Source organism: Centrocercus urophasianus, unplaced genomic scaffold, assembly GCF_019232065.1.
Source record: "Centrocercus urophasianus isolate 14NV4802_14NV808 unplaced genomic scaffold, USGS_Curo_1.0 seq_10, whole genome shotgun sequence".
Lineage (NCBI taxonomy): Eukaryota > Metazoa > Chordata > Aves > Galliformes > Phasianidae > Centrocercus > Centrocercus urophasianus.
Genome location: NW_024884142.1, coordinates 28548344 through 28620432, shown reverse-complemented (window position 1 = coordinate 28620432; position 72089 = coordinate 28548344). Strand labels below are relative to the sequence as shown.

The 72089-nt window shown below is 41.6% G+C and overlaps 2 protein-coding genes across 2 annotated transcripts; one reads left to right on the top strand and one right to left on the bottom strand.

Moving 5' to 3' along the window:
* The first annotated feature begins 4921 nt into the window (after nt 1-4921).
* CNR1 (cannabinoid receptor 1) lies at nt 4922-10011 on the top strand. Its single transcript, XM_042818429.1, has one exon. It carries the CDS (start codon nt 5086-5088, stop codon nt 6505-6507), a length of 1422 nt encoding a protein of 473 aa, XP_042674363.1. The 5' UTR covers nt 4922-5085; the 3' UTR covers nt 6508-10011.
* A 24283-nt stretch (nt 10012-34294) lies between these two features.
* On the bottom strand, nt 34295-54273 carry SPACA1 (sperm acrosome associated 1). The gene is made up of 7 exons (XM_042829646.1): nt 54141-54273; nt 51312-51368; nt 47892-47993; nt 47416-47522; nt 46790-46925; nt 34687-34831; nt 34295-34379 (listed from the first exon to the last, which is right to left on the bottom strand). Exons 1-7 carry the CDS (start codon nt 54271-54273, stop codon nt 34295-34297), a joined length of 765 nt encoding a protein of 254 aa, XP_042685580.1.
* Between the last annotated feature and the right edge of the window lie 17816 nt (nt 54274-72089).

Genomic DNA, 72089 nt, shown 5'->3' with positions numbered 1-72089 from the left:
CTGTAGTAGATCTCTGTTCTTGTGCATGTTTTCAGCTGAGTGCACATGGTTATAAATTACTGCTCTTTCTCCCAAGGCAGTATTTCTGGACCTGGTGGGGTTGTGGTCCCAGCATTCTGGGCACTGTGCAGACTTGTCAGAAGAGACAGCCCAGCCCTCCTCTGAAGGACTTGCAAGCCTTATCACGTGGAGCAAGTCTCCTTCCTGCATTTGTGTATCTTTGTGCATTCAAAACTGTTTCAATTATACCTACTTGTCCTTTAACCTGTTCTTAATTAGCTGTCGCTATTGTAGAAGAAATGTATGCGTATGGAGATCAAAATATTTTAAAATAGAAACTCAAAGGGTTTGATTGTGGATTTCCCTTTCTTGTTTTGATTCCTTTTCTTTTCATATCAGCGCTATTTCAGTTATCGGTATCATCACTGTATTGCTTGTAATTACTTTCTGAGGAAGAACATCAAATGTTCACTGTTTCTATTCAGGCTATTAATATTGCTCTATCAATCATCCCCTTTTGAAAATTATAATAAATTCTGCCCTTCTTTAGATAACTACTAAAACTTCCCAGTTTTCCTTCTCCCCCAAAGCAGCAGGAGAAAATAGATTGCAGCATTTTAAGAAAGTCACCTTCTTGTTCCTTGTGTGAACTGGTCCTGTGGCAAATGAGAAATTAAGAGGAGTTGGAATTCTCCCTGTTGTCCGAGATGAGTTCCCAGCCTTTTATGTATTAACTGATTTAGATTTTATCTAAGGGGTCTTGATACTCTGCTAGCACCTAGACATTCTGTAAGCTGTGCAGAACCATGCAGCGAAGGGCAGTGGTAAGATTTGCCCTTCCCTTCACCCACCCATTCTTCAGATTTGAAGGATGGAGAGCTACACAGTTGGGAGTGTCTTCAACTGTCAGCTGATGTTTAGTATGTTTGGACCCTGGCAAAGCAGGCTGGAAGAACAGGATAGATGAAGTTAAATCCAGGTCTGAAGACAGCTCGCTGATGTGTTCATAAAAGCCACTCCATCTAGTGGCAGCTGCTTTGCACAGCCAGTCTGACAGTGCCAGCCAGGAGCCTCAGGTTTAGGAGAGAAGTAGCACTGTCTAAAATGGTGTGAAGCTATTGGCTTTTCTGGTTTTATTCTTCAGGATAAAAGACACTTGAGGTTTTTATCTTTTTTTTTTTTTTTTTTTTTTTTTAAAGATAAAAAAAAATTTTGGTTTTTTTTTTTTTTTTTTTTTTTTTTTTTTTTAAATCATGATCCATCATCAGAATTCATTACTGTGAGTTGCTGCGTGCTCTCACATAAATACACTGACAGTTTTGAGTGCCGGCATCGGCAAGGGCTCTTACTCATCTTTAATCATCATTTCTGTTCTTCTTAGAGCCATTTTAAAATAAGCAAAGTTGTAGAGGTCGTCGAGAAAAAGGAGCAAGCTGAGAGCTTCAGGGACTCAAATCCTCAGCAGGAAAAGCAGCTCCTGGCTGGGCAGGAGGGCTTTCCCTCACCAGGCTCTGGGCTTAGCTGCAGCATAGAGCCCTCTCCCAGAGCCTCTCTCCAAAGGAGGGATTGACACGAGGGGCTCTCATCTGCCAGGGAGGCTGTGAAACTCTTCAGGGCTCCCAAGGGCAATGTTTGTGGGTCTCAAGTCATTGGTTTGTGTTGAAGGGAAGCCAACGGGGAAGAACTGGCCATGTGGCTTCTGATGGGATGCTCCTAGCTCAGGGGCCATGCCTGCCAGGTGCACATCTGTGCCTGCAGACAGTGGAGCTCAGTACTGAGCATCGTGTGGTACCAGCTCTCAGACCTCACCAAACAAAGGGACCAACTTTTTGGTCTGTGCTAACCTGTGCATCACCTCAGACCCTAAACTGGACACTTCTGGTAGCCCCGATGGCAAAGTCCAGCCTTGTTTTCAGTAGGCAGCCAAGGAAAACATTGTTTCAGTGCATTTCAGTATTGTAGTTTATACTGGGACAAGCTAGCATCTAAATTAAAATGTACTAAATTCCAGTGAAGTACAATTCCAGATCACGTGAATGGCTGTTTTACTGCAACTTTAATAAAAATCAACTGCTGCTTGAATAGGTGCATGCACACATACTGCTAGAAATTTCCAATTATGATATTCCCAGCAGCAAACAACAACAAAATTAATGTCAGCTGCATCCCCCAAAGCCTAAACTGCACCACTAATGAACTCTCAAGTACTCTCAAAGAAAACTCTTTGCAGAGACAATAAGGTAGAAATTACTGTAATAATCTGAATATAAGAATACTGAGAACAGAAATCATTGAAATTCAAAGTAAGACTTGCCTCTCCTGATCCCATTAACCATGTTGTTAGCATAGCATATGCATGCATGGTGATACTGTCACATAGCTCACTGACACCTCTAAAAGAGCACAGAGGAATCCTTGTTGTTTCATTTGTATTTCAAACAGAGGTAGGAGTTGTAGCAGGGCTGGCACCTTATGATGAGGCCATATACTTAACGTGCCTTCAGCGGGAACTAACTGCCTCATAACAATTTGTTTGTCTGTCTGGCAGAAGTGTTTCGTTGCATACAATTTTCAAAGCTTTACTCAAACATAATCTTCTCGACATGGGGCTGTGGCTGTATTCATTAAAATGGTTGTCTTTCTTCTGACAGAAATAAGTCAGAGTGTGTGAGTACCACAGCCATCATTACGTGCTTATAGAATGACTTGGGTTTTGTTCTTATTCTCAGTATCTTTCAAATGAATACCATTTTCTTCACTCCTGGTTTTAAACTGATGTTATAAAGCCAAGTCCAAAGTTGCCAAATTTTACCCAACACACGCTTGTCAGCAGAGTCATTTTTGCAACATATACAATCTTCGAAAACTACCGGGAACATCTGGAAGCTGCCTTCTGGAAGAGAAGTATCTTATGTGTTAGATGATTGCAGTTCATTTTTAATGTGCACTTCAGCGGCATTTCCCTCCTGCACTAATTAAGCCCTCAGAATTTAATCCCTTAATATATTTCAAACTTATCTAATAATTATTTTATTTCTTGTGGAGCAACAATGTCTGTGAAAGCTGACAGTGAGTATCTGTGTTGCATATGGGACTGTCCTGTGCATCCTGGCTTGTTTGTAGCCCTTCTTGCAAGCGGCACCGACACTGCAGTGTCTTCTGAAAGTGAGGGTTCATATTCTTCCTGTAATGCTACGTGTCTAGGCCTACTGAATAGAATGGGAAACATTCTATTAATGAACTATGGAGGCAGTCTCAGTTGTTAGATACCAAGTCAACACGCACTATAAATATATCAGTTGCCAAATGATCTTGGCTTCTTTTGGAAATCCTCATGGTTTCTCCTCTTTTTAAGTGTTATTGCAGAATTGTAGAATCATAGAATTGTGTAGGTTGGATGGGATTTTAAAGATGGTCTTGTTCCAGCCCTTTGCACCTCTTTCTTTCAGTTTTTATGGAAAAACTTGGATAAGTACAGAGCATATTTACTTTTTCAGAGTTGTGATCAGTAAGTACTCTTGATTTTGGCCACTAATCTCTGGTGGCCTTTCTGGACATTTATTGTCAGTTGTGTAAAGTGAAGAAGTTACATCAGCGCAAGGCTGTGTTCAGCTTCAGGGATTTCTTGAGCATCTCAGACAATTTTCTCCATTCTAAAAGCATGAAGAAGTTTGCTTTTGTTATTGCTGCTGATGTAATCATCTGAGTGTCCCATAGCAGATGCAGAATAGCTGAAATAATGATTCTAGCTCTTTGCATTCACTGACTGCCACTCTGGCAATGGAAGGGGACCTAAAGCAGGTGTTCAATGTATATTCAGGGAGTGCTGCGTGGATGAAGTTACATAAAGGAGCACAGCATAAAAAGAGCTGTGTTACATGTTGATGTACAGATGATGCTTAGTTGGTGATAAGCATGCTCTCCCAAGGGTACCGTGACCAGGAACTACATCCTGCACAAATCATCAGCCTCAAGCAGAAGCTTGGTGTAACAGAACTCAGAAACTGATGGCTCCCTGTGCACCTTCTGCTGTTTCCCAATTCTGAGGGGACTGAGTGTCTTTGAGGGTGTCCTCAGTTGAAAGAATTACGTTGCCACATTTCTCGTGGGATCAGTGGTTCTTTGGTCCCTCTCACCCAGAGTTTTGGCCACAGCTTCGCACTGCTGCCAAACTTTGCGCCATGTTTTTCTCAGTAAACGTGAACTCTCCTGATGGAGCCTTCCGATCCAGACAGAATGAGTCATTGTTACACCTGCTGATTTTGCAGTGCTGCTCATTTTTCCTGAAACTGTGGAGAGAGCTAGGTAAACACCCACTTTGCCTTGTAGTCTGAGCATCCTGGTTACTTAGGTTTGCTTAGATAGGAATTGAATTGAAACTTTATCCAGGTTTTGCATTTATAGATAAATGTGCTATAGATGCTGATTAATTTTCAATAATAATCTCAGAATCTTAGTAGACCTCAAATTACTGTGACAGAATCATGTGAATGTGCTGGCATACTGGGTGAACTGTGAAATTTAGAGTGTGTGGCTCTTTCTCTGTTCCCTGCATTGTCAGGTTTTCAAAACCCTTGGTGCCTTTTGAAAGGAAAGCAATAAAGGTGATGATTCAGTTTAATGCTGTTCTTGCAGTGGCACTTGGTATTATCTAAATGAAGCAAGCCCAAGGAATATTGGTCTGCAAGGTACTTAGCAATCAGAAGCTAAGTTCAGATCTAGAGAAAAATATCTTCCTGGTGGAACAGCTCAAAACGTTTTGATGAGAAATGAAAATTAACTTTTGTAGAATACTCAGTGCTTCGTACTTCCAGTTTTTTTCACCACTTCTAGGGTAATATAATTTTAGTGAAATCCGTGTGATTTTTTCTGAGTGCTCAAGTCATTCTGACTCCTGCAAGTGGTAAAGGCTAGACCTGAACTGAATACAGGAGGAAGGTCAATTTTGACACAGTTCAGCTTAGTTGTTTGTGCAGTTTGTCTCCCTGTGTGTCTTAATAAAGTTTGATCTTTTCCCCTTCTAGGATTTCCTCAGATGTCTTTTTCCATCCTCCAAGTCTCTTTGAAACCAACAAGACTGAGGTTATGAAGTCAATTCTAGATGGCCTTGCAGATACAACTTTCCGAACAATTACAACAGATCTCCTTTACGTGGGCTCCAACGATATCCAGTACGAAGACATGAAAGGCGACATGGCATCCAAGCTGGGATACTACCCCCAGAAGTTCCCTCTCTCCTCTTTTAGGGGTGATCCTTTCCAAGAAAAAATGACTGCAGGAGATGATCCCCTGCTAAGCATTATTCCCTCAGACCAGATCAATATCACAGAGTTTTACAACAAGTCCTTGTCCACGTTTAAGGAAAATGAGGAGAACATACAATGTGGGGAGAACTTCATGGATATGGAATGCTTTATGATCCTGAACCCCAGCCAGCAGCTGGCCATCGCTGTGCTGTCGCTCACTCTGGGCACCTTCACAGTCCTAGAGAACCTCCTGGTCCTGTGTGTCATCCTCCACTCCCGAAGCCTTCGGTGTAGACCCTCTTACCATTTCATAGGCAGCCTGGCTGTGGCCGACCTCCTGGGCAGCGTGATTTTTGTCTACAGTTTTGTTGATTTCCATGTTTTCCACAGGAAGGACAGCCCCAACGTCTTCTTGTTCAAGCTGGGTGGAGTTACTGCCTCCTTCACTGCCTCTGTAGGTAGCCTTTTTCTCACGGCAATAGACCGGTACATATCTATACACAGGCCGCTAGCTTACAAAAGGATTGTAACCCGACCAAAGGCTGTCGTTGCGTTTTGTGTGATGTGGACCATTGCCATTGTAATAGCTGTTCTTCCACTGCTCGGCTGGAACTGCAAAAAGCTCAACTCCGTGTGTTCAGACATATTCCCTCTCATCGACGAGACGTACCTGATGTTCTGGATCGGGGTCACCAGCATCCTCTTGCTGTTCATTGTCTATGCCTATATGTACATACTGTGGAAGGCGCACAGCCATGCTGTTCGCATGCTTCAGCGTGGCACGCAGAAAAGCATAATCATTCAGAGTACAGAGGATGGGAAAGTACAGATCACTAGACCTGATCAAACTCGTATGGACATCAGGTTAGCCAAAACCTTGGTCCTTATTCTAGTCGTTTTAATCATATGCTGGGGTCCTCTCCTCGCCATAATGGTGTACGATGTCTTTGGGAAAATGAACAAGCTCATCAAGACTGTCTTTGCCTTCTGTAGCATGCTCTGTCTGCTGAATTCGACAGTGAATCCCATCATCTACGCTCTGAGGAGCAAGGACTTGAGACATGCTTTCCGGAGCATGTTCCCCACCTGCGAAGGGACTGCTCAGCCTCTGGATAACAGCATGGAGTCTGACTGCCAGCACAAACACGCCAACAACGCGGGAAACATGCACAGGGCTGCTGAGAGCTGCATTAAGAGCACAGTTAAGATTGCCAAAGTGACCATGTCTGTCTCCACAGACACGACTGCTGAAGCGTTGTAAGTCAGAGACTTCTCAGCGTTGTGAGAAAAGGAGTTAGTTAAAAAAAAAAATTAATTGAACAACAGAGAATACCAAACCCGTGGTGTAACGTGTTTGTACCTCCCTGTAATATCTTTTTGATTTGTCATTGTAAGCTAAGCAATGGTTGTGTTAAGAGTATTACCATCAGCCAGTTCTTCGAGTTTTACAATTAGGGATCCAAGCTAAATTTTCAAAAGTTGTTTTGTTGGTTTTTTTTTCCCCTCAAAAAGTGTTTACTGGATAATAGCGAGTTTCCTGCAAGAGCACAGAAAAAACACCAAGCTAGCAAAAGTTCCTTTTTGGGATGTGAAGAAAAATTGTGAAACCTAATTGAAAACTAATGCATCCTAAATCAATACCATTCAATAAGAAAAAGCCTTGTAATCATGCTGTCCATCTAAATGTGAAATGTATTTCATGTCTGTAAGTAATAGGAGTTTTTGATTTTTTCCAAAAGCGGCAGTGCTGAGTTTTAGAAATTTTGTAAAATGTGTCGTGTCCTGTGAATTGTATGCTGTTTTGTTATGTGTTATTGATATTTGTCCAATTAAACAAAGTGATAAGGTAGATTTATGTGGAAATAATGTGAAATGTGATATGTATACCCCATTGAAAATACTTACTGTATTTGAAGAGTTCCTATGAGCTATTTTGGAAATTTTACACTTCTAGTGGTCTTCTGTGGATGTAGGGGAGAGGCTTTGCGTTCTTTTACTAAAATTACTTCCCTACTACCTTTTATTTTCACATGCATATGAGAATAACAGCAACAAAGGAATAGAGAAGGAATATAAGAGAGGAATGCTCTGGTTCAGACTTTTAAATACCGCTGCAGAAGGACATTTACTGTTGTACAGACTTATCTCCCTTCTCTTGGGTGTTGTGTGAATATGAACGCTGAAAGCGAAGGTCCTGGATTTTGGCTCCTTGAGTCACATGCTGGTGCTGGACAACTGAAAACAGCATGTGTCCAGCTCCATGTGTGATGTAATCACTGTGCCATCGATGTATACTTGAAGTGTGTTGCATTCCTGTACCCCAGGTTTAAGCCAGTTCAGAGCCTGAGATGCCGGACTCCAGCCTTCACTCAAAGAGGAGGAAGTATTGTCAGATTTAGGCATTTTCTTATTGTGTGAGCGTGTATATAAATAAATATCTATGTGTGTGTACGTGTGTGTGTGTGTAAGTATAATAAGTGTGAGTCATGGTAGCATAACTAAGATAGGACACTATGACCAAATGTAAGCTGTATTTCTTGTTGCACGCTTTGCACACAAATTCTGTTTCTAAAATTGAGTTCTTCCAACTGATTGCTGACGAAGGTACCATATTGCAAACATACAGATCCAGCACTAAGGGGTGTATCCATGTGCTAGAGAAAACAACCTTCCAGCTGTGCTTGAGAATGAAATGCAGCGAGACAGAGTCAGGTGTGAGCCAGCACTGACCACTGGAGTGGATGTTGAGGGTGTTATGGAAATGGAGTATGCTAGGAATAAAGGAGCATTTCAATCCTTTTGTATTCAAATCTGATTGTGTGAAACGAGGTGAGTCTCGCTGTGAAACTAGGTTACAGAGGACAAGGTGTGATTTCATCAGCTTCCAAGAAGTTGAAGTTACTTGTGAAAATGGAGACTCTGCTCTATTGAGGAACTGTGTTTGACACCTGGGATTTCCACAAGGAGGATGTTGCTAGTCTTTTAGGCATGGATACTGTCACACACTGAAGGTACTGTGTCCCGTTCTCTGCTGCCTTCCTCTTTTGGACTGTTTCCTCACGCCTTTCCTAACTGCTTTCTGCCAAAATGGCTGTGGATGTGGCCTAGCCCACTAGCTGCCTGGTGCGTGCCACAAGTAGAGTGACTCCCTCAGTGACACTGGGCCAGCAGAGCTGCTGTCCTGCAGTGGGCTTACGTAGGGAAGGAGAGCAGGGTGGTAGCCTAGAGGTTGCTGACCATCAGAATGTCTCCATGGTGTTTGGAAGTGGTAGTGCAGGCCAGAGCAGCTGGTAGCAGAAAAGGCAAAGGTGAGCTTAGCTGGCAGCTCTTTGGTGGCAGAGGTAGCTGTGAGTTCAGGGCATTCAGATACTCTGTGTGTTGGCACCTTGCAGAGATCTCCTCAGGAGAGATACTGTGCAGCACAAGTTATGGGAGTATTCTCTTCCACCTCCCTCCCTGCAGCTGACCTGAGTGGTGGAACAGGACATCCCGCCCCTAAGTGTGTCAGGGCAGGTCTTTCTCGTACCTAGATGTAATCCTTCCTAAAGCAATCCTTTTGGAGAGGAGGGGGGAATCCCACTTAAATGTTAAGGTATTTTAAGAGCCATTTTTGAAACTGTCTTCTTGTGAATTAAACGCAAACTTTGTGGACTTTCGTCGTGCATCTGAGTTCTAAATTTTATGTGATAAATCATGGGACAATGGGGCTGTCTTGGCACTTAACTTGGTGCTTACTGATAGAATAAGAAATAGCATCCTGTGAAACGTTACCGTCTATCATCAGGATCTTCATTTGCATAATGAGTTTTTCTAAAGCTCTGGGAACTGTGTCAGTTCACTTAGAACCATTTATTCAAGAGGTGGCAACTACTTGTCTACAAGTTGCACGTGGAGTGGGACGGCCAATTCATTAGCAAAACCTGCTGCCGTTCTGAGATAAGCTGTACTTCACCTTCAGCTCCAGCAGTTCCCCATTTGCAGCTGACTACCTTCACCTAGTGATAGCACAGCCAACCTGTGCTCTACGGCCACCCACACTGTCACCACCCAACCAGTGATAGTTGCCATTATGTGTACCTGAAAACTCCAAATGTCGTATAGCTGTAAGAAGATCATTCGTGTTACATGCGTGCAGAGTTAGATTCTCAACAGTCTTGATTGTATATTTGTATAATATAATCCCCGCGACGCTGTGCAATCGATATCTGCGTTTTCTTGCACTGGTCTCTGGATGAAAATTGTAGTGTGTCTGTTGCGAGATAGACAGCGCATTTTGCCTGCTGTTACTGGGCTGAATGTATGTAAATAAGTGGGAAAAACAAAAGTCATCTGTACAAGCAGTGGCCTAAAAGTCTGTAATTGTTGAGTAGGGCAATTGTTGAAGTTGCTGTGACATCTCAAATACTACCTTTGAATAAACTGTTTACAAGGTCTCTTGAGATGCTGTCTCATAGTGAAAGGAAAATACTTCCTTGTGATAATATAACGTAAAGAAATGGGGCTACCTGAGCTTTTTATTTCCAGTGTTTCAAAGTGGACAACATAACTCTTTATTGTCTGTAAATCTAACATTATTACTTCCTCTTAGAAGAATATTGTATCATTAGGTGTTTGTTTGATCTGGTAACATCCTTGCAACTGCTGCAATATTTTTCACTAGCAACATGTATAATAGTTTGTACACAAGTACTGTTCAGATTGTCATGAAAAGTAGCTTTGACCATTTACCTACCAGTAGCAGAATAGTATTTCTGTAAAGTTTCCAGTGTACTACTACCATATCATATTTTATTTCTATAATGTAATTAAACTGTTATTTATTCAAGGAAAAAAAGAAGCATTTCTCTACTTTTTTTTTTGTTTGTTTTCCAAATTTTGAGGTAATGAGGAAGCCACGTGATGATGCTGCCTCATCCCACAATCTGGTGCTCTACGTTTTGTTTATAAATTTGTCTGTCAGATTCTGAAACAACTGCTTAAACTACTTGACGACAGGTTGTCAAGCTTTGTAGGGTTTACTTGTATGCTGATATCTTTGAAAAAGGAGGTAGATTATGTATTTGTGTATTCAGTACTATGGAGACAAGAGAAATGACATAGTTAAAACTGAATCTCCTGCTCCATTATGTAGGCAATTTCCCCTTTCCTCTGTATTAGCAAAACATGCAATAAATCTCTTTTGCCTTCGTCAGATGCATATGTTTGCACACAGATACCACATTAGAAAAAACTCATACTTAACAAAGACAAAACACAAAAGAACAGAAGAAATACAAATAAAACAGTGCTGCCAACATCATCAACAACTTAAAGTAGTTTTTGGTGGTGTAAAGGCAACAGGCAAACAAAAATTGGTCTTGTTTTGGCCAATGCCAATGGGTAAAGAGCTATGGGTATGTACTGGGAACGATGGAGCAGTCCAACAACAACGCACAAAAGATGTGCAAGAAGAACAAACTCAGCCATGCCACTGCTGACTGGACACAATGCCAGGCTCCCACCACAGCTGAAAATATGAGCTGAAAAAATACTTCTACTCTCCTTGTGGTCTCACACGCCCAATCCAAAGCCCATTGAGTACCACAGAAAGATCACTGCTCATTTAGAGTCAGTTTTCACAGAATCACAGAATCACAGAATGGCGTGGGTTGGAAGGGACCTCAAGGATCATGAATCTCCAACCCCCCTGCCACAGGCAGGGCCACCAACCTCCACGTTTAATACCAGACCAGGCTGCCCAGGGCCCCAGCCAATCTGGCCTTGAACACCTCCAGGGATGGGGCATCCACAACCTCTCTGGGCAGCCTGTTCCAGCACCTCACCCCTCTCATAGTAAAGAACTTCTCCATACAGTTTAATCTCAGATTGCCTTACTTGGGCAATTTTCCTTCTCCATGTTCATGGTTTTGAATCAGTGGGCATCTTCAGGGTGTGAAAGGAGCATGTCCAATGGTCTTGAACTGTGGTTTTGCCACAGTACATGTCTTTTTAAAAATAAGATTACTGATACATTGAAATATCCTTGAAAAGAAAAAGGAATTAGAAATGAAAAATTAGATCTTAATCTTTAACTGTATGCTACATTTTACGAAGAAGTCTGAACATTTCTGCTGAAAGCTCTCACTACTGAAACAGCCAGGGAGACAATTCCTTCTGTATTCACACATTCAGTGGAAAATAAGGGCTGTGCTGCCACAAACTGACAGTTCCTCTTGACAGTGACACCTAACTGCATCTGTAAGTCTGCTCTGAACAACATGGGAGGAAACGATGACAACTCTGCAAGCAACTACTTTCCTACACTAAACCAGCTCTGGAAGTGTGTGGGCAAATACACTGTCATCATTTCAGCCCTACATGGTGACATTCATTATTATTTCTGCTCTTCTGACAGCTTTTTTTAAGAAGTCACAAGATCATCATGCACATACAAAGCAATAGTTTTCATCAATAAAATATCTATTTGCTTCACTTTTTAAAAAAATACAATCTCTCTTCAGTAGAAGTCTGGCTTTGGCTTGATTTAGAAATAAAATGTATTATGTTGGTATGTTATTATGTTGATACAGGTTAGAAAAGAACAGACAAAAACCATTACTGTAATATCTGCCCATGTGTCCTGTTTTTTTCCTTCCCCTTTATAGTGTCTGGTATGATGCTACATTTTTGCTTTGGGAGAAAAACACATTGATAACACATTGATGTTTTAGCTGTTGCTGAACAGTGACAAGGATGACAAGGATGATTCAATTTCCCATGCTGTCCTGTTAGTGAGGGGAACTAGAAGGGACAGAACCAAGGCTGCTGAGCTGAGCTGGCCAAATGGATATTCCATACCATACAACAACATGCAAAAAAGCTTTTAAAACTGTGGGGAGTTGGCCAGGGTGTAGCCACTGCTTGAGGACTGGCAGGGCACAGGTCAGTGGACAGTGAGAACCTGTTTTGTGCATCACTTGCTTTCTAATATTATTATCATTATTACTACTCCTTTTGTCTTCCTTTCCCATATCAGTAAATAGTTTTATCTCAACACACAAGTTCTACTTTGTTGGTTGTTCTGTTTTTTTTTTTTCCAGTTCTCTCCCTCACCCCTCTATGAGCAGGGAGTGAGCAAACGACTGTGTGCTGCTGAGCAGCCTGCTGGGTTAAGCCACAACATCTTGTTAAAGAAAACACCAGGCTTTCCTCTTATTGATAGCTTACAACACCTCCTCCTCCATTCTGCCTTTGTCCACTGGTTGTTTTAGATAATGGATATGAACAGTGTCAACAGTTTTCTTTAAATAGCAGCACAACCTACAAAGTGCATGATTACCTTTAACAGGTCTCCTTAATGTGAACAGCCATCTAATATTAATCTTTAAAATTCAGTTAGAGGAAAGCATGATAATGAGCTTGAGGTAATCTTAATGACTAGGTATGAGATGCCCTGCTATTGCTTTCCAATAAATCATCCTTGGTATTCAGGGCAGCGCTCAGTTTCCTGTTACAGCATATTAAGGAGTGGAATCCTGTCTCAATTAAGTCAGTAAGAATTTTTTATTGACTTCGGCAGAAATGACAGCTTACCTCAGATTTTCAAAGCACCTGTCTGCATTTGTGAAGCGCAATGTTATATTCCACTGTATTTGCATTAAAACAAAGGTGAGACAGAATAAATAACAGCTTCTATTATTGTTCGCTTGTCTGTTTGTTTTACATCCAAGATAATCTGTTTCAAATTCCGGTGGGTCGGTGCAGAATTGTAAAGCCTGGTGGGTGTTCCATGGACTTGTCATGGGAGTGTAGCGATTTCTTTATGTGCAGATTGGGTAGAGAAGATCATGAACAAAACTGCTCTCAGCGTGCTGATGACAGAATTCCTTCCTGACCAGGGATGCTGTTTTGACGCTATTTTCTCTCCCTCTCTCCATATATAGGTATATATATGTGCAAGGTAGAAACAGGATACACAAACACCCAAAATCTTCCCCAAAAATCAAAGTCTCTCCGCTAATAATAATAAACAGTCATGAGAACGATAACAATAATAACGAACAATAATAATCTGAGATATCTTCAAAGCCACTAATTGCAGGAAGGAAAAAGCTCATCTGCCATAACGGGATGGATCAAGTCCTGCCATTGCAGGGCATTTTGAGGCCAGGCTGGATGTGGCTCTGGGCAGCCTGGTCCGGTTGTTGGTGACCCTGCACGTAGCAGGGGGGTTGAAATTAGATGATCTCTGTGGTCCTTTTCAACCCAGGCCATTCTATGAATCTATGAATCCATGAATTGCTATCTGAACAATTTTTACCCCTATGGGTCTTGCTGAAGGTGCTGCAAGGATCAGCATCACAGGGACTCCCCGCTTTCTCCCAAGCTGAAGGGAAGGGAAATAACCAGGTTGTTTGTGGCAGCCTGCTCCCGCACCTGCTCTGTGTGTAATGCTGGGAGGGTCTCTGAGCTGCTCCCACAGCATCTCTGTCCTCCAGGACAGAGCGTGGGGATGCTCTAACCTGGCCCAGAGCAGAAACCTTCTCAAGAGTGGGGAAGAACAGTCCTTGCTGGATGAGACTCCAAAAAGGAAGGATTTATGTAAATCAGTGTAATGCAGAGGTGGGAATCCCGCTATGTGTCATTTCTCAGTTAAGGAACAAGGATTAGGAGTATTATTTTAATAAAGAAATGTGGGGAATTATACAGGCTGTGGAGCCATCCAGTAAACGCTCCTCCCAAACCTTCATGAAGGTAAAAATAAATCCGGTACCGCCTTTCATCAGCAGCCTGGGAAGAGATATTATCATTGTCTCTGCAATTCTTAACTTGTACACTAATTCAATTCATTTTTAAATTATACACCTACCTGCTAGCAATGCAGCCTGAATAGGCAAAATTAATAACAGGCATGCTCAGTAAATCCAAGGTTTAATGCTTTAGCTTGAATGTTAATGTCTAAATTGAGTAATGCCATCAGTCATGAGAATTACAGTTTTCTGCCTCCCTATCATCTCCTATTTATTTGAGGGCTTTTATTTACTCCCACTACAGCACTGGCAAAGCCTTGCCCGGCTGAGCAGTTCTGGCATTGGTATGGCCTTTCCCTCTGCAAGGGAAGGGAGACTGGGCTGGGTGTGTTGATAGGAAAGGAGAAGGGACAGTGAGCCTGGTGTAAGAGGTGAAGAATGGGGACTACACTGCATCAGTGGTAGGTGTGGACTATGCACAGCTTGCCTTTTTTCACTCCATGTTATTAAGGAAAGCTTCCACTTTCAGTGCTGGTGACCTTCACTCAGTGTGTTGGAGCTGACCAAAATGTGGCTGTGTTCAGATGACTGCAGGTCTCCATCCCTGTAGGTAGATTAGAGGACGAGTATCTTCACAGCAAAATGTCGTAAGATTTAAAAAGGACCACACTCTCCACCTAGAAATTTGGCATTTAACCCAGTTTTCTCTGCATCTGCTATCTGCAGGTAAGTCTTTTAGCCTTGGTTCCTCGAGGCTGAGGGCTGGGCTGAGCTTTGTTAGAGAACTGAGCTGACTCACCAACGCTGTGCAGGTCAGGTCAGGCAGGTCTTATCCTCTAGTGATCCCCCAAATAGGTATACAGATGGAGACCTTTTGTGTTCTCTTACTCAGTACACTCAGCCCTGATTGAAAATGTGGGTGTCCATCATTTAATTCCTTTTTATTCAATTCAAAATGCCACTGGGTCTCACTTTACTTAGCTACAGGGTATCATAACAGGGAACGGAGGGAGCCTTCAAACTCAGTGCCACACTATTCTTATATTTTTGCTCTTTGCCTTTTCTTGCTGCTTACATAGCGATTTAAAATAGTAGTTTGTGATCTAATCTTAGCTGCTGTGTCAGCTGGCCCCTGCTGAGGCTTAAATTCTTCTGCTGACTATGAAATGTAGACTCAGGTCTCAAAAAGGAGCAGGCACTTGCCTTCAAGAGAGCAGTGTGTGGAGGTGGAAATGAATGGAAAGTGTTTTTTGTTGGAAGGTGAACAGTGAAGGATGAGAATATGTATGTATGTATATTTCCCATTGTTCCTTGCCCTCCCTCAGTTTGGTCTCTCTTCTCCAAATGCTGCCTCCCCTGTAGTGCCAACACAAGCCCCTGCATGGCTGCCTGGTAAGCCAGATGCAAATGTACTGAACCAGCTAAAAACTAATATTTTTTTTTCTACATGTGACCATAACCTGGGTTTCAGAGCTGGGGAACAGCACTGGAATTGTCATGCTCAACAGCTCCATCAAACCAGATTCCTACTGTGCCAAACACATAATGGGACTTCAGGGTCTTGGTGTTCATTATCAGAGCAATCTAAAAGTGTTCTCTTCCACACAAGCAACTCCAAGGGAAACTTGAGTTTCAGAGCCCATTTAAATACCAGAACTGCAGAACTGTTTTGGGAGCTGTATCTGTGACCTTCAAAGTCTTCACCAGGGCTAAGAAAACTCTTCCTGTTCTCAGTGCAAGTGAGAGGTATCAATACATGTATTTTTTTAATAGAACTGACTGTTTGAAAAATTCCTTCTACCTTTCCTTTGTTTTGAAGGATGCCTACACTTCTTGTGTACACTTCTACACTTCAGAAGCTCCTGTGCTCAAGTGGCTGGGCAGAACATGTGAATCACACCTTCATCTCCCATCCAGGTGGCCAACCTCATGTTGGGCATGCCACAGAGAACACCTCTCCTCACTGGCACGTGAGGTTCCAGGGCAGGCAGGGTAAGCCTGGTGTCACAAAAGCCCCTGTAGAATCCTAGAAAATCTGACTTACTGAGTCCCTCACTAAACCATGTCCCTTAGTGTTACATCTCACAATGTGAGGGCCTCTGGGTGCAGGTGTTCATTGCCACTGTGGCAAAACCACAGCACTGTCTGCATCATGGCATTCCTCTCTACATTGCTGTTTCTATTTCTGCACTGCTGCTGCTGGGAACCAAGAAGGTAAGATACTAGGACTCAAAGCAGCCATTTTGCCATTGCTGCAGAGAGGCACGCAGATGCTTCGCAGCAGATACTGCTGGCCAGTTGATGGGCAACAGTGTGCTCAAACTATATCTAAGGTGCATCCACTATAGCTACAACCACTATAGCCTCTCTGGTACCATGAGCTCTTTGTGTCTTCTTACTCCTCAAAATGTATTTGAATCCCTACTGGGGGTAGTATCAGTGAATGGGAAATGTTAAACTTTGATTTTACAAAAAATGTTTGTAGGTCTGTATTGATAAATAAATAAATAAATAAATAAATAAATAAACTTCCAATCTTCTCTGTGGGAAAATAGGTAGAAAACTAAATCAGGAAGAGCAGCTTCTGTAAATTAGAGGAGCTCTTCCACACTCCCAAGCAGAGCAATAAAGGCCAATCCTACATCTGCCAGTCACAGTGCCAAGCTGTGGATGTGTTTGCTGTACAGAAATAAATGAAACCACATCCATTCACAGGAGGGCAAAGGACCTCATGTGAGCCCTGGGGTGCAATATTGCACAAAGGAAACTGGTGCAGGTTAGCTTCATCCCTGGCTTCATACCTGTGAATTCTGTGTGCTCTTGAGCCACTCTAACTTAAACTGGGGACTCAGAGAGCCAGGCATTACCAGTAATGAGTAAGATCGGTGGCCAAAGAGGACTAGACTCATAATACTGTACTTTGCAAGTCTCTGAGTTAATGGCATGCTTTTATATACATTGCCATTATATCCGGCAACCCATGATAATAAAGGGGTAATAGCAACAGCAGAAAAAAATAAACAGCCTTTATCAAACCACTCCTAAGAGGTGGAAAAAAAGCACTGTGTATGTCAAAGGCTGCAATATTAGAGTGATATTTAGGCTGTAGTTAAAAGGCCATGCAAGCCTTTACTTTTAACTGCTAACTCAGATCTCCTCAAGAGAGGACTTGACTGGGATTTAAAGGGTAAGTATTGTGGAATGGTCTGCAGAGGAGAGAGCAGCCCCTGTAATGTGATCTTTTCAGGACATTATTCTTTCCATTTGTATAGAAACAATTGCTCCAGCTAACCTGCCTGTCCTGTACCCCAGGCAACTTGACAAATTAAAACTAACAGCCTAATCCATCAAACAAATGGTTTGCATTGGCTTCATCAAAGGTAAATAAATAGCTATCCCCCTCCCTGGAAAATAAAATATTTCAACAGCAAGGAAAGCTTCTTTCCTGCCTCAGTTCTTTCCTGCCTCACCTTTCCCTTCTCCAGATGCCCAAGGGAAGGATCCTGCAGAATGGCCATGAGGTTTGCAGAAGACCAAGGTCCAAAGACTATCCAATAGCAGAATTATTTTCTTTCCAGTATGTCCATGAGCACAATAATCCAATGAAGACTTGGGAGAGATGTGGATTATCCTGTCTTGATCCCTCTTGTAGGACACCAAGATAGAATCCAAACCTTGCATTCGCCGGCTTGTCAAGCAGAACAGGTCCAGCCAAGCGCTCAGCCCTGAAAACATAATCGATTCCAGTGCCCCCATGGCATCCAGCTTTGCTTTGCAAGGCTGAATGTACTCACTCACTGCCTTTGATTTCCTGGCTTGGGATGTGTGCACCAAGCCTGTTAATGAAGCTCAAAGAGCAGAGTGGAAGCACCTTCACAGGGCTGGCTGGCATGAGTGGCAGGAAGCCGCCTGGCACTGGTCACCATCTCTGCATGTGTGCCAGAAGACAATGCCATGAAGCACTAGACAGAAAGAGCAGGCACAGGGCTGGTGTCGATGCATGCTTCACAGGCAACTCTGATTAGTGCCTTCCTTACCTTGTACTGCCATGAGCCACAAACAGGTCCAAATCCCACCACGTACCAGCTTCAGGCACTCAAAGCCTCATTAATTCAGCATGCATTGGAAGCATCTAATATCTAAAAGCACCTAAAATCACTAGCAACCACCATTAGAATCTGCCTCCCAGAGCATAAAGGTTTATGTTCATCTGCATGGCAGCTCTGGGGCGACAGCCCGATCTTGGGCCGAATCAAGGGGCAAGGGCACACTGCCTCAGCCACCTACCATCACCTGAGGCCCCAGCCTCATCTAACTTCTGCCAGTAGTAGCTTTGGGCTCAGCAACATGCTGATGGGTACTGGTAGCTGGCTGGGATCTGACTGAACACAGATGGAGCTGAGGCAGGCAAAGTCTGATGCAAAGTGCTTCCAGCCTTTGTTTCCCTTGGGGTCCATAAGCAGCAAAAACAACAGTGCATCCCAGATCAGTCATAAAACTTACTTAAAGATGTTTGTTGGAGGTTTTTTTCTTTGTTTTTGTTTGTTTGTTTTTTTCTAAGTGAAGTTTTCATAATCTTATGGCTAATAAAAATAAGCATTAGCATTGGACAGGCTGGGAACAACAGTGCACTTGATCAATAGCTGCTTTTTCCTCATCAAAGTAAAATACAGGAATGGCCACTCAGGATTTGAAGAGAAGTTTCTGACACTTGGGGGAACAAAGCAAGACAGATCCTCCGTGGTGGACCCCCAGGGGATCATGCCCATGCTTCACACCTCATAGTACATCTTGCCACAGGAGATCTGCTTCCACCTTGGCTTTCAGACTGTGCTGAGCTGGCTAGAAGGTTCATCACATCCCAGAGCTGGACCCTGTGGTGTTTATGCGTGTTCATAGTGATGTCTGGGCTATACCCAAACAAATGGTGGAGATGGCAGCTGGCACATCACAAGGAGGAGACTTTTGATACATGAATGTCACTTCTTGTGAGGGAAAACTGAAGTAGGTGCCAAAAAGACATGGAAATTATTTAGTAGCTTGAGAATCCATTTTATTTTTCTGTGAAAGAATAGGTAGCTCCTATCATGGTTTTTTTTGTTTGTTTGTTTGTTTGTCTTGTTTTGTTTCTGTGGTTTTTTTGGGGGGGAGGAGGGGGGGTTGTTGTTGTTTTTTTTATTTGTTTGTTTGTTTGTTAATCAAAGAGCAGACTGAAAGATAACTCTCTTGTAACATGCAAAATATTTCCCTGGGAGGAAATACCAGCTACTAGAAGGCTCTTTTACCAGCAGAAAAATGCATAACAAAAGCCAGTGGCTGGAAGCTGAAGCCAAATTAAAATGGGAAATAAGGCATATATTTTTAAGAGTGACGGTAATTAACCACTGGAACAAATCCTCAGGGGAGACTTTGGATTCTTATCTCTGGAGAGTTTCAAATCATGGCTGGATGCCTTTCTAGAAGATGTACTTTAGCCAAAGAAGCTATTAGGTTCAATACATGGGTAATTGTGTGAAATGTAATGGGCTGTGATACATGGGAAGTAAGAACAGATGATCTAATGGTTCTTTCCGGCCTTAAACCTACGAAGCTATTCATCTAGATGGGAGCCCTTTGCCTATAGCTGAGAATTTGATCCTGGGCCCCCACTGCAACATTTATAAACCTATGAAAAATGAGTGTATAACTGCGCCAAAAAGAATGGAATCGAACGATGGATGAGGAGCTAAGGAAGAAGAAGCACACCCATAACATCACCTATTTCTATTTTTTATGAATTATGTCAGAATGTAATGAGCACCTATAGAAACCAGGACTCCGAGGCAGTAATTTACACTGGAGAAATTCAAATGAAACGGGCTGATATGAGGCTATGTTTGAAGACTGTCAGGTTTCTGCGATAAAATTGCGTTAGTAATTAATAATCTCCCAGAAAAGAGAGAGAGAGAGAGATCATCTGCTACCATGTGTCTATTAGCAGATAAATCCAGAGTGAAAGATATCCCCTCTGGGACAACTTGATGGATTATATTAAATTTAATGGTAATGGAAGGAATACTGTAATTGGAAGATGCTGGAGGGAAAAGATATGGTGGGAGCAAGAGGAAGAGGCACATGCTGATACGGAAGACCTCATCTTATAGAAATGGGCTCAGGTCCTGCCAAACTACACCAAAAGAGCAGAAGAGGCCTCAGTCCCCAGGGTCCAGAAAATGTACAGGATGACCTTAGCTAATCTGGAAGCCAACCTATAATGTTCTCAAGGGAGGTACATTTGGCAAGCGCATTGTGGAAAACAAATATTAGAAATACCAGTTTTTTTTGAGTCTATGACTATATTTTGGGGGAAAAAAAATGACAAGTTCAATTAGGTTCCTCGAAGCAGGGGAGAGAAACTGATTAATCAGGCATGGAAGTTCCTAAGTAACCAAAACAACACAGCAACTGTGTGGGCTTTCTCCTCTTGACTCATGTTGCAGGAGGAGGGTGTATCTATTTGAAAACGGAATACATTTCCACATGCTCTATAAAAGAATGTCCAAACACATCTAGATAAAAAATGTTCCCTGTTAACTAGGTTCCTCCAGAGCCTCTTGTATACAGTGTGATGCTCTGGAGTATGCATAGGAGTTTTTGGGTGTTTTCTTTGAAGATAAAGTGTCCTTTTAAAGAATGCATAGACTCAGTGCCAGCATCCCAAAGGGGCAATAGAAACTTCACAAGTAAACTTGTATCGAGCAGAATGACACCTTCAGCAAATAGGAACCAAGATTAAAATAAAACAGCAAGCCATTTATAATGTCCAAAGTCCAAAGTCTTCTTGGAAAAATAACTGTCTGTCAGCAAGGGAGGATGTGAAGAACCACATCCCTGCAAACTGCCAGCAGAACAGCAAGAGTTACCATCCTCGGCCAGTGAAACATCAAATGATTATTGCATCTGAGCTGGCTCTTTCCCAGAGCATTAGATGCCAACTCTCCCAGCTTTAGAAAGCTGCCTTCCGCAGATGGGCTTTGTCAGAGGTGTCGCACACCTCATTGCTCAGGGGAAGAGGCAAACAAAAGCCAACGGTGTGACACAGCACTGAACCATGCAGATCACATCATGTGAGAGGACACATCCTGAGCATAACATCACAAGAGGTCTGCAGAAAATTCTGCTTCCCAGCAGCATGTCGCTGGCTCACTTGGGTTGAAGGCTGAGGCAGGGGAAGTGAAGCCCCACTCATCTCCGAACCATCATGTTTCGAATGAGATTTTTTTTTTCAAGCATTTTTACACCATTTTTTGCGACAGTTGATTGAATTTGATCATAATAGTCAGTAGGAGGATGACTGTGAGAGGGCTATGCTCTTTGATCACGAGCAGGAAGTCACTGACACAGCTGCCGTACTCGCCTTGTTTTGGGTTCTTCTCCACCACCAGCACCCTGCCCCTGCCTGCTGCTGTGTGGGTGTCCACACCATGAGTAGTTCAAACAGCAACATTGATCTTCATCACATTGCCGCTCCTTGGCAGCCCCAGCCCCTCCAACCACGGCTGGCAAGTCTATTTTTGGGATGCGTTGTGATGTGGACTCGTAGCCACTTCCCACAGGAGCATGCCTGGGAGTAGGAAATGTTCCAAATAACACATGAGCTGCTACATACATCCACCGCAGAGCAGGGAGGGTGGAGAGAGAGAGCATAGCATTCGGCACCCAGCACTCACAGCATTTAGCCCTGGTTCCAATGGCAATGTGCTGCAGGAGCAAGGATGTTATTTAGCTCAAGTCCCTTGTCCCTGCCTCCGGGGCTTATTATCAGGATGAATTATTTAATGTGTGTGCACAGCTTTGATGTTGTACGCACCATTTCATATGTACATAAGTGCTAAAGATTATTAGGCGGTTCTGCTGTCGCTAGAACACCAAACACACATTTCTGGGCTTAATTAGGTGTGTTAAAACAGCTCTACAAGGCCACGTCAGAAAATGTGAGTACTGATGCATTGGTAATTGTGGGGCTATGGCAAAAATGGATCTCAGCAAGAGGATTCCTTGCATTGGGGTTTAACCTCTGCCAAAGCCTGCTAAGATGCTGCTAATGGCCTCCAGGTTCCTAAGCCATCCAGAGATGTTCCCATCTAAGTTCTTCTCTGGTTTGCCTGGTGTTTGAGCAGAACAGTGCGATCCTTTCATTTAAAAAAATCAGCAGAAACCTGGACAGAAGTCAGAAAACTCTGCTTTAAGACCAGTTCTCGGGCAGGAACTCCTGGGCACTCTGGGAAGGAGGCTGGTGGGACATGAGTCACCTGGCATGCATTAAGCCATCCCAAAGCATGTTTTGTGACATCCACACACCTGTTAGCCACTAGCCTTAGGCTGCCTTGGAGAAAAGCTTCCCTTGCAGCACCAACGTACTGATGCCAGAGAAACCCTTCCTGCAGGTCAGCAAGCTGTGATTTGCATTTGTGCAATTTACTGCTGCTTGAGGGCCTGCTGATCTCCACCAGCACAAACAGTAGCTTTGCACTACGCGCTTGGGGACAATGCAGACAAAGCCCCATCAGCGGCTGTCACCAGTGGATATAATATGACCAAATCCCCAAACCAAACAAGACCTTAATTTCTCATTGAGTTTTGGGTTTCCTGAAATCTAAACTTGAAAGAGGTTTCATCCCTTGCTCAAGGGGAAAAATCCTCTAGTGAGGAAAGGCAAATAAAGGTTCACAATGTGCAGGCTTTCTGCAAATAGATGGCTGAATATTTCACCAACAGGGTCACCATGATGTAATGGCAACAGCATCTCACCCTCATCTGTGCTGCAGGAGCTTGGGAAATGAGAGTTCAGCTTCTTCCGGTGATCCTGTGTGATTGCAGGAATGTTTTCAGAGTACATTCTTTATATGTTAATAGTTTTGCATGTTATTAAGCCAAATCTAATTATATTAGATTTGCTATGAGCAGCAAATCATATTCACAATTGTGCTTTTATTAAAGAATATATTCTATATAAAGATTTCATTAAGATGTTAATTGCTACTGGAATTATGTGCACATAAATAATAAACAAGACTATCTACCCATTATTGGAAAATAAATTCAAAGTATACCAAACCAATTACTGTACATTTATTTAGGTTTTAATGGGAAGTAGTGTGCCTGGCTAGAATTAAAAAAAGACCTGTGTTATGAAATGTGGCATTATTTTTTCTATGCAGAGTTCTAGTATCAGGCCACACTAACAGGAGAGGAGATGTCCCATCAGTAAAACTACTGGTGATCAGAAATACAGGGCAGATTTAAGTCACTGAACAAGTCAACACAAAGGCCCAACAAACATAGGCTATGAGATGAAAGTGAGAGGACAGCAGGCACTGCTCTGCCTGTGGACTCTGTTCAATCTGATTCAATCAATCAAGGTCAAACTCTCAGCCTTCACAAAGCCCCACATGAGATAGACACATTCTACACCAGAATCCCATTGAATTTGCTAGTCTTCATAGAATCATAGAATGGTTTGGGTTGGAAGGGATCTTTAAGATCATCTAGTTCCAAACACCTGCTATAGGCAGGGACACCTCCCACTAGACCAGGTTGCTCACAGCCCCATCCAGCCTGGCCTTGAATGCTTCCAAGAAGGGGGCATCCACAACCTCACTGGGCAACCTGTTCCAGTGTCTCACAACTCTCACAGTAAAGACTTTCTTCCTAGTATCTTGTCTAAATCTACCCTCTTCCAGCTTAAAACCATTTCCCCTTCTCCTATTGTCACTACATGCCCTTGTAAAAAGCTCCTCCCCAGCTTTCCTGTTGGCCCCTTTCAGGTACCAAGGAGGAGGGACCATAAGGGCCCTCCAAAGCCTTCTCCAAGCTGAAGAGCCCCAGCCTGTCCTCATAGAGGAGGTGCTCCAGCCCTCTGATCACCTTTGTGGCCATTCTCCAGACCTGCTCCAACAGCAAAATGTCCATCTTGTTTGGGGGCCACAGAACTGGATGCAGTAATCCAGACGGGGTCTCACAAGACAGAATAAAGGAGCAGAATCACCTCCCCATGACCCCTGACTGATCATATTTCTCTTGATGCAACCCAGGATACAGTTGGCCTTCTGGGCTGCAAGCGTACGTTGCCAGCTCATGTTGAATCTTTTGGCAACTGACACCCCCAGAACCCTCCCCTCAGAGCTGCTCTCAAGCCATTCTCTGCCCAACCTGTATTTGTGCTTGGAGAAGCAGGAAAAACTTGCTGAGAGATGAAGAGGGAGCTCCCTGGCCCATGTGCAACCACCAGCATACACATCAAGGACAACAGCACTGCAGGAAATCTTGGTAGTTTTTCCCCTTTGCTGGTGTGTCAGCAGCTGAAAATGACACTGGTGAGCTTGGTCACATCATAGGGAAATATCTCTATTTCTCTAATATTGCTTCTGGCAATTGGTCTTCTGGTGTGCTGACAGGATGGTGTCTATTTCTGGCCTCCAGAAAGAGTATCACTCGTTCTCGAGGAACATATTGGACAGTGAGATCAAATGTACTCTCTGTAAGCTCTGCCGACATGCCCTGTTGGGCAACAGTCATCTTCGGTGACACGGTGAGAAGAGTGAAATGGAAAATGTGAAAGGTCTGGCAGTACCAACAAATTCTGCTTCCTGTGCCTTCTATCCAGCACTGCAGGCTGACTGTGTGGGGGAACAGATAGCTTTCACTCAAGAAGAAGGTGGAAAGGAGCAGGAGAAATGTAAATGCAGTGTGAATCAGAAGGCACACGCAGAATAACAGAATGACAAGAAGTCTCTGCTTCAAGAGGAGCCACTCTAGCAGCCTGAAAGCCTGAGCAATAGGAAGTAGGAAATAGAAAAAGGAAATTAAATTTTTAAGACCCTGTATGTTTAGATGGTGTTATCTTCAAGACAACAAACAGTAAGGGCCCAGGAAATTCAAAATTAAATACAACACTCTCCTTATTTCCTGATTTTCTTTTATTAAGCATAAAAGCATGGCCAGGATCAAGTTAACATTATATTTCCTGCCGTGTGATTCTATTGGCATTGGTTTTGTTGCTATGTATATGAATACTGATACGCATTGAAGTTAAAAAAAAAATACATTAATTGCATTGACTTGCAGAGAGAAGTAAGCCAGGTATTTCAGTGCTGCAGTTCCTGAGAGATGTAACAAGGGCACATGCTGGTCCCACAGCAATTTTTTGTACATCTGAAGTAGATGCCTCATGAACAGAGTTCATATCTGACGGCAGAAGTTGTTGATACGACATTTACAGATGAGTGTGAGCTATCTGGCAAGAGTTTAGCACCAGAAATCAAGTCAAAGAGCTTTCTGGTGCTGCTCCGATATGACTGCCACATTCTACTGCATATTATCTGCTGCCATGAAAAGCAGAACTTCATAAATTGTATAGGAAATCCTGGGGTAAGGAGGCAATGCTCGTGATCCCAGACAGTAATGCGAGGAAACCTGCGCTCAACCTCAGGTTAGATGAATTATGCCTACACTTACAAGTGACACTTGGAAAGAAGAATTCTGCACTGTATTCTGATCCCATTTTGCTATTAAATGCATTTTCATTCACATTTGAAAAGTCTAGCAATACAGTTCATTTTTCAAGCACCACTGTGAATCAGTCAGTCAGAGACAGACATCTCTTGTGAGAGGCAGTGATAGATACAATTCTTTCTCTGCTAAGGCTTGACATGTAACTGGCTGATGAAAACAATCTTATCCAACACCAGCTGAAATTTTAAGACAGCTCTGAAGAATTTGGAAGATCCTTTTCAGGACATCCAAGGAAGTTTTACTGCAAAAATTAAAAGTCAGACAAAAAACACATCAAAGTCAAATGCTGTGAAAATCTGCAAAAACTTAACACTAAATTCGTCATTTTAACTTTTGAAACTTCCAGGGTTTCCGGGCTTTCTTTTGCCACTATGAGCTTCTGCAAAAAGATAAGGAAAAGCAAATATGAGAATATCACTGTCATGGACCATTATCCATTTCATTGGTCCTGAAGGAAAAAAGATAGTGAGATGGAGTTATAACTTTTTGTAAATATCTGGATTTTTCGTTACTAAAAGTGCTGAGATGTATATTCCAAACTCTTTAGAATGAAAACACCATGAAGAATCTATCCAGTCCTAGCCTGGTTGCTAGCCCCAGGCAGAGACAAGGATATGTCCCCAGGTGCCTGCTTCTTCTTGTGACATCTGTATGAATCAGGAGACACTGGAACAGAGGTCTCCTACAAAGAGAATGGGCAATATCTATCTGACAAAGCACCCAAAAGCACTTTTAACAGAGTGCAGTTTAATGGACTGTGCTTCTTCTGTTATTTTACTGCATAACCCCTTAACATAAAATGCAGATAGAGGCATACTCTTCAAACTGAAAGAGATTCAAAGTTGTGTTTTTATTATCTTTCCACATCCATGCCAACAGAAATTGAATTCTTGTCCAACAGCTGCTACTGCTGAAATGGGTGTGGTACATGAAGATGGATGTAAATGAAGATGGGACAGACACATCAGGATCATATAGGAACAACTTTTATCTATGTATGATTTACCAGAGCCAAAAGAGAAGAGTGGTGAGGCAGTGGCACAGGCTGCCCAGGGAAGTCGTGTAGTCACCTTTCCTAGAGGTATTCAAGAACCATGTGGATGTGGCACTGAGGGATATGGTTAGTGAGCATGGGGGGGGTGGGCTGAAAATTGGACTAAATGATCTAGAGGTCTTTTCCAGCACTAATGACTCTGTGTTCCTGTGACTCTATGATTCTGTAATACTGAGTGAGGAACAGTGTTTTATAGAGATGTGGCTCTGGAAACAATTTAAGATGGAGGAATAGCAAGCAGCTGAACATGGACATCAGTGTCACAGGACATATATGGCTCTTGGCTAAACAGAGAATGCTGAAAAAGCAGAAGTTGTCCAAAAAGGAGTAAGAAAAAGTACCCAAACATAGAAGGAAAGGCATTTGAGAAGATTTTTAAGAAGTGTAATCATAAAAGAAGACTGGTAAGTGATTGATTAGAGTGTTAGTGAAAAAAAAAATTTCCATAAAGAAAAAATATGAAGTACTAAAATACTTGAATTTATCAGAACCAAAAGTTAGCAGCTGAAAGATGGAAGCAGATGTGTTCATATTTTGAAAGAAGAGCATTTCTTATTTAGCACAGAAGGCAATAAACCTCTTAAACAAATTTCCAAGGGAAGTGTTAGACTTTCAGATTTCCTGTGTCCCCCAGAAAGGCTGGTTGCTTTTACAGCAGGTATCATTTAAACATAAACTGCAATTGAGTTCCTGGGCTCAACATGAGAGCAACAGGAAGATGGAGAAAGCCTCCTGCAGATGCAAAATCAGACCAACTGATCCAGTGGATCCTTCTGGATGTGTGCTCAGAGAACACACAAATTCAAGGCCTGTAAGTTTTTTCAGAAGATCACAAACATCTTTCCCTGAGATTAGCAAGTGCAGCACATGAGCAGCCTGGATAAAATCAGTTCTGTGACAATAAAAATAAGAGATTCAATTATGCATTATTTGCTTCTATGATCTTCAAAGGGAGCTGACATTTTGACTTCCACTGGCTGAGAACCTGCTGTGAACATCACTCGGACCAGGAAGACTGATGACATTTTGAAAGAACTACATCATTTACCTGATGAACATTTTATGAGACAAGGAATTTACCTTTATTTGTTTATCTATAAAGATAAAAGTCTGCAGGCTTTAGAAGTGAAAAACAGGTAAAAAAAACTGGCTCTCTTTTTGGGATCATTTACAGTGAGGTAAACACACAAATCTACCACTTCATTAAGCTTGTCTCTCAGTGTCTTACCACATTAAATTCCCCAGTGGCCCTCTCCTTCTCCTTTTTAAGCTGTTTGGATGAAGTCTCTGGCCAAACTTAATGGGGGAGAAGTGGTGGAAGTCTTTCAAGCTCTGTTTTGCCTTTGAGATGCCTTCCAGACAATCTGCTTGGGTATATTTACCAGCTCTTGGGTTGCTTAGCCAGCCCTGCCAAACCAAATCTCCTTCCTCATACTCCTCTGAGTTCCCAGATGGCTTTCTAACTTCCCCTCAGTGAAGATTTTGCTCACAGGCTTCTCTCTTTTCATATTATCTGCCCTTTCTCCCCGCTTTCATAATAATTCTGGGCACAGCCTCATTGTCCCACTAACTTCCTCATGATGCTGCTCCTCCCTAATTTATTTATGGTCAGGATGAGATTAGCAACATATTTTTCCACAGAGTGGGTACCCAGAAAAGTAAAACACCAGGCTACACTTCCTGCATCCTCAGAAAGAAAAGTAGGAGCCTGAGGATCATGTGTTTAGCATGGAAAATTTCTGCCCAAAGACTACATTCTAGCAGTTAAAAGCAATTATTGCAAAGTATCAAGGGATCTTAATTAACAATTTGCCATTATTCCAGGTGTAATACTACATAATGTGAGATCAAAATAGTAACTGATTCATCTGCACGGCAGTTCCATGCCACTATTTAATTCTTGTGTTTTTATAGTGTCATACCCTCAGAAAGGATCATCGAATGTGCTATAAGACTTTGTAGGCACATGTAAAACAAATTCATCTCTCTGGGAAAAGGTTTACCATCCAAAATGAAAATTTAAAGGCTACAGCCTCCCTGTTTTGCCAAGTAACTAGTTGTACGAACATGAGGATAGGGAGCAAAACACATGTAGGTTAAGTAATTTTAATCAACCAATTATCCATATCCAGCCATGCTGGATTTGGGGTTTAATTGCTTTAGGCATGCAAGCTTTTTCTCCAGTTATCTTTTCACAGCCCACAAACACAATTTCCTGCTAAAGTAGCATTGCCCTGAAATTTCGCTATAATGAATTTTGCAGTCTGAGCACTCTGACCCAGTTCTAAGCAGAAAGTTTTACTGTAGAGCTAAGAAAAAACTTACAAAACCAAATGTGAACAATATTGGCCTAATATAACAAGTTTCTCATAATGAAGCAGAAGACGAATGCTCAGTTCTCCTGAAAAATCCATCTCTACCCTTTACAGAAACAATTGGAAAGTACAGACTTCTATTTCCAAAACTCGTATCAAACACTGTACATTTGGCTTAATGGTTAGCTATAGCTTTCTGATTCACACATCAATTTATTTGCTCATTTACCCCTCGTAATATCTGCACAATGCCAAAATTTTGCCACCAATCATGGAGCACCAAATCCATTTTGAACTGTCATTTATTTTATTTTATAGAGCATCAGATAAAAATGACCCATATTTCAGTGGCAATTTCTCTCCTGTATGCACAGCGGGAAAGAAAGAAAAAACATGAGTACTTACTATTTTGTTAAGTGTGTTCTACTAAATGAATTTATAAAGAAATAATGAAAACCTTTGCAACTCACCATAAAAATTTCATTTCCAAAAAGAGACAGTAAAGCTGTCACAGAAAAAAAATTCATGTCTATGGCATACACCATTAGACCATATATAAAAGAAACTGCACATACATCAAGACCTAAATAACTACACAAACGCATCCTAAATTTCCCGAGACAGATGGCGGATCCCATGCAGACAAGCTATGCATTCCAAAAAGATTTTTCTTTAAGAAGAAAAAGAAAAGGGAGCTGAAAGAACAGTTGGGAAATATCAGTAATTCTGTTAAATTAAAACAAATCCCACAAGCTTATGCAGCCATATTAACCTATGCAAAGCAAGTGAATTAGAGAATCATTAAGGCTGGGAAAGACCACTAAGATCATCTAGTCCAACCACCAACCCATCACCACCATACCCACTAACCATATCCCCTAAAAATCAAGAGTTGGCATCTCATCTTGACCCTGATTCAGGAAATCACTAAAACGCACGTGCAAGAAATTCTTAATTTGGGAAAAAAAAACAAACAGTATCAGCTTACATTTAAGTACGATGAGATTTTCACCTTCTCCCTGGGCTGTGTGTGCCAGTAGGAGGACGTCCCAAAGGGACGGCTCAGGCAAAGCCATGAGCCTGCAGAGTGCTGGGATCTCTGTGTAGATCACACTTCATGGAGCCGAGCATGGAGGCTGCCTCAGCTGCATTGGCCAAAAAACTCTTTTAGGCAGCGTAAACTCCTGAGATCACACTGATATTTTTACGTGACCTCTGCCCCTTCCCCTACTCTCTTCTCTGTTCTTTCCCCTTAGAAGTGCCGCACATCTTGCTTCAGAGCTCCAGTGGCACTGGCTTTAGCAGGAGCTAGACACAAACCTAAGGTCTGAGAATAATGCTTTATACCCTGGGGTGAGCAGTAAAGGTAAGGTTTCCACTGCAGTCCGTAAGCTAGAGAAGACAGAAATATTGTGCTTGAATCTGCAGAAAAGGAGAAACTCTTGTACGTCATTTTAATTAATCCACTGCCAGAAAGTAACAAGGACAATATTCTTTGTATTTCTTGGGCACTGCAGATAAAAGCAGTTGCACAGGGGACTGGTACATATCCGAGATGGTGAACACTTTTGGCCATAAGTATTTCAGCAGATATTCTTCATCTCTTTAAAAATGCCTGTTAATAAATTTCTGAGGGCTGCTCTGAAAGTGGTGCCTCCTACCTTGTTCTGTTGGCCCACCATGTCAGACGTGGTTGGCAGTAGAGGTTGAATCTTTTCACCAGTATTCTGTTATGTATTGTTGCCTTATGACAAATGGCAGCAGAGGGGCAGTCTGACACAATGGCAGTCTGACATGGAAGTGTGGGTGAAGCAAAGGTGTGACGTTGAATTCCTCTACTTGGTAAAAAATAACACCCATTGACATTCATTGATGCTTCTATGGAGACCAAACAGTGGGTGTGAGCACAGTGAAGCGGTGGGTGATGTGTTTCAGCAGTGGTGACAGCAACACAAATGACAAGCCACGCTCTGAATGGCCGGGCAGGCTTATTACAAGCACAGCATGCAGACTTCTTCACTGCTGTCAAAAATGCATCGTTAATGGCGGTGACTATGCTGAAAGATATTGTTTCATAGCTGATAATTTGCTCTATTTAATAATGTTATTGTACTCTTTGTATCTGTTGTATTTTCCACAGAAATAAATAGGAGGGTTATGTTAAGGTGACTATTTTGCACTTCCTATATGTTTTATACTGCATCTAGTTCAAAGAGTGATTTATTCAGGCTTACATTTAGGGTGAGAAAATGATAATATGGTGGCTGTGTGATGATTGCTTGGCCAGAGTAATCTTAACTTCAGGAATTTCCTCACTTCTTGGAGTTTCTGATTTCAGCTTTGATGACAGAACAGCCTCTTTATCTTATCTGGTGAGCAGCAGGGTGTTCTTCCACATTTTCGCATTTTTGCATCTAATTTATAAGAGGTTTTATTTTTGTATTTCAGGAAGCTTTCAGGAGTTACAAAAGAGTGAAAAGATACAAGCCAATAAACAGCAAAAACTCTTTAATGCTCTAAGGCTTCCCACGTTCACCAGTATGGATTAGCTCAGCCTTTTCTAAATTTCATTTTCTGAATACTCCAACTATATGTCTGTTACTTCTTGGTGGATTTGCTAGCAAACCACCTTCAAAATATCAACCCAAATAAGACTGAAGATTCTTTGCTAATGTTATTAAAAGATGCAGTTTGCTCTGAAAGAGCACAATAACACTATTTGACAGAGCAAATTCTCAGCTACAAAACAATAAATTTCAACATAGTCATCACCATTAGCCGATTTGTATGGATGAGTTGATCAAGATGCTCTTCATTTCATGGAGTGACAGCAACACATGCCCATCCAGAACATGGCAGTTGCATTCAAGTCACCGTCGCCACTGCTGAAACACATCACCCACTGCCTCACTTACATCCACCATTTGGTCTCCATAAACATTCAGCAAGCATCAACGAGTGACAATGGGTGTTATTTTTTTCCACACAGAGGAATTCAGTGCCACACCTTTGCTTCACCCACGCCTCCACGTCAGACGCCATTGTGTCAGACCGCCTCTCTGCTGCCATTTGTCACAAGGCAACAACATGTAACAGAATACTGATGGGAAGGTTCAACCTCTACTGCCATACCACCAACTTCAGCCTCTGACATGGTGGGCTAGCAAAACAAAATAAGAGGCGTTACCTCAAAGGCAGCCCTTGTACAAAATGATTGTGGAACAGTACACTTTTGCATCCTTATGAAAAATAGTACTCTAGTTCTCCCTTTTTCTTTCAGTTGTGGCACACCTAAATTGCATGACTGCAATGAATTCAGAAGTCAATCCCAGAGCTGGTGGTAGGAATTCATTTTTATCATACCTTCCATGGGAACACTTCCCTGAATAATAACCACTGGTTTCAGCCTATTTTGGAGACCCAGCCTATTTTTGAGACTTAAGGTCTAATCCCAGCCTCACCATGATAGGCTGTCTTTAATTGCATGGGATCATAAATTCACGTGGACTGTGTAATCTAGTATTGCAAGCTGCAAAATCATTATTGTCTGTTCCTTCCTTCTCTATCTACTTTCTTCTTAATGTTGCAAAATTTTTACATTTGTCTACCCCATGATACAAAATGACATAGCTAATGAGAGTTACCAAAAATATCATTTCCTTTTAAAAAAGTTATTTTTACAGAATTAAGTGCACATCATTTTTGAATATGATGTTTTATTTGCAAAAATGTAAATGATCTTTTCACTAAACAGCAAACAAAATGATGTATCTCTGAAAAAATATGATAATGCTTTCTTAAGGATGTGCAGATGGTGCAGTTAGAACATCTGCAGCAGTACAGGAACTGAAGAGAATAAGTATTCTTTGAAAGGATGAGTTACTACCTCCAATCTATTTTATTTTGGCTGATTTTTTTTTTTTATTTTTTTTTTTCGTAATGTTCTTTACTGAGAAGCTTTCTCTAACCTGAAGTGCTAAGTATTTGGCCATAGTTCAGTGTGTCTATTATACTCAAGAAAAAAGCTTGATCATGAAATCTATTAAACCTTTAACTCAGTCCACAGTCCATTTTTCAATGTCATCAGTTTGTTTTTCATTTATTTATATCAAACAATGTTTATTTACACAAATAGAAGGCACCTTCATAAACTTAACAGTAACAAAACTGAGGACGCTTAGAGAAAGTCATCAAGGATGGTCAGAGACATGGTAGAGCTTCAGGATGACCAATCACTAAGAAAGCTTAAATTTTTCAGTCTAGAAAGTAAATAACCTGGGAATATTTTGGAGACCTAGAAGATGCCCTTTCCAGGGAGAGGTACAGTACTGACTAATATTTGCTGCCTTTTAAAGAAGTGAAGTGAAACAAATGAAACTAGCAGGAAGCAGGTCGACAATGGACAAAAGATATGGTTGTACTGTATATTTCCTCATCATAGGATGTTTTATGTGAGAGAAGCTTATATAAGTACAAGGAAACATTGAACAATGTAATTAAAAAGAAATTCATGCCAGTTTGCTAACTGCTTAGAAAATGCATCTTGCTTAGAAAAAAAAAAATTGTAAATGGCGGGAAGCTGGAAGAATATGTGAGAAAAACATCATGCAACTTTGACTTGCTCCTGTATTCCTCCCTCAACATCCTTTGTCTATTGATTTGACTGACATACATGAACCCTTGGCCTGAACTAGGCTATGCTTCTATTCACATGTTTTGGTCCCTTGGATGGCAGAAATGATTATACATGCAAGTGTGCAGGTAAAAAATTAATGAAGCTTAAAAAGAAAATTTTATCAATCTTCCCTACCATTTCATACCCTTCCATATGTCTAGAAGTATGATTACAGTGATTACAGTGATTATATATGAGGTTCTGTAGTTGAAGATCATCAGGAAGATTAAGAACACTTTGTTTTTGCCTAGTTTCTACCTAGGCTGTATACTCAGTTTCATATAGTCTAGAATAACACTGCCATCAATATAAGAGATGTTAAATATATTCTTTTCAATCTCCTCCTCAAAATTTGGCTTTAATTCTCCAAATTAGAGGTGCTCAAACTATTACACTACCTAGATTGGATATATACCATAAAATAGGATGATTATTATAATTTTATTTGAAGTTCAGTAAACTAAGTGAATAAACTGTAAAAAGTATTCCTGTTTTGTTTTGTTTTTAATATCTTTATATACTGCTTCTGTGTAATCTGATCTTTTTTAAAAAATATATTTTTCTTTTCTTTTTTTTTATTAAATTTATTCATTATGCAAATGCTGGAAGGACTTCTGGCACTTCTTGTATTATGGCTAATGAAGTTAGTGAGATCACAGTAGACGCACGTGCAGGAACTCCAACACCTTGAAAGCCAACACTGACTCTGAACAAGTGCCTACTTATTCCAAGGTATTCACTGCACTTTTGTTGGTCCGTTTTTTGTATTTGTCATCTTGACAAACCAAACCAGTTTTGACAACAGCCCTGAAATAGAAAAAACAAACAAAAAACAAACAAACAAACAAAAAAAAAAAACAACACCAAAAACACACATTTAAGTAGGTTTACATAAATTGCTCTGAATCATTCCCTTCCCATCCGCAGTCGCTGTAACTGCTTTGAAAGGTACTTCCACCCAGCCTTCAAAAGCTTGCTTGTCTCTCTTTACTGGCAATATAAATATTAAACTACACAGAACCTTGAAATAGTTTAGCCCAGGTCATTTTTGTCACCAATAATAGCATATTTTGATGAAGTAACACATAAAACACATTGTATGTTATCCACTTACCAGTGAAGAATTATAAAGATTATGACAAAGATCACACCAATGGTCACAATGACTGCAGTAACCACGCAAAAGACCAGAATGGCACTTGCCCTTCTTCTCCTTGATTGTCCTTTTTCTTTTCCCTTTGGTTGTTTTGTTTTCAGTTCTGAAGAAAAGAAATATATAGTTATTACCATGTTCAAATTTTCAAATTTGATGGAAAGAATCAAGCATTTAATACGAACAACAATGAGAAGGAACGCTACTTCATTCTTTCATCTTGAGGTCTTTCATGACCTCCATGCCTTTACAAAGTCAGAATAGTAATATTCTATGCCTTTTTTGCAAAGGCAGATCTAACCAAGGTATTTGGAATGGGATGCAGGAGAAGACAGAGAGGGGATCTTTATTAGCACTTGTAAATAGCAAAGGGGTGGGAGTCAAGTTGGTGGGGCCAGGCTCTTTTCAGTGGTGCTCATCATCAGGACAAGGAGCAGTAGGCACAAACTGTAACACAAGAAGTTCCATACAAGCATGAGGAAAAACTGCTTTAACTCTGAGGATGACAGAGTACTGGAACAGGCTGCCTAAAATGGAACCTGCTATAGCAGAGAGCTGGATCAGACAATTAGATGATTCTTTATCTGGAGAAGAGGAGGCTTAGGGGAAACCTTACGCTCTCTACAACTACCTGAAGGGAGGTTGTGGTGAGATGGGCGTCAGCCTTCTCTCCCAACTAGTGATAAGACCAGAGGGAATGACCTCAAGTTGTGCCAGGGGAGATTCAGGTTGGACATTAGGAAAAGCTTCTTCTTTGGAAGAGTGATCAGGGACTGGAATGGGCTGCCCAGAGAGGCGATGGAGTCATCATACCTGGAGGTGTTCAAGAAATGATGTTTAGATGTACTGAGGAACATGGTTCAGTGGGAAATATTGGTGATAGGTAGAATGTTGGACTGGCTGATCTGGGACGTCTTTTCCAACCTTGGTGATTCTATGATTCTATGAACTCTAGAGGTCTCTTCCAACCCCTATGATTCTGTGTTTCTGTGATCTCACTTAAGGTAGCTTACTATGCAGATATCTGAGATAGCTGTCTTAAGTTTTGTCTATAGCCTTTGGAGAGGAACTGGCACTTCCAAGCTACTCTCTGCTGACCTGGTTTAGAAATCTAAGACAAGGTGAAATATTTCATAATTCATCAGTAACATAATACTAACTGTAGAGAGGCCTGGATGAACAGCTCAGATGCAAGTATCTACAGCCAGTTGGAAGAATTCCACTCTTTCCACTTACTTGAAGTCCAAGCAGATCCACTGTTTTACATGCCAGACAGAAAGATCAGATAATGGAAAGCCATATTTTGGCAGGAAATAACTACTCAAAACATTGAGAGCACACAATGGGACTGAACTGCACACATACACACAAGTTAATAATCTCAGTGACAGTCATAGCAGGACAGCTGTCAGAATACTACCTATAGCCACGTAAAATAGCAGGATTACAGTTCCTAAACACTAAAATGAAAATATTAAAAAGAGAAAAACATATCTATTTTGGTGTGTGTTAAGAATAACTGGAAAGGAATTGTTTCGCGTGGCCCAGAAACAAATATCAAGGAACAGCTCCATAAAGATGAGAAGTGAAAAATGTAGAAAGGACTTCAAATAAAGAATATATTCTGTAGTTCATACTGTTCAGCCTTGAAATACTTCTAAGGAAATTGAGGTCCCTACCACTGGTTTAGCTTTTAATCTCAGACAAGAGATAACTTTTGCAAGATGATTCTGACAAACAACTTAGGAAAAGTGGAAATTACTGAAGATGATCAACCAATTGCCTCCATCTATTTTTTGACCCTGGAAATCAAACCTGGTCACCTTGTTCTGAAATTTAATTGAACTTATTAGTTCAGCCACATTCAGCCAAATCAATGAACACATCTTTCCAGATTTCTCCAGCTTTGTTAACAGTAGACAGGCAACTTTAATTTTTCTTTTATTTTCTCTGAGTGTCTAAAACTATAATGTGATATCTCATTGCTCATTGCTATGCAGAATTATTCAAACTGGCATGTATTCTCTGTTAGCAGAATGACTGCAGGAAAACCATTTCTATTTCTACTGCATTTCTATGTCTGTACAAGGTCTTCTGTTGCTGTCATCACTGTAGTATCTAAACAGCTCTTTCATCACATCATTTGAGTTCATTTCATTCTCCTGCTTCACAGAATCTTTTGGCATTCATAAACCACAGCTCATCTATAGGATTCTCCTGATCTTTCTGTGAGATACAAGATGGGGAGAATGGTGAACAAGCTGTGAATATCATACATAGTATGACTGAATAACGACTTTTCAGACAATACAGAGTTAATTGCTTTCAGACTAATTTGCTTCACTGACTGAACTGTCTTTCCAGAATTAGAAACCTATGTGGGGAACAGACATCAGTGAAAATTATCTTTGATTTGCAATTTCATTAATGTAATATATTTTTCTCCTTGACAAGATGTGAATTTAGACATCTAAGAATACCTCTTTTTACAGTCCGTTACAGGAACCTCCTAAAGAGAAAAGCAAGCTTTCCGTTATCCACTGCTGATCTATTCAAGTTTTCTTCCTAGGCAGGAAGTTCTTCTGGTCGTCAAGATCTAAAACCGCCCTAGAGACAACCTGATAATACAAAGGGATTTCCATACAAGTACACTCACATTTAAAACGCAAGCAGGAAACAGACAGAAAAGCAACTTCCCAAGAAGCTGTTTTATGATGAGCAAAAATTTTCACATCAGGAGCAGTATTAAACCCCTGATCATACGTGTCAAGTCCAGGCAACATTCCCAATTAGGCAGTGAGAATGTTGCTGCTGCCAGAATGTGCCTTAAAGCTTACAGTAAAGGTTGCAAAGATATATTTACACAAGCTTAAAAAAAAAAAAAAAAAAAAAAAAATCCACTTAACTTAGCGAGAGTAGAAAGAACAATTCTTTTTTAAAACATGAAGTTTAGTTCAATGACATTCAGCTTGGAGTTTACAGCTCTCTGAAAGTCTGCAGACTACTTTGTTATAAAGAATGATGAAGAAAAGTGCTATTGTAAATATTGCATTTATTTCACCATTACACTGTAATGAAATTCCTAAAGTTGTAAGCACCATCACTGGAAATTTTCTAGGGTTCTACAGACCAAAAATAAATTTATAATGTACCTGCTAGTCTCAAGCAGATTCATAGAATCATACAATGTCCTGGATTGAAAAGGACCAAACTGATCATCTAGTTTCAACCCCCCTGCTATGTGCAGGGTCACCAACCACCAGACCAGGCTGCCCAGAGCCACATCCAGCCTGGCCTTGAATGCCTCCAGGGATGGGGCATCCACAACCTCCTTGGGCAACCTGTTCCAGTGCATCACCACCCTCTGTGTGAAAAACTTCCTCCTAATATCCAACCTCCCCTGTCTCAGTTTAAAACCATTCCCCCTTGTCCTATCACTATCCACCCTTGTAAACAGTCATTCCCCCTCCTGTTCATATGCTCCCTTCAAGTACTGGAAGGCCACAATGAGGTCTCCCTGGATCCTTCTCCAAGTTAAACAAGCCCAGTTCCCTCAACCTTTCCTCATAGGAGAGGTGCTCCAGCCCTCTGTTCATCTTAGTGGTCCTCCTTTGGACTCATTCCAAAAGCTCTGTGTCTTTCCTGTACTGGGGGCCCCAAGCCTGGACACAGCACTGCAGATGGGGCCTCACAAGAGCCGAGTAGAGGGGGACAATCACCTCCCTCTCCCTGCTGGCCACCCCCTTTTTAATGCAGCCCAGAACACAGTTGGTCTTTCGGGCACCAAGCACACACTGCTGGCTCATGTCCAGCTTCTTGCCCACCAGGACCCCCAAGTCCTTCTCTGCAGGGCTGCTCTCAAGGAGATCTTTCTCCAGTTTGTATGAATACCTGGGATTGCCCTGACCCAAGTGCAGTACCTTGCACTTGGCCCTGTTGAGCCTCATTAGGTTTTCATGGGCCCACTTCTCCAGCCTGCCCAGGTCCCTCTGGATGGTTTCCCTCCCTTCCAATGTATCGACTGCATCACTCAGCATGTTGTCATCCACAAACTTGCTGAGAGTGCATTTGATGCCATCATCTATGTCACTGATGAAGATGCTCAAGAGCACCAGTCCCAAGACTGACCCTTGGTGGACACCGCTTGTGACCAGCCTCCACCCTGACACAGAACCATTGATCACAACCCTTTGGCTGCAACCAGCCAGCCAATTCCTAATCCATCAAACAGTCAGATTTGTCTTCTGCTACTGCATTTTTCAGAATTTTCCAGCCCATGGAAAGTTTGTGATTTTCAATATACCTGTTGGTTACCTATATTTACAATGATTGAAAAAGGAATGTAGTTAAATGAAATGCAAGGGTGCTGCACGTAAATTGTAGGCAGTAAAAGTAGATATCAACTATAAAGATGAATGTCTTTCCAGCAGGCTAGGTTGAGGGGGAAAAAAAAGGAAACGTGTAAGCAGTGGAAGTGGGGATGAGAGGCTTGGGAAGAAAATAAGGATGCTCCCTGTATGTGCAGGACTGGGATCAGGAAAGCCAAAGTGCAGATGGAATTGGCTTGGGAAAAAAATAAGGATGCTGTCTAGGTGTGCAAGGATGGGATCAGGAAAGCCAAGGTGCAGATGGAACTGAACTTGGAGAACAATGTAAAAAACAAGAAGGGATTCTTAAGATACACTGTGCAGAACAGACATGCAAATGAGTGTGTTCTCCCTCTGATAAATAGAAGGGGAGAGGTGGCCTCCTCAGACATGGAGAGGGCTGAGGTACTCAGTGAGTTCTTTGCCTCATCTTCACAGTCAGTCAGACTTCTTTTGGTTCTCATACCCTTGAGATTCTAAGCAGGGAACAGGGGAGTAAATCTATGATAATGATCTATGATAATGTTGACTGCACAGCAATGCTCCTTCTATAAGCAGATGCTCAAGCAATTGTTCATATGGTCCAGCAGCCAACAGGAGTTCTTTCCACCAGTTTCCAGATCCAGAAAGTATGTATCAGTTTGGCAGAGGGCAATGAGATTCTCTGTCTCACACACTGTTCTTTCCTTTAATACGACAGTGATGCACAGGTGGGTCGTTATTTTGTTTTTTTCATTCTTTTTCAAATTGTTTCTAAGACTTATCCTATGTCTTAAAAATGCATGGGTATATGCAAACATGAGAACAGGATAGTACACACATACATGCAGGAGATCCATGTTGCTACATTTTGTGCTGGGATCATGCATTCCTTTTCTGTGCAAATACAAGGACAACACGGTAATGCTGATGACAAGCTTGTGCAGTGACCCATTACAGAGATGTGAATTCTGCCCTTAAAAGAAGCTCTGGAACTGAAGTCATCAGCAAGAAACAAGCCGTAGAGAAGTGGGAGCTGTAAAGGCCTCTGAGACACAAAACACTATTGCTTCCATTTTCTCCACAGAAGAGGCACTATGCACACAGCCCAACTTGCTCTTCCACCCATGAAAAGCATGGAGCTGGGGCATAGCTGGGATCTCAGGAGGCTGACACTATTCACAGAGCATGGTGATGAGGATCGTTCCCTGCTCTCACACTCCTCCCTTGCAAAGTCCTCCCTCCTCACAGCACTATTATTAGTAATTTTGAACAAACTGTCTTCAAGTCCCTAAGTCTTCAAAAAACACCCAACAACATAATGGGTGGGAGTGTGAAACAAGACCCTCTACTGTACTTCAGTGTAGTGATTTAGTAAGAAGGACAAAGAGAAATGTCAGCTATTAAAAGTTGAGATTTTCCTTGGAGAGATCTCAACAATTTTTGATGATAAAGTACTTCTTTGTTACGTTTCTCCTGCTATAAAAGACAAAGAGACATTAGACTGAATAGTTTTGAAAATAAAACAAACAATCAAAAAAATCCAAAAACAAGAAGACAAATTACTAAAAAACCACTCACTCATACAAAAAGGTCATTGCCATTGTTCAACAAAAGGTCACTGAGAAGCATAGTGATCAGTGGTAAAGGACACATGGAAGTTCTTTGTGCATAGCATTAAAATCAACTCATACAGTGTTTAGCCACATACCACATATAGCCAAATTCATGTAAGGCCTTACTAGTCCTTTTGCAGCATGCTCTCCCATCCTCCCACCTCACGTGTGAAAATCTGAACTAAAGCGTCACAGCACATATTTTCAAATGTTGTCTTTGATATCAGGTTCATAGATCTGGCCACTGTTTTTCACACAGGTAAAACAGAACTGGAGAAAGGATGAGATCAGAACAAATACATTTGCCCTTTATTGGCTGTCTTGTTGACCACTTCAAGATTTTCTCTCTAGAAAAGTGTCGAGATAAAGTGACTGCTGCTAAGCAAGCTCAACTCTGCTTCCTTAGCTCCATTCTGCAGTTCTGGCACTATCACGAAGAAATTTATCACTTTGGCATAGCACAGGGAGGGATATAGATGACGAGAAAGATGAAATACAAACTAAAGTTTGTGCATGAGTGACCTCAGATGCCTCTTGGTTGGACAAAAAAAAAGTCATTTAGGAAGTAATACACAGGACATCAAGCTCAGAATGGGAGGGGGTACTCAAGACAACGGAGCAGAGATTATCTCGCAGCCCATGGGAGACTAAACTGGAGGGGATCTCCATGCTGCAGTCTGTGAAGAAACCCATGCTGGAGCATGCAGGCGTTCCCTGAAGGAAATATGATCCACATAGGATCGCATGATCCCATGCTGAACCAGGTTTATCCTGAGGACCGTGCCCCTTAGAGAACTCATTAAAACTCAGAAAAGCATTAAGAGAAAAGCCTGACTAGAGCCTCCCATTCCTCACCCACCTGCATTGTTTGAGGAGGTGGAGTAGAACAGTTAGGAATGGAAGAGTGAAGTTGAGCCTGGGAAAAAGGAAGCAGGAGGAAAGGTCTCATAGTTTTTGTCTTTGTTCCTCACCAACCAACCCTATTATAACTGGCAGTACATTAAATGAATTTTCCCCAAGCAGAGTCTGTTTTGCCTGTGACAATAACTGTAAGTGATCTCTCTGTCCTTATCTTGACCCATGAGTTTTTCATTTTATTTTCTTCCTCCTGTTCAGTTGAGAAGGGGGAGTGGGAGAGCAGCTCAGCAGGGTCTGGCAGCCATCCAAGGGCAGCCCATCACACCTGTCCATCTTACAATGACTAGAAATCTTTTGGACTAGTTTTTGATGCTATGCAGGGGAAAAAAGTCTTATATGTGAAAAATGAGATTTTTGTCTTATTTCTGATGCTGACGTCATGATTCTACCTCTCTTTACATCACAGAATCACAGAATCACAGAATCATAGAATTGTAGGGGTTGGAAGGGACCTCCAGAGATCATCGAGTCCAACCCCCCTGCCAAAGCAGGTTCCCTACAGCAGGTCGCACAGGTCGGCATCCAGGCAGGTCTTGAACATCTCCAGAGAAGGAGACTCCACCACCTCCCTGGGCAGCCTGTTCCAGTTCTCCGTCACCCTCACTGTAAAGAAGTTCTTGCGCACATTTGTGCGGAACTTCCTATGCTGCAGTTTCCAGCCATTTCCCCTCGTCCTGTCTCCACTCACCATTGAAAACAGTCTGGCCTCGCCATTCTGCCCCCTACACCTTAGATATTTATAGACCTGGATCAGGTCCCCTCTCAGTCTCCTTTTCTCAAGGCTGAACATACCCAGTTCACTCAGCCTTTCCTCGTAGGAGAGATGCTCCAGGCCCTTCACCATCTTCGTGGCCCTCCGCTGGACTCTTTCCAAGAGATCCTTGTCTTTTTTGTACTGGGGAGCCCAGAACTGGACACAGTACTCCAGATGAGGTCTTACCAGGGCAGAGTAGAGGGGGAGGATCACCTCCTTCGACCTGCTGGACACGCTCTTTTTAATGCACCCCAGTAAGCCATTGGCCTTTTTGGCCACAAGGGCACACTGCTGGCTCATGGCCAACCTGTCATCCACCAGGACACCCAGGTCCCTCTCCGCAGAGCTCCCCTCCAGCAGGTCATCCCCCAACCTGTATTGGTGCATGGAATTATTCCTCCCCAGATGCAAGACTCTACACTTGCTTTTGTTAAACCTCATCCGGTTTTTTTCTGCCCAGCTCTCCAGCCTATCCAGGTCTTGCTGAATGGCAACACAGCCTTCAGGCGTGTCAGCCAATCCTCCCAACTTCGTATCATCAGCAAACTTGCTGAGGGTGGCCACTATCCCCTCATCAAGGTCATTGATGAAGATGTTGAACATGACCAGACCCAGTACAGACCCCTGAGGAACACCACTGCTTACAGGTCTCCAACCGGACTCTGCACCACCAACAACGACCCTCTGTGCTCTGCCAGTCAGCCAGTTCTCAACCCACCTCACTGTCCACTCATCTATCCCACATTTCTTCAGCTTTGTTATAAGGATGTTGTGGGGGACGCTATCAAATGCCTTGCTGAAATCAAGGTAGACTACATCCACTGCTTTCCCCCTATCCACCCAGCCAGAGACAACATCATAGAAGGCTACCAGGTTGGTCAAGCACGACCTCCCCCTTGTGAACCCGTGCTGACTACTCCTGATAACCTCCTCTTCTTCCAGTTGTCTGGAGATGACATCCAATACAAGCTGTTCCATCACCTTTCCAGGGACAGAGGTGAGGCTGACTGGCCTATAACTGCCTGGGTCTTCCTTCTTGATACATCTCATCTTAGAAATCAGATAATGGAACAGAAAAAGGTGTTCTTTTAACTGTAAGACTGGAGTAAATAGACAAACCACCTCACTTAAATTAAGTCCCAAATTCCCCAGCCCTCATTTCAAAAGATCTTTTAATTAGAAACTGGAAAAGACAGCATTGTTATGTGGGAAGAAACACTATCCATTTCCAAGCCTGGAACACAGCAAGCTACGCTCTTAGAGAGCAGAGCATCTCTGCAAAACAGAAGACAACAGCTATGAAAATCTAAAACCAAGCACATGGAATTTTGCCACATGCATTGATGCTGCCAGAATGATCTTTGTAACATCCTGCTGATCATACTGGAAAACTAAATGCAGTATCCTGATCTTACTAGATGTGTGACCATCCAAAGAGCATCTTGCTCCCCATTGTTAGATGGGGCAAGTTAGAGACCACCTCACAAGGCTGAATGTGTACAAGCCTATTAGACCAGATGACACGTATCACAGGGTCCTGAAGGAACTGGATATTGTGGTAGCAAAGCTAATCTCCATATTTGAAGAGTCATGGCTGTCAGGTATAGGTGATTTGAAAAAGGGAAATGTCACTCCCACTTTCAAGAAAAGGTGAAAGGAAGACCTGGGAAACTACAGACTGGTGAACCTCAACTCTGTGCCTGGGAAGATCCGCAGATCCACCCTGAAGAGATGTTAAAGCTGAGGAGGTGATCTGAGACAGCCAACACAGCTTCACCAAGGGCAGATTGTGCCTGACCAATTTCATGGCCTTCTGTGATAGAGTCATAGCATCAGTGAACAAAGAAAGAGCAACTGCTGTTGCCTACTTGGACTTGCATAAGTCCTTTGACACGGTCCCACTCCACATCCTTATCTCTAAATTGGAGAGATATGGTTATGAAGGCTGGACTATTTGGTGGATGAATAATTGCTTAGATGACTGCTGCCAGAGATCTCTATTTCCAGTTGTAGACCAGTCATGAGTGGAGTCTCCCAGTGGTCCCTCTTGGGGCCAGTGCTCCTCAACACCTTTATCAATTACATAGACCGTAGGATGCAGGGTACTCTCAGTAAGTTTGCTGACGGCACCAAGCTTAGTGGTGCAGTTGACAAAACAGATGGAAGGGATGCCATCTAGAGGGATCCAGATAGGCTTGAAAAGTGGGCCCACATCAATCTAATGAGATTCAAAAAGGCCAAAGTCAAGGTGTTGCACCTGGGTCAGGGTAATCCCAGATATTGCGGAGAAGAACTTATTGAGCACAACCCTGCACAGAAGGACTGGAGGGTTTTGGGGTACAAAAAGCTGGACATGAGCCAGTAGTGTGCTCTTGCAGCCTGGAAGGCCAACAGTATCCTGGGCTGCATCAAAAGAGGAGCAGCTATCAGAGCAAGGGAGGTGATTGTCCACCTCTGTTCTGCCCTTGTGAGGATCCATCTTGAGTAGTGCGTCCAAGCCAGAGCTCCCAGTACAGGAAGGGTGCAGAGTTGTTGGAGCTGGTCCAGAGGAGGGCCACAAAGATGATCAGAGGGCTGAAGCACCCCTCCTATGAAGAAAGTTTGAGGGAATTTGGCTTGGAGAAGTTTCTGGGGAAACCTCACTGTGGTCTTCCACTGATAAAATGGAGCTCATAGGTAGGATTGAGACTGACTTTTTACATGGTCAGAGTGGGAATGGTTTTAAACTAAAGGAGGGGAGAGTTAGGTTAGATGTTAGGAAGAATTTTTTTTCTCAGAGGGTGGTGAGGAACTGACACAAGTTGTCCAGAGAAGCTGCGGATGCTCCATCCCTGGTGGAGGCATACAAGGCCAGATGGATGGGGCTCTGGGCAGGCTGGCAACCCTGCCCATAGCAGGGAGGTTGGAAATAAATGATCTTAAATGTCCCTTCCATCCTGAGCCATTTTTTGATTCTGTGCTACAGACATCAATACCAGATATGTTGAAAGTCTTGGTACTTTCTCAGTCCAGCTTCCACTGATAAATTCTTCTATATACCTAATTAAGAGCTAATAATATCTGAAATCCAAGCAATGGCAGTAAAAACTAAAGCCCAGAAACTCCTCTGGATATCTACATAACAAAGCTAAAGGAAGCCAGTCTGGCTCTAGACAGAACAATTAACCTTTTTAACTACTTAATCAATGTTAGCTCTTCTTCAGATTTCAGTCTACTCATAAATATTTTCTGAGCCAACAGACTCAATACTTCTAAGAAGTTTTCAATGGATGTATCTGTTAGGTGGGTTTCATCTGACCACTTTTCACCACAACTTAACCAGAGTTTAAATACAAACATGTAGTCCTATTGATGACTCACCAACTCAAATCAATGGGACTATCTGAATGTTTAAGCCAAAAACAGGTTATGTGCTCAGCTAATTCAGGTCTCAAAAAGGAAACTTTTTTTACAAAAAGAAATGCAGAAACAAAACACTGCAGAAGTTAAAAATAAAAAATAAAAAAAGAAAGAAAGAAATAGATGTAACCAAAGATTTGGGTGTTTTGTGACTGCCAGATGGATTTAGAAAATAAAATCCTCATTCATGTACAATGGAAGAAAAAACCTCAAGAGAGATATATTTTACTGAAAGAAAAAAAAAAGGAAGATTAGGAGTGGAGGCAATAAACATGGAGGGGAGTAACATGGAGATAAGTCTCACAAATTATTTCTTTCTAGTCTGCCATGATTTTTTAGAAAAAAAAAAGACCTGAACCTATATTATTTCAGGGAAAAAAAAAATTGCACAGGGAACTTTCATCCTTGCTCCGATTACAAAAGCTGGAGTTTTGACGTGGCTACTCCCATGATTTGAGAAAATCAGTACACTGTCACCTTTCCTTATGGCGTCAGCAAAAATCTAGGTAGCATAGCAGGAGAGAAAGATGTTATGGGGAACTGTCGTATGAAATATTCTTTTCAAAGTTAAACCTCCCTAAATCTATTGCGCATAAGCAAATTCCAGATGGCAGCTGAAAGAAAAATCTCAAAGGTTGTTTTACAGCTTCAGTACTGAAGTGGAAAGGAGACTTAACTGCAGAACTGTCTGATGTGCTGCTGGTTCTATGTAGCTCAAAGAGACGAGAAGTCTGTGTTAACCAACCTGGGTGCAGTAACAAATGAGTAGGTAACAGGAGAATCTCCTTATTTTAGCTTGAATTTTTACAAAGGCAAAGAAAATACTTCTTCCACAAGGAACCCCTTTGCACCCATCCTGTCATTTTCTCTTTTATGTCTCTTTCACTGGCCTGCATTTCGTGACAACCATTACCACACACAAGCCCCAGCCTATATATTACTGGTGACATGCAATCCTATGAAAATCAAATGCCACACAACAAACACAAGGCCATAACACTGGAAGACTGTAAATATCTTTACGAGCTTACCAGTTGTTGCTTTCACTGCATATTTTACAGAGGCAATTATACTTCCATTTTCTTGAGTTTCACACAGGTAAGTAACTGAGCGCGTAGCTCTGCGTACTACCACAACAGCTGAGTCATTGGGAAGAATGCTTGCTGGCTGTCCATATATAAAAGAAAAAAAAAATGGTTTGACTCTTTTTAAGCTCTGCAAAGCAGAGTCACATCATGTCAGATTCACAGAAAAGTGCTTGGTTTCTTCCAATAGTTTTCAACCAGTCAAAGGAAATTCTTCCCACCTCTTCAGCACCTCCTATGAGGACAACTGGGAAGTGCAATGTGACTGTGACTTGATAAGATGCATTCACTCATCAATCACAATGCCCAGCTTCTCTGAAGTAAGAAAGAAGAAACTTTAAAATTATTGTCTCCCCTACAAAAGGAGGAAATTGAAGTTGCATAAAAGTGCAACTTTTATATATATATATATATACTATATATTTTAACTTGCTCGTAACAAATCTGAGCTTGTTTGCGTTGTGACAGCAAAGGAAATAAGCAGCACAGATGCTTTAATATTTTGCATGGAGCATGCAATAAACACATCTTTTATGCAGCTTTTCTGCACAAAGTGGGGTTCAATTACTCACCTTGTCTGGAATTAACATCTTCCAAACATATTTAAATCGATTTTCAGGAGAGATATAAATACAAGTCATCATCACGCTTGTAGAGTTCTCAGAAATTGGTCTTCCCCCTACAGCAGGGATTTTTAATAGGTACATTATCAACTATATGAAACATCTCTGTATGGATCATAAAGCTCATAATTCTTCAAACCACAGAATGTTACTTGGAAATTATCCTTTCCCTTAAAATTACTTCAAATATTTTTTTGCTTAGTGCAATATCCGGAACTAAGCACATGGAAGAAAAAGAGTGTTTTACAGGGGCTTGAAACCAAATGCACATCAGTACAAAAATGAGATCGTAAATGCTACCAGATTGTTGAACAGGGTAACTGGAGGGTGGAATATAATAATTGCATTCCACTTCCATGACACTCACAACAAATAAGAATGCTTTACTTGAATTCACTTATTTGCTTTAGATTACTTCCACTCACATCCACAGTCCACTGGCCCACGGCATTCCTTCACACCAACAATACATTTTGCTTCATCCCCAGGGCATCCACTTGTTAACAGAACTTCTTGAATGCCAATCCCTTTGGGAAAAGAAAGAAAGAAAAAAAAATTATACTCTGTACTTCTTCATTTTCTCCATATTCTGTTCTTGCTTTTTTCTTTATTCTAGATGTTAATATGATGTATCTACCAAACACTAGGCAAAACAGATCTTCTCAGAGTGCCTGCTAAAGCTATCCCGTGTTGGCATCTAAGATTTCAAAGCAACATTTACATCTGTCAGACTCTGCACCATAGGGAGCCAGATCCTTAGAATCATCATTTTCCTGTGTGTCAGAAGAATTCAATATTAATTCAAAACTGTTCTTTCAGAAAAGGCATTTGAAATGAAGCTACTAATGTATGTTCTGCTAAACAGTTAATTCACTTTAAGTATCAAAGCATTCCGTCTCCTGGCCTTTACATGCTCAAATCAGATGGCACAGGAGAATACCACGCAGGCTGCCAACTCAGTCTGCCTCCAGTTTTGTGATTGCTGGAGTGTCTTCAACTCCCACCGAGGTCAGCAGAAACTGAAGGTACTAAACCCTCCTGGGACCGAGAAGCCTTAAGGTAACTACATCAAGTGATACAGGAATACCACTATTGCCTCCAGAATGAAGCTTCTAGGTGCTCAAAGCTGGTGGTCAGCAACACAGGGCTTCCTATGAGAAGCTGGTGAAAACAAATGTAGAACACCAGGATTCCAACTGCAACATGGTGATTCCCACTGAAGGCAAAAAATGGCAGCTAAGCTATCACAAATGTGTAAAGCTAAGGAAAATTCCTACACAGTGTTCAAGTAAGCAAAATATGTTCACTCTCTTCACCAAGGTTTCAATGGGAACATCTTCATTTTAACAATTATGAGCAAATTCAAAACAAGTGCTCTAATTGTTTTTGCCAAACTGTGTGTACACAGTTCACTGGAATGACATAGCTTGTGGGGGAGGCAGGAATAACATGAAGCCCAGTAAACAGAAAAAGGTTTTGCCATTTTTCCAGAAGCATTCTGTTTACTAACAGGCATGGGAAGAGGAGTGTTACCCCCACCTTGCAGTATAATAATACATGGGGAATTGGTTTGAAGATTGCGCGTATGATGCATATGCCTTCCTTAAATGTGTATTATATAAACCGATGGCTTTCAGAGACGTCATGCTACTCGTGAAACAGTACTTCAAGTGACAGAGGGAGACAACACCACTTACTGAAAATGACACAAAAAGAGGATCATCCTCCACTCCAGAGAATGTCTCATCTCATGGATGCGGAGACAGAGGTGTAAATGGCAGTGAACTGACACTTTTATTAAAGGCATTCCTCTTTCTTCAGGGCCATGTGGGTTTTTTTAGCTAACAAAAATAAGACAGGAAACCCATGAAAATCCAAAAGGATGGCTTGATAAAATCTGGGTGCTGGGCTAAATGTAATCACATTCATCAGAGAAAAATCTCACCATGTCTTATCTACTGCAATATTAAAATTGGGGAAGTATATCACACTCAAAGGGCTGACGAATAAAAAGCTCTTTTAATGAGATCTGCAAGTTCTCTTAGTACTCTTCTGCTGCTTCTTTCTGAATAGCTTTCTTTTTTCACTCCCATGTTTCCTTTCCTCACCCCTTTTTAGCAACTGCCAATGCTGATGAAATTAATCTACTGAGAGGCTCTAAAGAATGAAGGCTTAACTTCACCAAGTCATCCAAGTTACCTTAAAAGAAAACTGGCTTGGATGCAGTAAAAATAAATTACCCTCATGAAATTTACCTTGGAAAAATGTAAACTAATAGACTGGGGGAGGCAGGATGGATGACCCACAGAGAACTGAGTTCACAACAGAAAAACAGAGGCTGAGAGAAATCTAGAGGTAGTTGCCAAAAGAATTGGACCATGGAGAGACTGATACAGACTTGAGGCAGATATGATATAATTAATACGTGCATTAATTGTGCTTTAATGCCTCTGTAAACATGGATTATGAATAGGGAGAACAAGGGATCGAGCCATAGCATTACTTGGAAAAAAAAAGAAAGTGGAGTCTGTTTGGAAACCAATAAATATACAGGGCTAGATAGATGAATATAAGGAATAAGAAAGAACTGGAAATAGACAAAGAGTTTTAGAGTATTAATGGAAGAAATAATACAGTATCTTCCAGCCTTTCAACAGACAAACATGCAAGGAACTGAACTGCCCAGACTAGAATGAAGGCTACAAACATGGTTTGAAGAGCAGGCATGAGATGATGATCTTCTGTTGTTGCTTTCAGAGCTTTAGTTTCTTGATTCTTTAGTAAAATTATATACTTTCTAGCTTTAGAAGGGTTAAACATAAACTTCAAGGGACCAAAAAAACCTACTGAAATTTTCTGAAGATAAGCAATATTTGAGAGGTCTTCTAGAGGCACAGGACATAAAGAGCAGCTTCTTGTACCCTAAACATGTGTGCTCCCAAGCAAGTGAGATTATCAAGAGTACACACATGGTATGGGCACTCCAAATACATAATCAGCTTTGAAATTATAAGAAAAGGAAATTTTAAAGTATGTAGAGGCAAAAATAATATATTCTAAAACCATAACATCCTAATATCCAAAGTAGTTTTCCTGAGGTAACCAAGGCAGTTATATATATGAAAAAGTGACTGGAGAAATATGAAAGTTCACTCTAGAGAACATCAAAATGATGGAGGCAAAAACTCTTCTTTCCTTTTTCTGTGGTCTCATGAGAAGCAAAATTTGTTCAGAAAAAAAAAAATAAAAAATTAACAGCATTTCTGATTCAAGCCTGCTTCCTAAGAAGTATAATTACCACCTTGCAGCAGTTTCTATCACCACCCTAAACACAGAGATGTCTTCCTAAGGCTCAACTCATTTTTCCTCTCTCCCTTCCTACTCCAGAATGATACCTCTTCTCTCCATTGCACAATTTATAAATTGTATAAATGTGGAATACAGAACAGGCTACTGCAGGCAAGCAATTTTTTGGCAATATTGTATGTGGGAAGACATCTGTGAGAAGCATCAGAAGATCTTTCATCTTCTGAACATCTCACAGATGTTCACAAATAGCGAAAATTGTTACTTTGGTGAAAGCAGCTCATGTGCCAATAAACGTAGGGAACTGGTTTAAAATAGGAGCTTGCAGGCTGTGAATTTAATAAAACAACAGATCTGACCTAAACTTCTAATGACAATCAGCCTGATTGTTTTTGTTAATTATAGTTATTGGCAATTGAAATCAATGAGAGGTGAATGAGGGCATGCAAATTACAACTGCTAAACTGCTACAGTTAGCACTTTTTTTCCCCCCCAAAAGCAAATGACAATATGTTTTATTCATCTGCTTCGCTACTTACCACATGTAACTGTGCATTCTCCAAATTCTGGTTTTGTGGACTCAAGGGCATTCAGACCTGAACACAAAGCCTGAAGTTACATCTCCAATACAACGGAGGGGTGGAAACACACAAATACCAGCAAAATCATGCCTTTATTACTTTTCAGTTGAAATGAGAAATTTGCCAACATTTCTGCACCAGAAAAACAAGGCATTTATGAAATATAGTTCATAAAATCTAGTGTGAATAGCATTCATATTTAAACCTTAAGATGATTTGTTAAGAGGGAAAAATGTATTTTTCTTATGAAACAATTTATTTTAAATTAGCCTACTGAATGCTCAGGAAAATGCAGTGTATAATTTGCAGATTCTGTGCAAATTATAGGTCCTCCCTGAAAAGAGTTAAGAAAAATTTTCATTAAATTGTGTTCAGTCAACTCATTTCCTTGTTGGTTTTTTGGTCGTTTTCTTTTCTGTTTGTTTGTTTTTTGGTTGTTGTTGTGGTGGTGGGTTTTTTTTTTTTTTTTTTGGCTAACATAAGCCTTCCCACATGATTTTTTCCCCATCACTCTTCAAGGTCAGGTTTAGACAGCTAGCTCAAAGATGAGTCAACCAGGTACAGCAATTTAATTAGGTACTGGGCAATTTAATCACAGTGATTGGGTGCCTTCCATTTTTCATGCTACTTTAAGGTTACAGAATGGGTTTCACAGAACGTACAGAAGCAAAAGGTTCTTGTCTCCATCTGGAATTCAAATCTGGATTATGTGTTTTATTCCTAATAGCATGCAATTTGAATGTTTGTTTATAAGGATATTAAGATGCAGTGATTGTTCCATCAAGAAAATAAGTAAGTGATGCACCTTTGGAAATTAGTCATTAAATAAGCAATAGGTCTCTCTAGTTCTTCCAAATGCAGAGAGAACAGACAAGTCACTATGACTGTTTTTACAAGTCTACATTGCCAGTCCAGCCTACTCAGATTATTTTTTTCTGATAACAAATACTAATGTAAATTTGCTTTCACTGTCTCTCAGTTTTTTATATTCAAGATTTATGTTTACCAAGTGTTATTTCTGTGTACCAATGTAAGTTTATATATCACTTCTTGCTTTTAAATCTTTGGATAACATTTATATTTTCCACACACTGACTAAAACCTAAATTTCTCAGGTTGAAAGGCACAGTTTCATTTCTCTTGCAGTTGGTGGTATACAAATATATTTATTCCTCCACTGCAAAGAATTTACAGTACAGCAGCATGCTGAATTCTCCGCAATGATAAAATGATAGTGGACTCTTTTTTCCTAACATTACAAATGAGCCATCAAAATCTTATTCTTCTGTTATCTCTAACTGTCTCTATGGCTTTGACATTTATTTCAGCATATAAACTGTGCTCATCAGAACAGTCTTCTAGCTTACACACAACAATCCTGAAACAATAACTTAACTACTCAGTTGAATGCTAAAGTAAGACTCCAACCTTAGTCAAAGCATAAGATAATATAAATATACAAGACTTAAAATCATATAAAAATGGAGACAACCTGTAAAACAGCTTGGGTATCCTCAACTACTTTATCTAATGAGCTTTAAAAAATAATCACTTCTTTGGAAGACAGTTGCTATCTCAGACATCTTATCATACTTCTCTTAGCTTCTATAAAATTAATGGGACAGTAGCCATGGCAGGGGGTTGTATCTGAAAACAGAAGTTGTCATTTGCTGTCTAGACACAAAGTGAGGGGAAAAAAAAAAAAAGAAATCTTTTAAACAAGCAAAGACAGTAAACTTCAGGTATTACTATTAGAAGGCTGAAGGATTTTGCTACCAATGAAAGAAAATGTCTTCTGATTATAGAGGAAATACCAACCACAGTGTCATTTTGGAATGCTTCTGGCTCCAGGAGCACTGTAACATACAACCATTACTCTTCTGCCAGAGAATGAGAGTGATGAACTGATGGACAACAGCTCTAAATAAAAACAGATGCCATACTGTCTAAATAAAAACAGCCCGAGTAAACCTCTGCACATATCTAAGCATTAAAAGCTCATTGGTTCTAAATTAACAAGCCAGTCAGGAATCACTGATACTGATTTCTGATTCAATTTCCGATTGTATGGAATTTAAAAAACAACAGAAAGATCACGAAGGGAAACAGGATCAGAGTTGCTGATCATTTTCAGGAGTAGATGGTAGTTTTTATCTGAATATTATGAACCTTTCATTCCAGTGTTACAATGCAAAGTTTGTGCATCTTCCTTTTGATGTAAAATGAGCCAGAATTTCAAGAGAGCTCCCTGTAAGAAACTACCCATCTTTCCTCTTCTATGTCTGTTTCCAGTTGCATCAAGTTCAGATAAAAATATAACGTCAGCTCTGTACAGAGAATTATGGATATAGCTGCCATTAGCATTAATAGGAGTTATATATGTAAATCCCACACATGCTGAGATAAGAACGTGCTGAGGAACCGCATTTGCATTCCTGTCAGGGGGCTGCAATTAGCACCAGCACTGCAAAGGCAGCCTGTATTCCTCTCTGCATTTGGAAGCCTTGTAAAACCTATGTAGAACAGAAATCTTTGCCGTTAGACACCATCTTAATTACAAGCTGCATCACACAATACAAGCAAGATACTCTGATAAACGCTCCCAAAGCCCAGAGAAGCGGGCAACACCAGGTCGTGGCAGCGAGCCCTAGGGGAAGGAGCCCGCCCGGTTTGCTGCCCTCGCCAAGAGTTGGGGCTCGCTACTTATGGGGTCAGAGCGCGGTGAGCAGCACTGCTCTCTGCACAAGGTGCAGCGGAGGGCACGCAGCCCCGCCGGCCCCGCCTCACCCTGCTCCGCCGGCTCCGCCCGCTCACTCTCGGCCCCGGAGCCCGGCGGCTCCGCATCCAGCAGGGCAGTGAGCAGCGGCGGGAGGAGGAGGAGGAGAAGGAGAAGGGCCTCGCCACCCGCCCGCACTGCCATGGCCGCCCGCTCGCAGCCTCCTGAGGCGTCACAACGAGCCGCGCCCGGGAGCCCTGCCTTGCTCTGCCGGGCTCTTGGGAGCCGCCCGGGGCCGTCAGCTGCGAGGAACTGGAGCTGCTTGTGGCTGCTTGGCTCACCTGTCAGTCCTGACAGAAAAACTGCACGAGCTCAAGCCCCTGTTTCCTAATAAAATGTGCAGTAGACTTAATAGCACTCCATCGGGAGTGGCCCTGAAATAACGTTCTTCTCCAAAGTCCAGAAAACAAACAAATGAGCAAACAAACAAACAAACAGAAAAGCACAACTGTTTGGGTTTGAATCTTTGCGGCTGGCTTCTGTCACTTAAAATGCCATTTTAGGTTTTTCACGGTGCCTTTCTGGTGCACGGTGTCCAGTGTAACAGAGCCCTGTGCAGAGGGTCTGGACACAGCCAAGTAAAGCAGCCATGTGCCAAGGGGAGGGTGGTGATTAAAGTCTGCTGGGTGTGCAGAACAGTGAGATATGCTCAAGCCATGCTGACATCGAGCAGGCCAGGGTGGGTTGTGCAAGTGATGCTCCCACCTTGTGCATATGTCCTGGAATGGACTGCCCAGGGAGGTGGTGGAGTCACCGACCCTGGGGGTGTTCAAGGAAAGGCTGGATGTTGTGTTGAGGGACATGGTTTAGTGGGAGCTATTGGGAATAGGTGAACGGTTGGACTGGATGATCTTTTAGGTCTTTTCCAACCTTGGTGATTCTATGATTCTATGATTCTATAGAGCCTGTATTATGGTCTCTGGTGTTCCAAAAACACTGAGCTATTGGGGAGTGTCCCCTCAACTAGGACAACTTCCAGCAAGATTTCCCAGCAAAACAAAATGCAATCAGTAGGGATGCTTGCAAGTGCAGAGCTTGACTTGGAGGGTGTGAAACCTGCTTTTATAAGAGCTGGAAAGGAGCAAAGGCTTCACTGCACTTTCAGATCGTCCGTGTGTTTTACCCCCCTAACTTAGCCTTTCCTTAGTCATGTCTTCCCATAGAAGATGTGGAAGAAAATTCCTGTAACCAATCAATCTGTTTTCCAAAAGGGTAGAAGGGAAAGGTTATTGCTTTTATGAAGTACTTGGTATGCCCTCAGATACTGCACCACTGAACGCAGAGGAAGTTGGAGAAGTGTGAAAATGCTGTCTGATGGGAAATGAACCATTGCTCATTCAGTAAACTTCATGAAACTGTCAGAGTCAATGTTGTTAAAATAGTAGTGATAGTAATAGCTCCTGTTTCTATATCTTCAGGACCCAAAGTCATCTAGAACTGGAAAACAGTAAATATTGAATAGAAAGAGCTATCTCTAGGGAAGAGAAAATGACTGAGTGAATAAGTTCAAGTGTGCATCCAATTCTAGTTTTTCTTTCAATGAGACATTTTCAACATGCTTTTGTAGATATATCTATATGTGCATTATATGTATCTGTGCATACACACTGATGCATGCATATCTTGTGGCACTTGTAGCTGCTTGAAATGGGATGAGGAAAAAGCTACCATAAAGGAAAGAGGAATAATGTCCAGGGCCAGTAGGGATACATATTTCTCTGGAAGAAATAGGTCTTTATTATCTCTACAGAATAATCAGGAGGATTTTCAGCAGAGACATAATAAACACCCAGATGACATTTTGTATATTTTGTGTATTAGTACAAATGTCTTTTCCGTTCCTTCACATAGTTGGTCTTAGTCTCAGACTCTTCCTAAATCTTGTCTTCTGCCCAAGTTCTCCCTCTTGCTTTATAACTCTTTGTATTATTCTGTTCTGAAAAATAAAGGGATAACATTAGCAACAGCAATGGGCAAGATGCACTCGGCTTCTGCTGTGCAGTGTCTCTGGAGCAGCATTGAGCTCCGAGTGGGCAGAGCTGTTACACCTACTTGCATTGCTTTCACAGCTGGCTGTGCCACTAGCTGCCCAGAGAGAAGTCTGGAAAACAAACAGCTTGGAAAGAGCTTGCAGCTGCTTGTTCTTCTCCCCAACCTCAGGACAGCCATAAAGTGTTGCTGCAGTGGGAGTGTGTATTTGGAAGCTTTCTTCCAGGCTGGTCCTTTTCTCTCCTAGTTTGACACCATCTCCCACACAACCATTTTCCTCAGCCATTTACAGGAAGAACACTCTTCCTGGACTTATAGCCAGTGTCACTCCCATCCCCAGAGTTAGGGACGGTGGGCAGAGTCACAGTCCTCCTTTACGTTACCCGTACGTAAAGCAGAGAATGACATATGCAGCTAGGAGCCACAGACAACTTCTTAAGTGTCACGAACACCTGGAACATGATTAGCTCACAATTCTGCCTTCAGGCTATATGGGATTTGGGCGTTCAATTTAGCCATATAATATGAAATGGTTTCTTGCTGGCTTTATTATTCTAGTTGCTAATTAATAGGCCAAATAATGCCATTACCACAACACCAGCAGATTTGTACTTTATCATGAACTGATTCGCAATAAGAATGTGGCAAAATTAGATGCTCGTTAGTTTTCTGAGTTAATAACAGTACTTGTGAACGGTTCAAGTGACATCCAACCACATGGCATGAACAACACAGTGAGCCAGAGCACTCTTGTCTTCTTTATTCACAATGAGAACTCAGCTTGTTAACATTGTAAGGAAGGTGTTTGATACTCTTAGAAAACAGGAGTTCCGTGCAGTGCTGTTTTCTGTGTCAGGACTCTTTTACACAGTGCAGTTGCTTTATTCTCTGTGCATGGGCCAATAAATAATTCTGTAGGTCATATCTCACTGAAAGCTTCTGCAGCAGGAGCTCATGCCCAAAGGTCAACACTACTGTAGTGGTCCGGGGGAGGTAGGCAACAGCTCTGAAAAACACCCCCTCTTCTTTTTTTCCTATGCACAGATAATGGCATACTTCTTCCACTGGGTAAGAATTGTTGCCATAGTAATGTTTCCAGCACTCCTTTGGATCAATAGCAGAACAGAGGGTTTTTCAGGTATTGCTGTTGTTTGCAAGCCTGAAGCCTTACCCTGTATATGTTTCTATTCCTCTCTATACAATAAGTTTGTTCAAACATCTTTCAGGATTGTACGTTTATGCAAAGAAGGCAATGAAAAGATGGTATACAGATATTTGAAGCCAGAATCAAATTTGAATGGCACATGCAGTTCTGACTAGAGAAGAGTTGTTTGTGCTTAATCAAAGCCCTGAACTTCGCCCTTGTAGTCCTATTAACACCTCACCAAATGCAGGAATGAAATTAAGTTGCAGAACTGTTGCATTTTTTACACAGGGTCCAGATCTAGTTCTATTCACAATTCAGTGGCATTTTTTCAGTTGATTTAAAGTTCATTACTCAGTTCGTGAGCACTTTCTGTAGAGACACAGCATTACCACAGCACAGATAAAAATGATTACATGCTATAAATTCTAGTATGGGAAAGAAATGGGAGCTTTGCATAAGTTAAAGAAGAAATCTACAAAAGTATGGATTTAGACACAGTATTGGTACTTTCAGCAAACATCTTCAACGTATATAATATCATATAGTATCTGCTGTCTGGCTATACATGTGTCAAATGACTGGCTACATGGTGAATAAGGCTACATTCCCCTGTCATATCCCAGCAGTTTGGGCACATCTCAAGACTAGCAGTGAGCTAGCTGAGGTGATTATTGGAAACACTCCCATTCCCAATAAATAGGTTGCTACAGTCATGATGTTTAGGGGTTTTAAGAGTCACTGTGCATGGGTCAAGCCAGTTGGGCCCTGTACTGTAGAATGACTTCAAGCACAGTTGCTATACAAAGACACACATTGGTGGAAGGAGAAGCATTGCCATATCTAAATGTTTTTGTGAATGTGGCATGAAGAGCTGGAGACAAACTTTTCTTAAGAAGAAAATGTTCTTGCCCTATTGGTATATAAGCAATTAAGAAGAGCATAATTTGCTAGCAGTATATTTTGCATCTCTTTAAGAAAAACATCTCAAACTCTGCTTAGATTTCTCCGTGGAATAGTGATTCTTTTTCTTCAGTATTTTGCATCTAAACTTTAGTATTCACCAGCTTAATATGCATTTTTACATCCATAGATTCCTTTAAAAAGAGCACTATTTACCTACAGATGCTACACAAGGCTTCTTCAGGTATTAGTTATTCATTTCTAATTAGAACGGGAACACGCTATCTTCTGCAATTATGCAGTACATTTTTTAAATAGCGGCTAATATTTCATTGCCTGCTGAAAACATCTCCAAATCACAAATACAAGTGGCTTCTGCGGGAACAGTGGCAATCAGCACCATAGACACAACTCAGAGAGATTCATTAGAGTTCCCCAACAGTTCCTAGGCTGCTGTCTGCATATATCACAACTGAGCAGAAAAACTAGATACTGCTTCTCCTGTTTCTCTTATGCGGCATTTCTCAGGAGGTATGATATTCTGTATCTACTTATTCTCACCTGTTTTTTCCTCCAAACAAAACTGGAGTAACTTTCCTTTATCTTCTACAACTCCTTCCTCATTGGCAGCAAGGCCCTCTTGCCTACATCTAAACATCTAGCCTTCCAGAAGTGAACACAAGGAGGAAGGAGTAGGAGAGGAGGAGAAGACACAGCCTAAGATACACCTAGGCTGCTGGATACTGTCAAACACTCTGAAGTCCCGTGGCTTATATGTAATTCTTTGCCTTGGTAGCGTCAAGAGAAAGACAAGGGAATTGAACCGAGATTTCTGCTTATGCATGGGAACCTGCTGAATTCTGTTAATCACACAGAATAGACGCAGAACAAAATGTAAAATTTCCTGGTGATGTGATTCTGTTCATGTTATTTAGGAGGTATACCTGTCTTCTTGACACTCAGCCTTTTCAACAATACCTGTTAAAAGATTTTGTGCCAGAAATATCAGAGAACTCACATGTATTCATAGACTTTCTAATGTAGTCCCATTCATCATCCTAACACTGTGAGCAGACTTTAATGAGAAAGGTTAGAGGCATGGGAACTCTGTGTGAAGAGAAGGGAGATTGAAAACAGAGAACAACTGCTAAAATGACCTACAAAATCTGTACTGATGAGAGGCCACAGTTTGGTCCCACTGTTATGCCCCTTTCGGTTAGAGTGATTGTCCAAATGTTAAGTAGGGACTAGGTGCAAGTCCAATTAGTTGGAAGCCTTCTCACGTGCAGGGCAAGAGATGTTTTCTTCATAGCACTGAGAGAATCAGGATCCAAGCCCTGAGCATTGGCAGTACTAAAAAAGGTTGCAGTTTTGTTTGTGAGTTGCTCTCAATACCAGTGAAAATGGAGTCTGCATCATAAAAGAATCTTTTTAGGTAAATGGGTAAATTCATGGGCTGTTATGTCAGGACCAAAGAGACATGGTCTTAAAACAGCCACAGGCATGCTCCTAACCTGTAAGCCACATCTTTCTGTTCCAAATCTAGCTGCTACATTAGACCATGTCACAAAGCTAATTGCTGCAGTGAGGCCTTACTTTCTGTCTGTTACCAAAAATCAGCTGCTGTTTGTTCCTTAAGGGAATGCCCCCAGGTCTACTCCTGGCACTTGAGCCTTTCTGTTCTCTCATCCAGAGTCCACCCGCCTTCACATGGTGTTCCTTGGCATCCTTGCTAGCACAGAGCTTGCAATAGCTGTAGCTTTGCTCATCTGCGCATCCGACTGTTTATAAGCCAGGACACAAATGCCCTTCCACCTGGCCAGAGGCAGATAGAAAGGCACTGATAAATAGATGCCAGAGCTCCCGCACTGTCCTGCTATCCTGTTCTTCAGACAGCTCATCACACTCAGGAATCACGCTGTTTTCGTCTGCTGTCCCCTGCAGTTTGGCAGAAGCATCCTCTGAAGAGACCGAGTAAGATCTAATGCTTATTAACTCCTCCTCAGATATCCATGGGTCTGGATGCACTGAGATACCATGGTAATGAGAGCAGTAACAGCATCTAGACAGACAGACAGTAGTCCTACAGCTAGGGGGAAAATTCTGCCAGCACATATTTCATCAGATCAGCTGTTATATATTCTGAATAAAGGAACATGTGACTAGATGGCCCATGTGTACAGAGAACTTGGCGACTGTGCTGTGACAGAGTTTTTATAGGACATTATAGAGCCTCTGGCAAACATGTAATTAATAAAACGTTAAAAAATTAAAATGACACCTAACATTTGACAAGCGGTGTTATTAAAAGGGCTTCTTCAATAGTACAGGGTTTTCCTGGTGGTAATAGGGAGCCAAACCAATCTTCCAGAATAGAGCTTTTAAAAGGAGGGAATTAAATGACTTTAATAGACTGTCTCTTCCATAGCTTATACTTAAAAGTCACCACATCATATTCTGATAAGGATTTCAAAGAGCAAGATACATTTCTGCCTTCGATGTTGATCAGCGGTGCACTTTTCTCTTATGTGCATTTGCTTTGATAAAAATGAACCTCAGTTGGCTCAGGTGCAGAAATTAGGAGTTGCCTTGAACACGTTTGTTTGTTTGCTCTCAGGCATAAATTACGTTTGAACAATAAGGGCATGGCTCTCCAAAGGGCTGAGCACCTGCAGTTCTCATTCCACTCAGTTGGAGCCATAAATGCCAAGCAGCTCTGAAAGTCCAGGCTTGTAGCTGCTCAGTTGGATGAGATTTATCCAAGTGGTATTGATCTATGACTAAATCTCAGTATAGAGCTGCCTTTGTCATTCCAACTTACTGTGTTTACTTAGAGACTTAGAATCTGTGTAGAACATTCGGAATAATTTTGTTTAATTAAAAGGCTGCAGTGAAAGGAAAGAAAGGCAAAGATGTGCCTTGTTCTGCAGTACAATAAAAATAAGTAAATACAATTCCAGTTAATTATCCATCACTCAATACAGAGACTTCTACTTAATCTAATCACTGGTTAATTAGATTGTCTGTTTTATTTGATCAAATCTACCGTAACCAAATCATCGACATTTGCATTGTGCTTTGTTTATTTTGATGTTTTTCTATTATTAAAAAGGTCAATGTTAGGTCAATTTAGGCCCATATTTGTTGTTTTGTACAACAGCATTTCACATTACATAAACATCTCTCTACAGAACTCATTTTGAGGCTCATACTTTTGGAGCTATGTATATACTGAAGAATCTAAAGCCTCCAATTCTCAGGAGAATTAGATGCCTAACCCTGGTTACAGAGCAGTATCTTTGACAGTCTGAGCTACATCCAATGAGGTATTTTCCAGACTCAACAAGTTCTTTCAGTAAAGAATTAAGAATCTATGTGGAAAGCATGCAAGAAGGGGTTCAAGCTCACTGTTTCCAGTCTGGAGCTCTCTGTTTTCTTTGGTGACGCCTCGTTAAGTCCAGGCCTGCAGATGAGCTGCTCAGCTGGTGAACGGTGACTTGTTCAACTCTGGTTGATTGTGTGGCTGATTCTGTAGAGACTAAGACTTGTTTTTGCTTTCAGTGAGACTCAACCTCTTTTGGAGATGTTTCACCTTCCCATCAGCTAACAGGTACACTTACCAGATACAGCTCTCTGCACCAGCTGCTGAACGGGCTGCACAGGCTAACAGCTGGCCTAACAACAGGTTATTCCTGTGTGCTTTAGAAGGATCAGAAGAGGAATATTTTTTTTTCTTTTAACAAATTACAAAGATTATGGACTACAGTTAGGGGATTATGGTGCTGTGGTCCTATCCTGGTATTAGCCCAGTGCAGAGGACACCCTCAAGCTACTCAATCTGGCATAACTGATAAGCAACCAGACCAGAGCTGGGACACTGAAAGGTTCAGAGGACCTGAGAACAAGAATAGCAATGACTCCCTACGTTTCCCATGTAAATGTGAATACCATGGTGTTCACTGCTTCTCTCTAAAGTGCTGTTCAAGAACATGGTGACTACATGAGGAAAATTTCCTTATCTTGAAATTGCGAGAGCCTGGGGTTGGTGATAAGAGAAGGGATAGTATAATAAAGAGTGCTAATCTCATCATAGCAATCCTGCTGCGTGTATTGCTCAGGGCTGGCTCTAGGTATAGGCAAAATAGGCAGTTGCCTATGGCAACAGACTGCTGGTGAAACCAGAGAGCTCAGCTCTGCATCCACCTGTCTCTGTGAGAGCCGGGAGAGCCAGCCTGGTGCTAGTGGAGCAGCCAGAGCCTGTGGGGCCCTGGATTTGGTGGTGAATGCCTGAGAGCTTCCCCCATGCTGTTGCCCGAAGCCCTCTGCCATGGCAGAGACAGAAAGCCCAACTCTCCACAGCCCTCTGCCTGGCTTTGCTCTTTTGCAGTGAAATTCAATTTCGCCAGCACTTCTGAGATGTCTGGAGCTGACTGGCTCTCATGAGAATTTTGCAGGCTTATGGTTGCTCAGTGCAGCTCGAGGTTACCCGGACTCTTTACCGTCATCAGCTCCCCCAAGCAGCAGCAACACTGGTGCTGACAGAGAGCTGTCAGGAAGGTGTCACATTACAGTAGGAGAAACAAGCCAGGCCTTGTAGAAATGTGCAGGTGAAAATCAAACAAATTTCATGAAATCATGGCAGAGAATTAGGGATGTGTCTGTACCAACACAGAGCAGAGCACGGGAAGTGAAGAAGAGCTGTTGCTTGGTCATTTGGGGGCTGAGGCAAAGGCAAGGTCCAACAGCCAGCAGGCACATTTCTAGCCTTTCCTGTTGCCACTTGGACCCAAGCATCACTTGTTTTGGAAAGTTGTAACCAGGACTTTTAGCCTTTTTGCATTATAAAGCAATTTTTGAAAAGTCCTGGTTTTGTGTTGGCAAGTGTACTCCATCACTAGGAGGCATCTGAAGAAGTGCTTCATCAGAGTGTTTTATCCTGAGGCTTGTGTATTGGTTTGAGTGCATTTGTGTTTACAGAGCACTGAACTGTATTTGCCTTGTTGCTTCATTACTAGAAATATTATCTGCTTGCAAAACAATACATGTTTGGGAAGGGATTTGGTGGGAGGGTGAGGTTGCTCAAAGTTTATTTTTTGCTCTCATTGCCAATTACTGCTGATGCCTACTGTTTAAGCAAGTAGGCTAGTTGCAAAAGGCAGCTCCTTTTTCCATGGCAATGAATGATATATTGCCTTTCAGCAGTGCTGTGTGAAGGTGCAGCAAGGGCATAGAGTTAACGGCTGGGTGCATACTGCTTGCCAGCTCTTCTCCATGGGGAATCCTTGTCTAGGCATAAGCAAGGTATTGGCACATTTTTCCATAGCTGGGGTACCTGGGATTCTTCATCATTATCTTGTCTGGACCAAACCAAACCTATGCATAATTTCCTTTTTTTTTTTTTTTTTTTTTTTTTTTTTTTTTTTTTTCTTTTTTTTTTTTTTAGTTGCAACTTACTTTGAGTTACAGTGTGAACCCAGGGCCAGCAGAAATGACCAATGGTAAAACTGGTGGAAATTTAAAGGAGAGTCAGCAGGCAGTCTTCAAAATTTTTCCATGCTGATTAGTGTTTCTGGTTACTCACTTCTAAATATTGCGTTTGGGGAATGAATTAATTTATTTGTGGCAACCCTTTGGAATCAGCAATAGAGTCTTCATACCTCCAGCTCAGCTAAAACGACATTATTCCAAAGGCATCTATCTTTTTCCTCCCCATAGGCAGTTTTTTTGTTTCCCCAAGGTGATGCCTCATCACTGAAAGCGGAGCCGTTCCATGGTTGCACTCCTAAAAAGGATTTCCATCCGTGCTCTTGCAGTGTCACTGCAGCACTGGCTGACGATATCTGTTCACAGGGCTGCTTTTTAATTGCTGTTATCTGTATTCATAGATTCATGGATCGAAGGCTGAAAGGGACCATTGGATCATCTCTTTTGACCTCCACAAGCCCTTAAATGTCATCACTTACCCCTGTATTGAACTCATATTTAGCTGTAGTGCATGTTCCAGCAGGGATGCGGAGCTACCAAGGGACAGAGAATTCAGCACTCTCCTGGTGGTTCATCTCCTCTGCTGTTAGAAATATATGCTGCATTGTGGCAGTGCCTGAGGGAGCCATCCAAAGGCCTGAGGCCCCATTATGCTGGCCCAGCTATACATAATTTTAAAAGACAGCTATTGCCCCTGAGAACTCACAGACTGTAAAGTATATATGAAGCTTAATGTCAAATAGAATATTATGCGGTTGGTTTCAGGCTGCTTAGTCAAGTGAGGAAAAAATTAAACAATACAGTGGCCTAAAGTAGTTTGGGACCGAGGGCTCAGATGGGAGCAGAACACAGACATGAGGCTGGCACAAATGTCACAGGCGCAGGACAAATTATTCACAGAGAACAGTTGCCCTTAGCATGGTGGTATAATTTATAAATCAAAATAAATAAATAGAATGTGGATAATAAATGTAAAATAATAAGAAACAGAGAAAAATTCAATCAGGTCCCTGAGGATTAAAGAGAAAAAATAGCCTTGAAGGAAGCTGGACTCTCTGATCTTTTTCTGAGCTCTGGGTGCCTGTCTTCTTCAAGCAAAATGGTAAATAATCAAAATACACAGCAGGCTTAAGGATTTTTGAAATGATGAATAAAATCAGCAACTACAACATATGCAAATTATTAATGGTTGCTGGTGTATATATTTAATAATCTGATGAGAAAGATAGGCTGGACTGAGCAAAGTGATGTGATTATATCCTTGAATACATTGCTGAAGGTAATTTAGGGGTTTAATTCTTTTTTCTTTTTTCTTTTTTCCCTTTTTTTTTTTTTTTTTTTTTTGTCCTCTTAAGTATCATCTCAGTTTCTGGGCAATAATACTTTTTCCCTCTGGAAACCTGTTCTTCAGCACTGGTTGGGCTGTTTACGTATTTCTCTCCGTTTGCCTCAGGAATAGCTATTGATATTTTCAAGGTGGTCTTTTTCCTTCAAGCTTAGAAGAGTTAAAATCATAAAATCGACAGGTCTCATTCTTCATTTGCATTACATGTGTACCTTCCAAGTGACCTGAGATTGGTGGATTACCTCCTGCTCAATTCCAGTTTGAGAGGGGAATAAGGTCTGTTATTTTTCTGACTATCGCAGATACAGGACAATAATTGGGGGATCTTGGGAAAAGTCATATTTTACTGCTTAAGTTGAGAAACGTTCCGCCTCTTATGTTTTCATGCAGAAGAAACATATGCTTCACTGAATTTTGTGGTGACCTTGGCTTAGTTAATCAGAGTACCAGATTACTCTTACATTAAGGCGTGAACCATTTGTAATGCACTTTGGTCATCTAGGGTCTGAGTTAAGATAAAGTGCTGGAAAATACAAGTGTTTGCATTGCACCCTGTGCATCTGGTGCACAGTGCTACCACCAGCAGCAACAGCTACCCCTGCCCACTGCATCCTTCACCACTACAAGTCAGAACACAGATCCAAACTGAGGTAAAAAGCTCACTTAGCTCCTGAAAAGAAGCACTGGAAAGATAAATTCAATTAAATTAACTGCAAAGTACTTCACATGGCAGTGACATCAAGGGATTTCAGCATCCTGGGTTATTTCTGCTTGAAATCTGCCTTTCAGGATGTGCATTGTCTGACACAGCTGTGTACACTTGAGTTACTTCATCTAAGTTTTCAGTGTCTTGACAAGGGATCTTTTTGGTCGTATAGCATTCCCAGTCAGGTTGATACACACCCCAGCTCTCTTTGAGGCTGGCAACAGCAGTACTATTGAAAGATTGTACCATGAGAGAAGGCAGATGCAGGGAAATGGGGAACACTGATACTAAGTGTAGTGTAGGCTGAGCTTCATGGGAGCCTCTGCAGAAAACCTCTAGCCAACTGCTGAACGAAAGAGATTGTTCTGTAATGTTTTGTGCTCAGAGATGACAGTTGTTCAAATGTCTTTAAATGCATCCATTTATCTTTGAAGTCAGGAACAATGTTAATGATAATCCAAAACTGGCAGACACAAAAGGCTCTGGGATCAATTGAAGGAAGCAGCTAATAGACCTGCCTTGCCCAGCACAATACAGAAGACTCATTGCTGTGGAGGATATACATGAATGGTGCCTCTAAGGAGCTGGAACTAAAGGCTGAGGGGAATGAGGTCTCTAGAATGATGTCCTGCCAGACCATCTATGCATGCTGAGGAGTTCCAGGGACAGTTCAGCTCACGGAAAACCAATTTGCTCCATAAATTTACTACTGCATGGGAAGACAAGTTGAGCACTCAGGAAGCAAAACCAAGATAATTCTGACTGTGTTAGCTGGCATCAAAGTGACCTGAGCAATACTCTCAGAGCCCTCTCCTCCTTCCAGATAACTTTACCCTGGTGTAACTCCAAAGACCTCAGGGAAGCTACACCTTTATTGACAAGGAGAGCAGATCTGAATCTCTCTAGCAACATAATGTGAAGCAATAAAGATTTTCTGGTGCCAAAGAGGAAGACAGGTCAGCAGTGGCTACTGTCAGTAATGAGGAGGCTCCGATAGTAGTTCTCAGCTCTTCTTCACCAAAAGGGCAGGAGCTTCAAATGCACAGAGAAATTAAGAGTGAAATTGCAGGCTCTCAGGGACCTGTCACATTTTAAGAGAAAATCTTGGCCAAAAGATTCTCTATAGAATTGAAATAAAACAAGTAATGGTATATGCCAGTCCCTCCAGAAGTCTTCACATTTCCTTCACTCTCAGAATTCAACTTAATAGGCTCCAAACATAGACTGCTTTAACAGCCAGTCTTCTGACATCTCTTGGTGTTATGTAGAAAATGTCAGCAGCTCAAATGCAGAGTAGAAATGTGGCTTCGGTTTTTTTTTAAGCAATTTTATTTTTTCTTGGCCTTCGACTTCCAATAGCTGCAGGGTTGATGCCTCAATCCCAGTAGTTGCAATTAAGTGAAACGTGATAAAAAGAGTCATCCAAATTCCAAGCAGGTTTCACATCAAGTTTTTGAACGTGTAAATTTAGAAACATATATTTAAATTTAAACTAGAGGAAAAAAATGAGAAGCATTCTGACTGCTCAGAAAATGTAATGCAAGATGTTTTCCTCTTTTTAAGGGTTCATGAGTCTAAAATTCCAAGCAGATGGGAACATTATAAATCTGATTAAAATATAGGCATATCTTGGTCAATTTAATTTTGAATAAAATAAAAATTACTGAAGTGCAGGGTTTCTATAAATACAGTGAAGTATAAGCTTTGTTACTAGCTAGACATGGCGCAGTACAATGTCTCAGCATGTATACTACATCTTTTGCTGCCTGGCTTTTCAAACTTCTCTACTGCTTTGCTCTTGAAGCATTGTTTAGTTTGGGGGTTTTGTGACACAGTTCTTTACCAATTCTCTGCTTTCCTTCACTTTGCTGTCCTCACCTTGTACTCCAGGTGTTTTAGAAGAAGAGGCCAATGATGACCCGCTCTTCTGGCCCATCTCTTACAATCCCAAGCTTGCATCCCTTCTGCTACTTTGGGCTCAGAAATATCAGCCATGCTTTGCTGGCTTGCTTTTAATTTGTGCAAAGCTCTGCCTTCATCCTGCCTTTTTCTAATGTCATGGATGTGTTCCTTTGACTTATTCCTCCCACATCATCTGTAGATTATTGCCTTTTCATCCCAGTAACACTTATCCAGAAACTCAATTTCTTTGTCATCAACACTTCCTTTCTTGTTGCCTTTCATTACAGGGAGCAATTTTAGCTCCCTGTAGTTCGTTTAAAATGTTAACCATTCTGGTTATATTTCAGACTTGTCCCTGGCCACAATTCACTGCTCTTCATGTGCATCCCATGGTTCAGTCAAAATTTCTCACCTCTTAGTGTAGGATCTTTTCTTATCTTCACCATCTCTATTTAGACTAATAAATCATGACACTGACTCTGCCATTCATTGCAGTGGTTTCAGCCTATTCTGCCCATCAGCCTACTCTTCCTAAGCTAAGATATGCATCTTTTCCTCATGAGACCTTTTAGATTGGGGAAAATCTCCAAGTTCAGAGAGGTACTAATATTTACCTCTGCACAGCATATTAAAAACAAACAAACAAGCACACAACCACTGCTATCTTGATATGACTCAGTGATAATTTTTCTTTCCTGTTTTCTACTCCAACTTACTTTCCCACTCATACCATTTCTCTTCATTACATCTTTGCCACAAGTCAATAATGGTAACATCAGCAAAACCTGCCAACAAAGAAACCTCCAAATCCTGCACCGCTTATAGCCTCATGAAACAGCAGGTTATCCTCCAAATCACATCACAGATGTCTCTGCATCTGTGTTTCTACCATACAGCCCCAAATCTGAAAGAAACTGCCATCACAGAATGGTATCGCCGTCTGCTACCATAATATAGAAGCATTAGTGACAAATATCATTATTCTTAAACATAACTTTAAATAAAGAAAAATGATATGTGAATTTTAATTCTTTTTATATTCATTAGAGAAGAAAGGAATCTGAAGTTGTAGAAAATTGAGTTCCAGATTGGAACCTCCACAAAACCTGAGTATTAGATACAATGTTAAGAAGCTTCACTACCAAGAGATAATGTGAAACTTCCCCAAAAATCCTTTCAGTGAATGCCTAAATCTGTGGCAATGGGTTGTTTTTTTTCTGATTCTAACAAGGTTTAAGGTCACTCAGTCTTCCTTTCCCTGTTATAATATTGCGTGGATTACCAAAATGTAATTGACATTTAAATAGCATGCTGTTATTGCCTTGAGTCAAACAGATATGCAAACAGGGCAGCACGACCGTGTGATAAAGCACATTTTGGAATGGAAACTAATGCTTTCTTTAGCACTCGACTAACTCAGAGGGCATCTTGGGTTCAAATTAATGGACTGTAGGCAGCTGCTTATAAAATTAGGTTCCACAAGGGTGGTGCAAAGCTGAAACCCTTAATTCCTTGCAAACAGCTGCTAGGAATCTCTTACAACTGCAGTGCTGCATGGAAATTGAAGAAGGTCTGATTTTTGCTCAGTAAATGTTTACCTGTTCTAACAGTTTTGTCACTATATTGTATTTTACATTAAAAGACTATTAGAGATGAAAGTAATTGCCAAAGAGTAATAACTCACCATTCTTATATATCCGTCAGAGACGTGGACTGGCTCACTGATATAAAAAATTGGCCGGAGGATAGAGACAGCTATGAACATCATAATTGGAGAGATCAAGAATAGATTTTATTATTTGTCTCCTTGTTCAGAATGATTGTCTCAGGCTGCATGCATGTGTGTGTAGAAGCCTTGGCAATGATACAATCTCGGAAAGCTTTTAATCAGCTCTAGGAGCTTCACTTAATGTGAGAAAATGTATCAAAGCAAGTGTTCAAGAAGATGGCCTATCAGCCAGGGAGCAGCTGAAAAGCCAGAGTACAGCACGTGACAGCCATTAGGCAGCACCAGGACCAACAAATGCCAAGGTAGGGGCTGCAGATAGCCTGGGAGCTGAGAGCTCGTGGAAGGCGAGGAGCAGCTGGGGATCTCTCTGCGTTATGTGTCCTGCCCACCATGCTTATGCGCTCAGAGAGTGACTGAGCTAGCTGGCGAGCCACGAGCCAACAGCTAAACCACGTTCACACATGACTAAAGGGAACCTTAGCAGTAAGGATGTGACATGTGTAGCTTAAATTTATGACGGTTCATCTGCTGTGTGAGTGGTATCTTGAATGGGGTCCAACAGCTCTTCCGTCAGCTGCATCCATATGCTATGCATGTGTTCCCTGCTAAGCACATCTTTTAAATTTAGTCTTTGTGGGTGCAAGTTCTACACTTTCTCCATGTTTGTGGCTCTCTCTTATGCTTTCTTGAGAAAAATACTCCTGTTCATTTCAAACATAGCTGTGAGCTCTTTGGATGCTCCCCACCCTTCCAGCTGTGACCTTGGCAGGACTCCCCAGCACCATCTCCTTGCTGCTCCCTTTGCTACAGCATGAGCTGGGAGCTCCCTGCAGACCCACTCGTGTGCTTGAACGTGAGGAGCATCCTGCTGGTGCTTGCAACGTGGTTCATCCCACTTCAGATTTATTGGCAGAATAATCTGGGTACAGTGACAACCCTCCCCAAAGAGCACTTATTCTGGTGGATTTTAAGCTTCATCCCATCGATTTTTTAAACCAGCATTTAGCTCTAACAAGAAATCGCCTGTCACATTTCTGCCATATGGGAAAAGGGGTGAATGTTCGCATCCTTGAAAGCAATAGTTGTCCTCAGTAGTTCCCTTACAAGACTCCAAAGTCTCCTTTTCCCATAAGGAGTTGTGAGCCAAGCAGAAATAGATGTCAAACTACCCACTAGCACAATGGCACACACACACAATAGATTATAAAAGCCTTTTCTCTGGCAGGCATTTGTTCCCAAGTCTTCTTCTGGAACAGAACATACTGCCCTACACACCAGCAAAGAATTTGAGAAAATCAGCAAAACTAAGAAAATTAGAAGGGAGAGAAAATGAGAAATGCTTTTCCTTCAGCCAGCAAGTGTGGAGGAGTGCTGTTCTGATATGGAAGACTGGTGTAATTCTTCAGACTTGAGGGTCCAGATATATGAAAGAAATGCATAGCAGTTCCCAGAGGAAGGGCAGAAGCTTTCATAACATAAGGAATCTGGACACAAAATGTGTTCATATAAAAATATTATGAAGAGGAAACAGAGCAGCAAAGTGCTCAAAAGCATTGTACGTTCGTGAATTAGAATGTAAGTTAACATTTGAAAATCAAATAATGGTAAAATTTAAAATGCAGAAGGATTAAGCAATCCACATGGTAATCAATGCTAGAAAAAGGTATGACATTTAGATATCTTCTGATTTTAATGACACACTGTGTTTTCTCTTCCCTTAGATAGTTCTGCTGATGTGCTTGCCTTGCAGAGGTGAATTAAAAAATAGCATATATTCAGATATTTAGCACATACCCACAGTGGAACTCAAGTTACCTAACTTGAGCAGTTGGAGGGTTGGAAACAGGATTATTCTGCCCAAATTTAGATTCCTGCAGTGCACACGTCAACAGCTGAGCTAGTCATACTGGCTCCTTTATTGGCAGTGAAGAGAAATAGGCACTTCTGATGTGTAAGCACATCTCATCCTAAGAAATATGCCTAAAAGAGATCCCGCGAGTCACATGTAGAAGTGGCTCTTTCTGCGTCGACTGTAAAGAGAGTCTGGAGTGTCAGCATTATGAGACAGGCATTTAAAGTCAGGTGAGATGCATCTCTCTGGGTGACACGTCTGAACTGGTCATTCTGGTTAGGCTGGCAGAGGAGCAGCCACTTCCAGAAGTCTCCATCCTTTCCCTTGCCACCGATAGCCGGTGTGAGCTGCCCTCCGGGGGTATGTGTTACTGGAGAGTGAACGCCTTGGGGACTGCTGAGGAGTGTGAGCTGAGAGGAATTAAAGTTATTTGAGCCCTTCCTCATTCCCACATGGCTATTTTTGCAGACCTAATACAGAGCCTGTGGAGACATGCAGCACTCAGGAGGGCAATGCCAGGAGAGGAGGAGAGAGCTCCAAGGGTGAGCGGAATTTGAACGTGACATCTTTGTTTAAGTATCTCATGAGCCACTGCTCTCTCTGAAACTTTTTCTATCTTTGAGCAGCTACAGCTGCTGGCATTGGTGAGGAAGGGCAAGGGAAAAGAGGGGCAAGGGAAAGGAGGGGAGGCACCATTGTTCATGCGGTATTGAGGATATAAAGAAGCTGAAAGTGACTCCTCTTTGTTTTCCTCCACTTGTCCTATAGAGTGAGATAAGCCCTCAAATCACAGCTGTTTACTCATCATTCATATGGTGATCCCTGGAGTGTGCAAATGGCAGGCTATGGGTTTTCAGGGTACACAGGGTCTCCGGTGGAGCTCAGGTTCTGCTTAGGTCTGGCTGC

Excerpts from the sequence above, each read along its gene's own strand:
- CNR1 (XM_042818429.1), top strand. The coding sequence starts at position 5,086 with ATGAAGTCAATTCTAGATGGCCTTGCAGATACAACTTTCCGAACAATT.
- SPACA1 (XM_042829646.1), bottom strand. The coding sequence starts at position 54,273 with ATGGCAGTGCGGGCGGGTGGCGAGGCCCTTCTCCTTCTCCTCCTCCTC. Across the intron at positions 46,926-47,415 it reads AGATGTTAATTCCAGACAAG|CCAGCAAGCATTCTTCCCAA; the intron begins GTGAGTAATTGA and ends ATATATGGACAG. Across the intron at positions 34,380-34,686 it reads ATCTTTATAATTCTTCACTG|GGCTGTTGTCAAAACTGGTT; the intron begins GTAAGTGGATAA and ends TTTCTATTTCAG.